This window comes from Papaver somniferum, chromosome 1 (genome assembly GCF_003573695.1).
Source record: "Papaver somniferum cultivar HN1 chromosome 1, ASM357369v1, whole genome shotgun sequence".
Classification (NCBI taxonomy): Eukaryota; Viridiplantae; Streptophyta; class Magnoliopsida; order Ranunculales; family Papaveraceae; genus Papaver; species Papaver somniferum.
The window spans coordinates 45,272,269-45,344,357 of record NC_039358.1 but is presented as its reverse complement, the minus strand read 5'-3'; the positions used below and the strand labels follow the sequence as shown (position 1 = coordinate 45,344,357).

At 35.8% G+C, this 72,089-nt stretch overlaps 3 protein-coding genes, 1 long non-coding RNA gene, 2 other non-coding genes and 1 pseudogene across 6 annotated transcripts; 2 read left to right on the top strand and 5 right to left on the bottom strand.

Moving 5' to 3' along the window:
* Window positions 1-12,191: 12,191 nt before the first annotated feature.
* On the bottom strand, window positions 12,192-13,631 carry LOC113299253 (receptor like protein 29-like). Its single transcript, XM_026548277.1, has one exon. It carries the CDS (start codon window positions 13,629-13,631, stop codon window positions 12,192-12,194), a length of 1,440 nt encoding a protein of 479 aa, XP_026404062.1.
* Window positions 13,632-14,116: 485 nt separating this feature from the next.
* Window positions 14,117-19,009, bottom strand: LOC113328362 (adenylate kinase isoenzyme 6 homolog). The gene is made up of 3 exons (XM_026575477.1): window positions 18,767-19,009; window positions 18,537-18,682; window positions 14,117-14,636 (listed from the first exon to the last, which is right to left on the bottom strand). The coding sequence occupies exons 1-3, from the start codon at window positions 18,950-18,952 to the stop codon at window positions 14,450-14,452; spliced, it is 519 nt and encodes a 172-aa protein (XP_026431262.1). The 5' UTR covers window positions 18,953-19,009; the 3' UTR covers window positions 14,117-14,449.
* Window positions 19,010-22,265: 3,256 nt separating this feature from the next.
* TRNAT-UGU lies at window positions 22,266-22,337 on the bottom strand. The gene has a single exon. It is a non-coding gene; the product is annotated as a tRNA-Thr (tRNA).
* Window positions 22,338-22,344: 7 nt separating this feature from the next.
* On the bottom strand, window positions 22,345-22,416 carry TRNAP-AGG. The gene has a single exon. It is a non-coding gene; the product is annotated as a tRNA-Pro (tRNA).
* Window positions 22,417-38,199: 15,783 nt separating this feature from the next.
* Window positions 38,200-41,577, bottom strand: LOC113284861. The gene is made up of 4 exons (XR_003328410.1): window positions 41,358-41,577; window positions 40,992-41,093; window positions 39,027-39,109; window positions 38,200-38,597 (listed from the first exon to the last, which is right to left on the bottom strand). It is a non-coding gene; the product is annotated as an uncharacterized LOC113284861 (long non-coding RNA).
* A 1,826-nt stretch (window positions 41,578-43,403) lies between these two features.
* On the top strand, window positions 43,404-46,174 carry LOC113299172. The gene is made up of 4 exons (XM_026548169.1): window positions 43,404-43,999; window positions 44,736-44,868; window positions 45,670-45,842; window positions 46,033-46,174. The coding sequence occupies exons 1-4, from the start codon at window positions 43,404-43,406 to the stop codon at window positions 46,172-46,174; spliced, it is 1,044 nt and encodes a 347-aa protein (XP_026403954.1).
* An 8,970-nt stretch (window positions 46,175-55,144) lies between these two features.
* Window positions 55,145-55,244, top strand: LOC113341412 (annotated as a pseudogene).
* The last annotated feature ends 16,845 nt before the right edge of the window (window positions 55,245-72,089 follow it).

Sequence of the window (72,089 nt, the reverse complement as noted above, 5' to 3'; positions counted from 1 at the left end):
CTCTCGCTAATCATGCGGCGGATAATAATCAACAGGAAGTATTTCAAACTAAAATATAGGGATACATGGTTCTCAGTTTTTTTTGAAACAAACTGTATTAACTGACACTAGGGGAGCAATATTCCCACATGGAATTCCCCTTTAATTTAATTAAGATATCTTAGCTTCAAAAAATAAAAATAAAAAAATTACTCCAGACCCTAGTTAGTAATTCGATGAACAGTTCGCGAATTATACGCGAACCGTTCCAAATCAACCGAATTCGAATCATACGTCCGAACAATTCATACGCCGGACCTGATTCGCGTATTATATGGGAATTTCGAATTATTAGTGAATAATTCTTATTCCTCGGCATAATTCGGACAGGTGGCTAGGTATTGACTCGCCATGACTCGGACTACGTTGGGAAATTAACTCGGGATCCAGACCATTCCTTCTATTTTTAAGACTAACTACAAAGATGTTCGCAAGCGGATTTGAATCCGCGACCCTCATGTTGCTAAATAAGGCTCCATTGAGCTATATTTAGCTTGTTGTATATTTTTAATCTATTATCTATAACACATAAAACTTGATTTAAATCATGTTTATTTTTTACTATAATCTTAAAAATCTACTTTTTATTAATTTGATGTATGCCGAATTTTCATTGTCGAACACATATCTCAAAAACGAACTACTGCCGAACAACGAACCGTTGACCGAATTTTTGACCGAATCCGATCTCTTCGTATCCGTATAATTCTCATACTATGTCGTCTCGTACTCACCTCGTACCTCGAGTTGCTAACTAGGCTCCCGACTCAATAAAGCACCCCCGCTAGAGTACAAATACAGATGTATGTCGGCAGACACGAGGCACTTTTATCTACTCCACGCCCCAGTCCCAAGAAGAAAACTAAATTTATTTTATCTCGGCATTTCAACCCTTACATTCAACCTTCTCCGTCTTCTCATACATTCTCGATTCGATTCCGATTTTCATAAGCCCTAACATCGATTCAACATTTTCTGTTTTTTGAATTCAACCTCAATTTCTGACAATGGTTTTTAGAAAGTCACCTCGATTACTACTGCGAAATCACCTACGGAAGCAGAGAATTCTGAGAAACCGAGGAAGGAGAACAATGATCTGAATATGCTGTTGTCTGAAAAACCCAGGTGAGATTGTTCTTCCAAAGGTATGGCTGATTTTGTGGTAAAAACTTTCTTTACAAGATCTGCTATATCTTTGAGGAGAATAATCTCTCCATGTGTATTTTTCAATATCATAGTTCATTTTTCATGTTTGGGTTCTCCTTAAGCGCTGTAGGTGTCGTCTCACTTTCCTTTCCTGGTTGTTGTTTAATTTTTGTTGTTGTTGTGATGAATCTTAGAAAGATAAATTTTAATCAGTGATGATTAGCTGAAGAGCAAGAAGAAAAGAGTAACTGTACTCAAGAAAACTACAAAAAAACAAACAAAATGGGTGAGGTATGGTGATTAATATTGTGTTCCTCATCAAAGCTAGTATGAAGCGAGATTAATCGGGTCAATTTATCCCGACAAGCAGACTGGATGCATTTCTTAAAGTAGGAATTACCAATAGGTACTAATATAGTAGTCTTAGTTAGTGGCAGGTCCACCCACTAAAGCCCAGTAACCAGAGGTCCAAAGATTTAAATAAAAAAAGAAATTGGACCAAAAATTTTAACTCCAGGTCCATATACGTGTGAGAAAGTCATGTACTTTTTTTGATATCTCCAAAATACCCCCTAGTGTAATAGAATATAAACTTTAGATGAACCATTTTTTTTTCCAGATCCGTTTTTTTTTCTCTTTCCTCTCGCTGCTAGTAGAGAAAATCTTCTTCTTTTTTTCTTTCTCTCCCGTTTTGTCTATCAGAGAAGAGATAATCCCATGAAGATTTTTGCAAGATATAGATCGATCCGCGAATCCAAGCTCGAATATTTATATGAAGTTTTTGGTAAGTTGATTTTCTTACTGTTGATGTTAGTCTAGGTTTTTTTTTAATCAATTTTCTTCTAGTAATGTTTATCTTAGGGTTTCTAGTATCTAACAGTTTTATGGATGTTTGATTATGTTTTGATCTCTATGCTTGATTGTTTAGTTTTTTATAAAATAGTTCAGATCTAGACGGATGATCACCTATTTTGTTCATTTCGTCAGTAGATTTGATTATATCAGTTTCATTTTATTGGTTCTAGATTTTTTTCAGTTCATTTTTGTGTATGAACCAACAGTACATATCTGCAGTACTGACCAAAACCTAGCTTTATAAACTGATTTTGATGATTTACAGTTTTTTATTAATTTATTAGGTTTTAGATCGGATTTGATTTTGTTTTACTCATGGATTCATCACTTAATTTGTATGATTCAGCAGTACATATATCTCTTGATTCCTTGGAGAGAAATTAAGACTTAAGATTTTTGGGTTACGGAAATAGGAATTGAACTCGGTTTTTTGTGTATTTACGATCTTTATTCTTAATTCGTTAATTTTTTTACTTCAATTTTTATAAAAATACTTCAGATCTAGATACATAATCATGTTTTAGGTTCATTTCATTAGTATATCTGATTTTTTAGTTTCATTTTGTTGGTCTTTGGTTTGTTTTTAATTTGCTTTTGTGTATTAATCATCAGTACGTATATGATGTACTGGTGGTTTTTGATGAAAATAGTCCAGATCTAGTTATAAAATCATGTTTTACATTCGTTTCATTTGGACATCTGATATTTTAGTTTCATTTTGTTGGCTTTTGGTTTTGTTTCTGTTCGGTTTTGTGTATTAACCATCAGTACATATATGACGTACTGATTTTCTATGTTTACTATGTATCTATATGTTTTGCTTGTGTATTAACCATCAGTATGTATATGACGTACTGTTTGTATGAATCTTAATCGTAATTATTCGATTTTTTGATTAGATTATGATGTTTTTAGCTTATTTGAACTCTCAATTTGATTTTCTTGTTATTTTCGTTCTTTATTTTCTAAGAAAATCATGCTTGTTTATTGTTTCAGGGGTATTATCTAGCAGTACATATGTCGCATACTAATACAAACTACTTTTGATTCTGTTTTATTCTTAGTTTTATCACTTGTTGTTGTTTGATCCATAAGTACATATCTTCCGTACTGAAATAATACTCTTTCGATTCTGCTTTTTTATAGATTCATTCCATGCAGTTGTTTTTTAGTTCATGAATCAGCAGTACATATGTGGCATACTGATACAAACTGCTTTTTGATTATGTTTTATTCTTAGTTTTATCACTTGTTGTTGTTTCATCCATAAGTACATATATGCGATACTGAAATAAGACTCTCGATTTAGTTATTTTTCTTCATGGAGTTGTTTTAGACAGTGAATTAACAATACATATATTGAATACTGAAAAAGTTGCTCTTTGAATCTGTTTTATACATAGATTTTAGTCAGTTAATTCTTATGATTTTGTCAACACATATATGGAATACCGAAATAAAACTGAATCATCGTTAGGTAGTATTAATCTTGATGTTGTCATATTACTTGTACTATTCATTTTTGTTCTGTTATTCATATATTGATTGTTGTTGTGTTTTAATTGCTACGTTTTGGTCACATTTACAGGTTCAATATGTCTGATGTTAAGAGTGTTGGCGCTTTTTGGAGGAAGTGGTCCAATGGGAGTGGAGCACTAGAGAGATCCTTTTTTTTTTTACTTGTAAGCAGTGTAGCAGATATGTACTCAAATTATGTCAGCAGTGTAGCGGATATGTACTCGAATTTCATAAACTGTGTAGCAGATATGTACTCGATATAATGAGCATGTAGACACACACGTTTGGTAGTCAGGGTATTGTGGTCATTTTCATGTTTTAATTAATTGTGGACCTTCAGATAAAAGAAAATTCTGGTTGGACCCTATTATAAATAACCTTATGGGCTTAGGACCAAACAAGAAATTTTCCTTTCTTAAAACTGCTGTTGAAGCCACTCGTCAATTGCTAACTAAAAAGGGCTATTAATCACCAGGTAATCTTCTATAGAGCACTGAACATAGTTCAAAGCAGGCCTATGATATATTACTGAGCTCCTAGGAGTTCTGAATTTTCAAAGTTATCTTATGGAGTGATTTGTTGTTCAATTTACATATGGCGGGTTTATTCAGGGCACAGCAGCAACGGAGGTGAAAATGGCCCAAAAAGAGGCCCAAGGGGTGACTCTGAAGAGGAAGGGAAGGAGAGGCCTCGGTATTGTTTTCGATTCCAGTCCTGCTGGTTGTGTTTGTGCTTTCGTGCCGATATATGCATGGTGTTGGTGGAGCAACATTTTTCGGGTCTTTGGCAATGGCGAGTTGAGTGATACAGTTTCCAGTGAGGTTGGAGAAGCATATGGCAAAACCACGTAAGTGCTTCTTTGATTAGCTGTGCCAGTTTTTGCATATTCTTGCATATTTAATGTGAAGTAAAAATATAATTGTTATGTTTATTACTGTTACTATATTTGAATGCCATGATGCTGCTCAAACAAAAGTAGTTTGTTATTTATGATCACAAATTTTGATAGAGAAATGCTTTGGTCATGTAATGTATTTTACTTGTGATTAAGGACCAATGTCAAACAAGTCAAGGTCGCAGTTTTAGCATACATCGGAATAGTGCACTAGGTATCTGTCTTGTCCATGGAAAACTGGCAAATCATGAGGTATGTGCTATAAGGTGTTTCCATTGATGAATAACAAAAAACCAAAATTTACACGCTGCATGTAGACCTTAGCGTGCATGTCATTCATCTTTATCTCCTTTAATGTACGGCGCAACAAATAGTAAAGAAGGAAACTAGGTTTGATTCACACAGAACTAGGTAAAAAGGAGTTCTTGTGTAGAGACACAACTGAATTAGGATTCTATAATAATAAAAGCTGCCTACAAAACAGTTTCATAAGCCTGTTTATACTACAGTTCCAGCTAAGAAAGTCACAAACGCATCAACGACCAAAAACTCAAATAATTATGCTCCTGCATCAAATATCCTTGAAAGATACTAGTGGTGGTGATCTGATAAGAACTTAATAGTTCTTACCCACGGCCAGCAGCGTAGACTTTAAAAGAACACAGAAACTTAGAACAAACTTATAATTCTCATCGATAACCAAACTAATAACACTAGACCTTCTTATATAGGCCACTGAACTATAAAATTAAGGAAAGGTAACCTAGAAAGGAAACTACTTCTATAATTAGGAATCTAAAATAAAATTCTTAAAACAAAACAATTTCCAAAAATAAACTAATGCCTAAAACAAGAGAATTTAGGGATTTCTAACCCTAACCCTAGTTTTAATTAAGAATTCTAAGTAATTGGGGATTTCTTATCATTCCCTCCCCCTTAAGATTTTCCTTGACCTCAAGGATCAGTTCAACCATGGAGATTACTGGATCAACCTCATCTTCTTCTTCTGGTAGATTATCCCCAACAGTTGTGTTAGGAAACAAAGCCTTCTTCAGAAACGATACATGAAATACTGAATATATCTTTGACTCCTTAGGCAAGTCCAATCGATAAGCCACAGGTCCTATACGCTCCAAAATCTTACAAGGTCCAAAATATCGTGGAGATAATTTTTGGTTCTTCCTTTGCACATTAGAATTTTGCCGATATGGCTGCAACTTCGGAACACATAATCCCCAACTTGATATACAACGTCCCGACGTCCTTCATCTGCCCTTAGCTTCATTTTATTCTGCACCACTTGAAGTTGATCCTTAAGCATTGATAAAACTTCATTCCTCTTGGTTATTGCTTCATCCAAAGTTGTGGTTTTCGCTTCTCCTGGTAAATAAGTTGCTAATACCGGAGGAGGAATGCCATACAAAGCCTCAAACGATGTAGTATTAGTTGAAGTATGATAGGATGTATTATACCAATACTCTGCCCATGGTAACCAAGATGACCATCCTTTTGGTTTATTTCCATCGAAACACCGTAAGTAACCTTCCAAATATCTGTTAACCACTTCAATTTGACCGTCGGTTTGCGGATGATAGGAGGAACTCATCCTTAATTGAGTTCCATGTAGGCGAAACAACTCTTGCCAAAAATTACTTGTAAATACAGCATCCCTATCAGAAATTATAAATTGAGGAAATCCATGAAGTTTGATGACTGTTTCTAAAAACTTCTGGGCTACCGATGTGGCTGTATATGGATGTTTTAATGCAAGAAAATGGGCATATTTAGTTAGTCGATCCACCACTACAAGAATCACAGTTTTCCCTTTAGACTTCGGCAACCCTTCAACAAAATCCATGGATATATCTGTCCATACTGTAGTAGGAATCGGCAATGGTTGAAGATATCCTGCTGGAGAAAGAGTACTATATTTATGTCTTTGGCAAACATCACAGCAACCAATGTAGTCTCTCACCTCTTTATGCATTCTAGACCAGTAGAACAACTTAGATAAACGTTTTACTGTCTTCAAATATCCGGCATGACCAGCAATTGGAGAGTCATGAAACTCAGCTAGTAGTAGTGCCTTCCACCTTGAAGTAGGACTTATCACTAGTTGATGTTTTTTATAGTAAACTAAACCATCTCGTACGGTAAAGTTATTCTTGCCGAAAGAAGGCTGACTCACTTTAAAGATGAAATCTATGATCCACGGATCTGCTTTTAGTTCAACCAATAGGTCTTCCATCCAAGCACAACTAACATAAGTTACGGAACAAATTTCACCGTTTTCAAATTTTCGAGAAAGTGCATCAGCAACCTTGTTAGACGATCCCTTCTTGTACTCAATCGCGTAGTCATAGCCTAATAATTTTTTTAACCATTTTTGTTGTGCCGGTGTTACAGCTCTAGCATCCAAAAAATACTTCAAACTTTGTTGGTCTGCCCGAATAAGAAATCTTCTCCCAATTAGATAAGGTCGCCATTTAGTAACCGCATGAACTACTGCTAACAACTCTTTCTCATAAGTTGACAAACCCATATGACGAGGTCCAAGTGGCTTACTTGTGAAAGCAATTGGCCTACCTTCTTGCATCAAAACTGCACCTATTCCTACTCCACAAGCATCACTTTCAATAATGAAGGTCTTTGTAAAGTCATGTAATGCTAGCACGGGTATGGATGTCATTACACTTTTCAATTTAACAAATGTGTTTGTTGCTTCATCTGTCCACAAAAAACCGTCTTTTTTAGCAATTTTGTAAGTGGTGCTGCAATATTAGCATAACCTTGTACAAATTTCCTATAATATCCTGTCAAACCTAGGAATCCTCGTAATGCCTTGACAGTTCTTGGTAACAGTCGGTCCAACATATCCCGTATCTTGCTAGGATCAGCTTCCACTCCTCCTCTTGAGATGATATGACCCAAATACTCAACCCTCTCAGTACCAAAAGAACATTTACTTAATTTGACCTTAAGTTGATGGCTTTCTAATATCAGGAATACTTCACGAAGGTGCAATAAATGTGCTTCCCAGGTAGGACTATAGATCAGAATATCATCAAAGAAAACCAAGACAGATTTTCTTAATTGATTTCTGAACACATCATTCATAAGATGTTGAAATGTAGATGGAGCATTAGTTAATCCAAACGTCATCACTAGGAATTCATAGTGTCCGTCATGGGTTCGAAAAGCTGTTTTGTAGATATCTTGTTCATACATCCTAATTTGATGATAACCCGATCTTAAATCTAGCTTCGAAAAGAATAAAGCTCCATGTAGTTCATCTAATAACTCATCAATGACTGGAATAGGAAACTTATCCTTGACAGTAGCCTGGTTTAAAGCTCTACAATCAACACATATACGCCAAGTGTCATCTTTTTTCTTAACCAACAAAACAGGAGAAGAGAAAGGACTCGTGTTTGGCCTAACTAATCCTGAGTCTACCAACTCTTTAACAATATTTTCGATCTCACCTTTCTGGTAATGTGCGTACCTGTAAGGTCGTACATTGATTGGAGCACTCCCAGGATGTAACATTATGCGGTGATCATGGCTTCTCACAGGTGGCAGCATTGTGGGTACCAAGAACACCTCACCAAACTCTTCAATTAATTCTTGTATCTCCCCTGGTGTTTCTTGACTAATTTGTGCTTCTGAACATTGGTTGATTTTGCAAGAGAACCCAGTTGATCCCTTATTTAAGAGTTTCTGGATGCTATTGATGTTGGCTAACTTTACTTTATTTTTCTTATCTCCTTCTAGTCGAATACGTTCACCATCCCTCTTAAAATCCATGATTAAATGTTTGAAATCCCAAGTTATGGGACCCAACGTTTCTAACCATTGGACTCCCAGAACCACATCGCATCCCCCAAGTGGCAATACATAAAAAGTTCCTTTGAACCCATATTTATTTAACTTGTAATCCAGATCCAAGCATCTTCCTTCACAAGTCATTCTAGCACCATTAGCTACCAACACCTCAAAAGTCTCATCTTTAATTATCTTAATTCCCATTCTTTTAGGTATCGCAGAATCAACAAAATTATGGGTACTTCCATAATCGATAAGTATGGTAACTTTAGCCTTCTTAATTTCTCCTTGAACCCGCATGGTTTGTGGAGCTAATGATCCATCCAGTGCATGCATAGAAATCTCGACGGCTTCTTTATTAGATTTTTCTTCTATAGCAACTTCATCCGTACCTTCATCTTCATCCTGATTGTCATATCTATCAATTAAGAACAATGTTTGAGTTTTACAGCGATGACCTCGGTGCCACTTTTCATCACAGTTATAACATAGTTGTTGCTTTCTTCTTTCTTCAGCTTCAGCCTGAGTTAATCTTCTAACAGCTGGAGTTTCTGTCATGGGTTTTGAAGATGATATAGGTGCTCTAGAATTAAAAGGTCTACTAGTATTAACAACACTAGGTGTCTTTGGTGCTATTCTATATGATTGTTTTTGCAATGTTACCTTCTCATCTTGTAACCTTCCAATTGTCATTGCATCATGTAAATTAATAGGAGTGTGGGATTGAGTTTCTAGTCTTACCTCGTCTTTTAATCCACTTAGAAAACAGCTCACTAAAAATTCTTCAGGTAAATTATCCACCAAATTTGATAATCGTTCAAATTCTTCACAATATTCTACATATGAACCTGACTGCTTAATTTTAGCGAGTTTTGCTCCTGCATCTTCATATGAAGTAATACCGAAACGGCTAATAATGGCTTTCTCAAATTCTCCCAAAGTAACTACAGGTTTAGTTCTCTTCAACCACCTATACCATTGTAAAGCTTTACCATCTAAATTACATGTTGCCAACTTGATTTTCTGATTCGCAGGTGTTTCATAATACTCAAAATATTGTGCAGCCTTAAAGAACCAACCTTCTACATCAGATCCATCAAACTTGGAAAAATATAATCGCTCACCTCCTCTTTTTGATTGGTTTTGTCCCTCATTATTCCCAACTGCTTTGCTTTCCACAAGCTGGCCGATCCTCTCAATTAACAAAGCTTGATTTGATGTCATCTCAGCCATCTTCTCCGTTAGCTCACCTAATTGCTTCTCCATAATTACTTGTTTTTGTTTTCGATTTTTGGTCATAAACATGATACGCCTGCTGTGATACCAATTGATAAGAACTTAATAGTTCTTACCCACGGCCAGCAGAGTAGACTTCAAAAGAACACAGAAACTTAGAACAAACTTATAATTCTCATCGATGATCAAACTAATAACACAAGACCTTCTTATATAGGCCACTGAACTGTAAAATTAAGGAAATGTAACCTAGAAAGGAAACTACTTCTATAACCAGGAATCTAAAATAAAATTCTTAAAACAGAACAATTTCCAAAAATAAACTAATGCCTAAAACAAGTGAACTTAGGGATTTCTAACCCTAATCCTAATTTTAATTAAGAATTCTAAGTAATTGGGGATTTCTTATCATGATCACCTTCTTTTTTGAGTCTCATTATGATTAGCGTTGTTGTTCCTAAGTTCTGTATTTGTTGTTTTCAGAGCAGATACATAATTACCTTTTTCAAGACTGTCCCTGGAGGAACTGAAGGAGCTGTTAATGTCGAGGGAACCGTTGCTGGACTCTTGGCTTCTATGCATCTTGCATTTGCTGGATGTTACATGAGTGAGGTACAGATAACCACTGCACTTTGTTTTTGGTATTTACTTTTCATTTTTTTTGTTGATTATCAATTAAATTATTTACTTTTCACAAGAGAGAAATTTCTCGAATCAAGTGATCATAAACCGATAACAATTGGTCCTTAACATTGTAGTCTTTTCTTCTTGTTTAGCTTGACTCCGTTTCTTATACCTTTAGCTTTTTGTTTTTCTTCAAAAAGCTAAATTCGGTTTTCCCCTGTAATACACTTTTAACTGATTTCTGAGATCATATCTTTGGCCATAATTACTCGTCTTCTGTTCAATTGTAGTTTTCAGTTTATGTTATGCAGCTCAATAACGATGCATGTGGTTTAATGTAATTGACATATATCTATATTGGAAGCATTTCCGCAGTTCTGTTCTTGACTTGGCATTGTTGATGAGACGAGCACAAGATTCTCATATCATGTTAATAAAAAGGTTGTGGTTTATCATCTTTCTTTCTTAGAGGAGTCATTCTAGCAAAAGAGAACATGGTTTGGGTTTTGAAATACGAACCTTCTTACAAGATGTGACGGTATGGCAGGTTGGGGGCAGATCCATGTAATGGCCACCTACTGGGCACACAGTTGCCCCCACTGATTCTATCTTTTTATATTTAACGTCTACTCAAACACATGGAGATAATAGTGTATATGGAAACAAAAGTAAAATCCGACTAGTATTTTATCTTCTTATTACTACGGTAACGTCTCAAGTTTTAAGGTCCTTTTCTGCTGTTTGGCTTTGGCCTGCACCACTGGAAGCATGACCGTATTGAATTCTGTGTCCACCTCCATAGATAACTGGTTGGATTTTGGAGTCTTAACCTTCATCGAAAAGTACTGTAATCATGCCCATTGTTATGCTAACAGATTTAAGCCCTATTTGCCAGAAATTAGTTTTGTTTCTGATTTTTCGAATGACTTCAGGCTTCGTATCCAACTATAAGCCATCGACATACATACAGATGCTATTCAATGGGAAATGATATGAATGAGTTCAAGTGATTGACATATGCACAGACTCTATATTGAATGATTGTCCTCCTTGTACAGTTATTTATTTACTTTACAGTTTACATTTTTATCACTGCTTTTCTGTAGTGTTTTTACCACACAAACCTAATATGTACAGCAAAAAGGGGAGTAAAAGAAAGAGAAAATAAGTAGGGTCTGTCCTCTCTCCCTAGTCACGTCTGTAGTATGTGCATAACTTCATTCCCAGATTGATATCATCTATTTTTAGATTCTCTTGTCTTTGGGGGGTCATACTGATACAACCATGCTTTTGCTTGCCTTCGGTTTTAATGAAGGCCAAAAAAGGCATCTCATCCGGAGATCGGAGTTTATTGGGGTTCCAAGTCATACGACTAAAGCATTAAATTGAGTATTAAAAAAGACACACGTGTGCATCCTGCTTAGAATTTGTCAGTCAGATATTGAATGTGCCTAACAATTTATGTCTATTTCCCTTACTAGCTAATTTTGATGAGACCTGTGAGAGGTCACTGGTGATATGCAAGTTTCCCTTATTGACAACTATCAGCTGTACGGATTAATCCATAATATCCTGTTCAAAAAACAAATGAAAGGGTCAGGTGTAGGTGTAGGGCAAATAATGGAGTGACAGTCGGATGAGTAGAGGGATTGAGAGATCCAATCAAAGCGTGCTGGTGCTGTTTTCTCACTTTTCATCTACTTGACTGGGAGAAAAAAAACGTCCTTACAGGGTAAGGGTTGTGCCCTGTGGCTGTGGGGGTTAAGGTCAGTCTGAGGGACACCTGCCATTGAAACTTATGACCACTCACTCCATCCCCACAAACAGGGTCCATTGCCCCAGCTTTTTGTTCTTCTTTTTTTGAAAATGGGGTTTTAACACAAGTTCAGAGAATCAAAACTGCTGCTAAATTTACCTGGAAACTTTGCAAAAATAAAATAAAAAAATATTGCATTAAACTCAACTTATGAAACAACTCGCAGCTAGCTTGAAGTTGCAGAGAAAACTACAGAAAACCAGGCAAGTTCCTTAATTCCATGACAGTATGCAAAAACTAAACTAAAAAAATGCTCGACAAAATGCCCAAAAGAGTAAGAAAACTAAATAAACTGGAGAATCCACGTGATGGAGAAGCTGCTGCACCAGCTTTTTTGTTGAATGGCGGTTGTTGAATAAGATAACCATTACTTGATCCACAAATGTTCACAGTACTAGCAATCTTTTTATCATCAAGAATTTGAGAGGATGCGTTTAAACAAAGTTTTGGGTTTCCACTTAAATCAAGATTTCTTCCTAATCTCTTCAAGAAACCAACATTAAAAGGAACAACACCACTTAACATATTCCTACTCAAATTCAAATGATATATATGTGACAGATTACTCAAACCAGCCGGAATCTCACCGGTTAATCTGTTGTTTTCAAGTGATAATGTAGTCAGATTCATAAGATGAGATATACTCGTCGGAATCGTTCCTGAGAAACCAGAATTACCAAGTCTAAGTTCTTGTAACTTAACTAAATTCCCGAGCTCATTTGGTAATGATGACATGAACATTGAGTTACCATCCATTAACAAGTACTGTAAGCTAACCAGCTTTGTTATTCCTTGTGGGAAGGATTTTCCTTTAAGTCTGTTATTACCAAGAGCCAGAAATACCAACAACTTGAGGTTTTCAATTGTTTCCGGGACGATTCCGGTGAGTGCATTCGAGCTTAAATCGAGTTTTTGAAGTAGACCCAAGTTTCCGATTGTTGGTGGGATTGAACCAGAAAGTGAATTATAACTCAAATCAAGTCCTAGAAGGTTTTTAAGGTTACCCATTTGGTTAGGAATAGTTCCAACCAGAGAATTATAGCTTAAATCAAGATGTATAAGAGATTGTAAACTAAAGATTTCCACTGGGATTTTTCCGTTCAGTTGGCTTTGTGACAATGTTAGGATTTCAAGAGATTTTAGTGAAGATATTTGTGGGGGAACTGGACCTACTAAAGCTTGGTTTGATCTTAGACTCAACTGTTGAAGTGTTGAAGATGAAGAGGAGATGATTTCCAGAGTTGTTCTAGTGAAAGTGAAGCAGTGAAGGAAGAAAGCTGATTCAAGGCAAGGAAGATTGAAGATTTGAGCTGGAAATGTAGCTGTTTTTTTGCAAGTTGTATTGGGTGGAGAACCGAAATCAAGTCTAATAACATGGAAATGAGTATCTCCTCTGTTGTTAGTTTTGCATTCTAAGCCAGGCCATGAAGAACCTGGCTTGCATGGATATGGATTAGAAACTCTCCAGTTCCTATCAGAAGACATGGATTCCATGATTTTAAACAGAGTTTCTTGTTCAAATGGGTCCATGTTTGTTTCAACGGTATTGTTTTTGTTGATTGGGTTCTGATTCTTTGTTGGATAATGAACCCCATTAGACAGAAAACAAGGTAAAGAGAATAAGAAGATGAGTAGAGGAATGATCTGAATAGTAGTAAGTGGGAGTGGTGGAGGCATTGTTGAGTTCGAGAGATGATGCATTCAAGGGATTTAGTTGTTTGGACTGTGGATGATGATTCCTTTTTCAGTATTGGAGGAGTGAAGATGATGTGGGATGGTGGGGTCAAAGAACATCCAAGTCATCATGACTTTTTGACCGAAAAGGTTGACCAGAAATGATAGTTGAGGTGTGCTTGGTTATTTCGACTTGGATTTAAGGACTTCCAGGGTTATAACTTGAACAGAAATCTGTATAATATGTATAAGAGATTGTAATAAGGAATCAGCATATATCATGTAATTTCAATCCATTATGCTGAATACTATCTTAAAGCTTTCAGATTGCTGAATACAAAATGTACCAGTTCAAGAATACCATGAGGCATACAAAGACACCCAGAAAGATTTTCTTATGGTAAGTACAGAAATTAGGCCAGGAATAAATGTAGTATTAAAGCACGTTTATATGGCAGGCGCAAAACTTCCACAATAATCTACATAAATCCTCAAGAAGGGTCTACATAATGCCACCTAATCTACATAAGCGTTTTCAGTTTGAAGAATCACAATTCCATCAACCAGCTTCCAGGAAAGAAATAACAGCTATAATAATCAACACCCAAATTTCGAACAGCATATAAAGACGGAAAATCTGAACTAAAGCAACTAATGTGTAGTATAGTCAGAAAATCTGTTTACACTGGTTGCTCCTAGGTAAGCTCATACAAAATCAAACCAATATATTGCATTTGAAAACTAAAAAGATAATGCAAAGGTTCTTAGATTTTCTCTAATAATAACTAATTACGAGAGATACCAAGATCCCAGCCATGAGTTTAGGATGTTGGATGCCAACTCCTAATCCAGTCAGACAATGTGGTGACATTCTTACTTATGTCATCGACGCAATTGCTCACCAACGGTACAACAATGTCCTCTGGGTAACTGGATCTTGCCTCTTCCAGTAACACTTGAAAGATTTCACATTCAATATTGTTTGTAAGCTTTGATCCCATGTAACCTCTGCAATATAAATCCCATTTGTTAACAACGATAAGTAAAGGCAACCAGTAGAATCAAGGTTTCATAAAGAAGTCGAGGCATTCAAGGGCCTCGAGGCAAAATGGTCCAGCTATGTGTCAGACAACTACACAGTTTAATGCATTATGTGGGGGCATGCCTTATCAGCATGGAATTTTTTTCAAGACAAACAAAGTTAAGCTAAAGAACACCAGAAAAAAGTTGGTGAGCAGAAATGTTCTTTACAGATATCTGTAAGAGGTACTCTGAGAGAGGTTCTTTACAGGTATCTAATAATTACTGTGCCTTTAAAATTTTAAAAAAGAAACACAACATATGGTTATGAGCAGAAATCCCCATGTCTTGCCTCCTCCTAGCTGAGAAGAATGAAGAACAATCAGGCAAGTAATGACCAAGACATACTTGGTTGAACATTTTCAGTCTTTCCCAAATATGAAAGGATGCTCAAGTGTTGAATTGAAAACTAAAATCATTTGATCCACAACATACTTTATTACATGATGACATTTCTATAAATTTCCCAAACATATGTCAGTTCTAAGTAATTAAGAATGTCCAATTTTCTAAATGTTAGATTCCATTTTTTTTTCCTTTTTCGGTCTTGTGATTCCTTGAGGCACCACACCACCTTGTCCAACTAAACTACATCTCGCCGCATAAACAGCGCATTTCAAAACCTTTAGTAAAATCTAGAACACTGTCAATTAATCTACTCTAAGCAAAATATGGTATAAAACAGTTACAGAAGTTCTAATTCACATGCTACTCAAGTGGTATACAACATAAATTTGAACCAAAGCAAAAGGGACCTTGATTAAGCAGTTGAGCTACTTTCATTCATTTGTTGGCTATAAGATGCATAGGGACATTTAGTTTTTGATGATTCTAAAAGGATACTATTACCCAAGCTACATTAAGGCGTAGATTCACACAACAAACGTGTAAAAGGTGCAGATTAACCGCCACGGACAGTCGCCACCAACGAGCGAAGAAGAAAACCACCACTCAGAACATTTCCACCAACAATAGCTGCTAATTACTAGTTACTAGGAACAACAAATACACCGGTAATTGCATAGCCAATTTGATCAAGACATCTAACAACCAAAGACTTGTGTGAGGCTCCAAATGTTTATCTAAAGCATGTTTGCTGGATCAGATAATCTTATGCATAATTGATCTATTTATCTTCAGTAAAACTAATATAATAAGTAGCTCAATTTTAAACTTTTTATCTTGTTCACTTGGTGACAGCCTTTCTTTCACTCGTTTGATGGTGACTATTTGTGGCAATTTATCTACGATTCATGCATGCATATTGTGTGAATCTATGCCTAAATGTAACTTGCGTAATAATATCCTTTTAAAACCATCCTAATGAAACCTTCGAAGTAAAAGAACCTATATTGTTGGATATTTACATATTAACTGCTTCATGTTACCTAGGTAAGCTTGAATTACCAAGCCTTTGTTAGTAATAATAGGACAGCTCAGTAATTCGCCTCGAAAATTTTGCCTAAGAGGCTAAAGACTAGAGCAGCACATGCAGAAATTCGTCTATGCTATCCGAAGATTATCTGTAACTTCAACAAAATAAAAATGAAAAAACTAAATTTTGTAATTCAGCAAGTCAGAACCCTAGATTTTGTAGTTCAATGTTGAACAGTTACTCTACCTTCTGCTTTCCTTCAGGAAAATGAATTTACTTTACAAAGGCAAATCCAAACATGACTGCCGAGAGATAAGAAACCTGGAAATTTGGCGTATGTTTGTGAAACATATACCACTAAGAATGACTGCCTGATAGAGACTGCGGGAATCCATACTCTATAGTCTAAGAAAAAGTGGTGTCTATGATAGTTATCTCCAGGCTTGGACGGCTGAGATCATGCCACGGCCCATTACAACCAACACTAGTTCTGCTCGAATAACCTCTATCATGGCTAATCATCGGATTATAAATCCTAAATTAAATTGATTCCTAAATTTTCTCGATAATTCTTAAGTCAACCTGATTACTAAATTTTCTCGCTAATTCCTAATTTAAACGAATTGCTAACTTAAAAGAATTATAATTGTAACTAACTTATTCTCCTGTGTAGATTTATAACTTCCCATTATCATTTTTAAGTTTTAACTCCCAAAATATCTAACAAGATTAAGCACAGTTGCGAGTTTATGGATTCATTTCGAGTGTTTTGAATTGTCAACAGCTTAAAAAAATCCTTTCTGTACGTACCATATTGTAATTTTTTCTATCAATCCAAGATGGGTACTTGATGGATTAAATGATATCATTGCCGGAATATCATAGTCGGAAAAAAGGGTAGTTGACTTATGAATGAATCTTTTAAGCTCAATAATGAAGGAGTAGTCATTTACTAACAAAACCGTCACGCGAAATAATACTTCAGTATGAATTAAAAATGAAAGGGGTAATAGAGAGGGCCAAGCCATGGGCACACTGGGGTCAAGTACTGATACTGAAAAGTTTTTCCTTAAAAAAATTAAGTAGTGAAAGGTAGATGAAAATGAGGTAGAGATGAATGAAATGAAACCAAGCGTTACTAGAATGAAAGCTATAAAGCATACCAAAAGCCACCAATACTAGTCATGAAGTAGAACAACTTTATTGAATTGAGCAATATGGACAAGGAGGATTTTGTAGCAATTTTGGACCACCTTGGAGAGAGACGCTGTATCGATGATCTGCTGGCATTTTCTCAGCCAGGAGTGTTCCCTAAATTCCATGGATCGAAACTCAAAAACCTACACAAAGTTAATCAGCCCGACTAGCTATCCATCAAGCTTCCAGCATGACATCAGATATTATTAGAAGACACGTGAGTTAACTAATCAAGGTTGGCTAACATAAGTCAAGTACCCATCTAATGTAACTCATCTATGATATTCCGACTATAAAATATATCATGGAATATCCAAGATGGTACTTGATGGATTAAATAATATCATGGATAACTAATCAAGCTATGACTAAAGTTAATATCATAGTCGGAACCATTCTAGAACTAAAGGAAAGTAGCATTTAGATACTTTATGTTTGGCTAACATAAGTTAACTTATCTCCAGGCCAAACTCCAACGATACTACCCACAGTAAAGTTAGTACCGACAATCCTACCGCGGTTAAATGAATTAAAAACGTACTGAAGTTCATTCCAGAAAAAAAAATACGACAATGCTACGGTGAAATTCGCATCGACCATCCTACAACCGATAAGTTAATTCCAAACAAAATACTGACATTAATAGGTTTTGAGTACTTACATTTTCACTATCACGTTAAAGCTTAAAATATCCTGCAAACCTTTAAACAGACATCACACATCCTGAAGCTCAGAAATTAACTTCCTTGGAACAACCGTATTTGCATAAATGAGAATAACACAATCCCTAGCTAACATACAAATAGCAAAACAATACAGTCAGTATAAGCTGATCTAGACAAGGCACGACTATGTAACCCGAAAACTAACCTTAACGTAGCTGACTTAAACAGATTCCTAATTGCCGGAACCATAGACCCTAACTTACCTTTAACAGTGAAAGAATCAAAACTTCAAAACTATAAATTGAAGAAACTAAAGTTTTTAAGAAGCTAAGTTTAACCTAATCTTAGTCGTAGGCCCCGGATAATCCTAGTGATACCTAGTAGCTCACTAACTGAACACCAGCCTCGGAATACAATACGGCCATGAACTCTAGAACTAAATACATGTCAGGTATGGCAATCCATTACTCAAGAACTTATTTCATGTCAGTTTAACTCAAACCCAAATCAGAATAAAATCTAGTTTTTTAATTTAATATTAGAGATGTATCTGGTAAAAAAAAAAAGAAGATTTAGAAATGGTGTAAATACCTGCTACTCAAGCGGTCATACAAGACAGAGTTATCAGTTTGAAGAACCACAACTCTATCAAACCAACGCTCAGGAAAAAAATCACAACCATGATAATCAACAATGTTTCCACCTTGTTCCATTATATCCTCAAGTTCATCACAGACCTATAGCACAACACAGAATTTTTCAATTTAAAATCTAAACAAATCAATATAGAACTGTAAAAGAGAAATGATTAAGGTTTTTACCAAGTCTTCATTGATGATGTGACATTCTAATTCATCATCCCAACCATCATGTAAATTCTTCTCCTTAACAAGATCTCCGATGTTAATATGACGAAATCCAGTAGCATCACTTAATAGAGATGATGTTGTTGTTTTTCCTGTTCCTGGTGTTCCTGTTACTAAAATATTAGGTTTCGTTCTGCCCATTTTTATTTTTTTCTGCACCACCTCTTCTTCTCTTCATTTCTCTCTGATTCTTCTAAGTTAAACCCTAAATATTGGGGGTTATCTTCAGTTCTTGTCTTAAGCACCCGTTTATTCGCCCATTTTTTACTAGGGGCAACCACTGGTTGGACATGTCTTGGAGACTTGGACTATGCTTTTACCCTTGATGGAACATGGAGGAGACTGCCCAAATGAGCAATAGGATAAAATGAGCAAGAAGGTGAAGAATGCCAACCATTTTAAAGAAAATGGATTGGAAGATGCTCCTCGTTTTCTGAAGTGCGCAGCCGTTAGCTGGTCAATGACACAACAACTTTTTAGAACATCAAATGTAAATGCACAAATTAGCTCAAATTCATTACCTAGCGCACTATCGGTGTACTGCTTAATGGAAGCCTGATTTAGATTTCAAGAGATAAATGTAACCAGTTACAGAACTGTAGGAAGAGTTATCAAGCTAAAAACAGCAGCTACAGTTCTACCCAATACAGTTGATAGACTTATAAAAAAAGAGCGAGAGGCATCCTACCAAAGTCAAAACTCGACTCTGCTGCACTCCCCATTCAGCTTAAATATCATCAAATGTAATTTTATGTCCTGCAGGAGGATAGCAGTAGCTTCCAGCTTTTCCTAGGCGAGCACCGCCATAACCTCTGAAGCAAGAATTTTCAGAACTTTGTCGAGTACCCCGTACCCGTTCTTCCAACATCAAGGTACACTGGCACAGAATCCTTAATTGTCAATGAGGTACCGCCGACTTCTTGTCCATCCAAATCAAGAGCTCTTGTGGAAAGCTTGGAGACTGAAAAACTCAATTAAAGCAGTCCCCGAAGGAAGACCAGTTTTGTGATCATCTGGAATGTCCATCTGAACCTTGGACACCAGATTTGCAAGTTCGGAAATGCTTTTTTAGGAAGCTCCAGATCTGGTCAGTTCCAGAAGAATTACCAAAACCTTGGACACAAAGGGTTTCACGGACAATGCCAGGTTCAACAGGACAGCTCTTCAAGTCTCTGACATTCCACTTAACTGCCTGCTTTGCAGCTTCTCCATTTGCAAACTCAACATGGACAATTCTCCCGAAAGTTCCACACTCGTCGTAAGAGAAACGCACGTCAGCAATATCCCCAACATTTTCAAAGAAGTCCATCACATGAGATTTATTAATGGAAAGTGGTACGTTCTTGAGAGTTGAGAGGAAGTGTTTTTGATGCTCCAGTGCCTTTCGCTTTACGATAAAGTTCAACAGGACTGCCCAATAAGCCTTATCCCATTTAGCCTTTCTTCCTTCTTTGCAGCTTCTTCAGTTAAAAACTCAATATGGCCACATCCGCTGAACTTTCCATCCACGTTATAAGATAAATGCACATCAACAATTTCCCCGGCCTCTTTAAATAACTTGATCACATCAGATTTATCAGGAAATATGGTAGGCCCTTCATGACAAGTCTTTTTGATGCTGCTCCAGTAGTCCGTTCCAGTTGAGGGGAAAGTTTAATGGTGTAGCCCAACAAGTCTAGGCGCTGAAATTTTATTGCTTTGTTTAAAGCTTCTTCAGTTGCAAACTCAACAAGGGCAAAGCTAACTCTGAGCTTTCCATCCTTACCTTTATAAAAACAGAGACGCACACCAACAATATCATCCCCAACCTGTTTAAAGAAGTCAATCACATGAGATTTATCGATGGAAACTGGCAACTTGCTGGCTATAAGTGTTTTTGATGCTGCGGTTCTTTTCACTAGCTTGGCTGAAGCAAATGCACCAACAATAGTTCGTTTTCAAAACTCATCACAAGACATATCAGAAAACGCCTTGACATTAGAAAAACCCAAGTGGAATAATCTGGAACAAAAAAAAAAAGAGTTAATAAATAAAAATGCGCCCACCGTGGGGCTCGAAACTCATCACGAGACATATCAGAAAACGCCTTGACATTAGAAAAACACAAGTGCAATAATCTGGAGCAAAAAAAAAAAGAGTTAATAAATAAAAATGCCTTGACATTAGAGAAACACAAGTGCAATAATCTGGAACAAAAAAAAAAGAGTTAATAATTAAAAATGCGCCCACCGTACCCACGACCACAAAACAAGGTTAAGAGCCTTGCGCTCTACCAACTGAGCTAGACGGGCATGTTGCACTTACATTTTTTGATAGAAATAGATGGGAGTGAGTAAGGATCACAAAGAGGCACTTCACTGATAGTCACCCATGGAGCAGATTTATGAGGAGGGTTAAGACCACTTGTTTAATTCCTTTGCATATTCCAACTCAAGATGCAACAAAGATGGACGAAAAGTCAAAAGCTCGACCAAAACTGTGGTATAGTTTGCAAATAGCTATAACCAAAATACAAACAAGGAATGCCAAAACTTTTACTGGATCATGAAACAGATATTAAACGCTCATGACTGCAAAAGTAATCATAAATTAAGGAGCTGAAGGCAGGCAACTAAATCAACCATCACAGTGAGCTAGTTAGGAAGATATTGATTTGTTTTCCTGCAGAAATCTACAGAAAGGCAACTGCTTTAGATAATATTAACTACACGATCAATTACGGCATTCTGCTAACAACAAATTTCTATTGTGCAGATCCTAATAACTAGAATGTGTATTCCAATATCGACTTTCCAACGCTCCTTATGCCATCCATACATACTCCATTCAATAGAAACATTTTTCTCTGCGATTCTTTGATACACATGCTTAAACCATAGTAAACAGAAACTTGGTTCCTCATGTCTCAAACCACTTTCATAACACGGGGAGATATTACGATGAATTCATCAAAACCAAAACCTCAACGAAGCAGTATACCAACTTAAATTAAACAATGATACGCAACACAAGAACAGTACATATACCTTTCGCCCCAACCCACTTAGTAGCAATCATTAATAGATTTCTCTCTGTGGCCCAAGTTTGAGTAACAAGATCTCCATTCAGATTGCTTATCGTTTTAGACAATTGTCTTCACATAATTAGCGAAATTGAAATGCGTCAACAAGTCCATTCTTTCAAAATAAAAAGTGAGCCGATATATGATTCCTAAGTACAATGTTTTTCAACCAACTCTTTTCAGAAGAAAGGACATTCAAACATTAACAAACAAGCAAAATTATTGTCTTGCAGAGCAGGACAGAATTTTCGTCCACTATAATAAATGAAACCTTCAGTTTACAAGACCGACGCCAAGCAAAACTATTGTCTTGCAGAGCAGGCCAATTTTCGTCCACTATAATAAATGAAACTCATTCGGCTCGATCTTGCAATCGTTCAAACAACAAAAAATTGCCCTCACGCAGGATTGAACTGCGGACCTTCAGTTTACAAGACTGACGCTCTACCACTGAGCTATAAGGGCAACGGATGGGGCATTCCGAGAATTGAACTCGGGACCTCTCGCACCCTAAGCGAGAATCATACCACTAGACCAAATGCCCTGTTGTTGCCTAAATGGTAGAAACAAAGCTTTTATACGTTTCACCTAAGTTGAAAGCTAAGGGCTCTACATCTAAATAACGCAATAACGACTGGTTTTAAATTGGCAAAAGAAAATGAAACAGAGTCAACATTGTTCTTTGAATTGAGCATTATGGATGCGTGATCGATCTCTGTAGTTGAGCAGGAAAATTAGAATTTAGGTAACTTACAAGTGTGCCGACAAAACCAAATACGGTTATATGGGTTACCTTGCATGGTTTTTGTTAGTTAAATAGGTAAACATGGTTTGATAAATATTACGTACTGTTAAGTTTCAACAACATCACAACTCAAGAGCCTATGTCATAAAGACCCGATGAGGATTCTTTTCTCGTTACGGGTATAGAAAGAAGTTGATAAAGGTATCAGATTAATAATAAGGATAACTCAAGATTAAGGAATTTGGCAGCCCACAAATACAGAGACAACCACATTGAGAAAGACAACAAGTAGAATAGAAGTTCAAATGCAGATATCATTAGGTTGCCACACGAGCTCAAAATAAAGGAAGCAACTCCGGAGGTTAAATTAGTAGTTCTGCTTAGAATCCCCTCCAAACTGGATGAGTTTGTTAGATAATTAGGTTTAAACATGAGCAAAGAGTCAGGCCATTTACTTTGGTTGTCATGCATCGGCTTCACAAACTCAGAGGCTCAATCCTTCACCCAGGAAAAGAAACAGAACAATACGGAGGAAACTTTTTAGCAGAAATAGACGGCCAGGCAACAAGATCACAGAAACGAAATGATATATAGAAACGTTTTAGCAGAAATATATGTCCAGGCAACAAAATCACAGGAACGTAAGAAAACAAGAACGGACAAATGAATAAATAAATAAGGTTATTTCTTACGAATTATCTCTCTTATGAAGCCGAAACAATTATCTTTCACTATAATTCCATTGTGAAGGGACCAGTTGTATGCCTGTATCACCCCCAAGAAAAAATCTTTATAACTACAAACATCAACCTAATTACATTCCGCTACCCAGATTTTAGTTTAACCGCCGAAGTGTTCAGTTGACTCTATCTTCACCGTTTATTAGGTACGAACACCCACAGCTCACTTGACCCTCCTCTTGGCAGGTAAAATCTCATCACCTGGTGAAATTTTAGGAACCAACAAACACTCTACAAAGTATTCATCTTTAAAGAAACAATAAATAAACACACAACTAAGAAAGGTTAACACAGGTAATACTGCAGCTAGATAGAGAACTAATCACTCACGATTCCTAGCATTAAAGTTCTTAGACCACAATATTAATCCGAAGAGCGATCGAATTACAAGACAATGCATTGGAGTATATGGCACCAAGAGGAGAACAAAATGTATTCGGCTCGATGTTTCTATAAATGAACAATGACAGAAACAAATCCATCAAATTGATAGCAGAATTAGAACTTGATTTTGATAATACCGCGTATAATTGCATCTAAACTTGGTCATGAGTCATGACTCATGAAGTACACATTCTATGGTAGTAGGAGTAAGAGATGAAACAAAGAGTTTACCTGACTCAATTTGATCAATAATGGTGATGGCCCGTTGAACCAAGAATCGCATGTGCGAAGCAATTGCCTCATATGACGTGTTTCCAGACACCTCTCTCAGAATTGATACAAGGTAGCAAGCATATATCAGCTGAGCAAATTGAATTCACCAAACAGAAAGAGAAAACCCTAATTCGGAAAAACAAAAACAAAAACAACAATTTACATATAAACCCTAAAATGTACCTTCATGAGCATGGGAAATGGCTTTAGATTGAATCTTGGTACTTCCGACCCAAATTTTCACCAGCTGAGAGAAAGAGAAATGAAGGATTTTGGGGATTATTAGTGTGCTAAAATCTGCCTGTCTGCCTGTCTTTTCAGTTTTCAGGGTAATTTTTGTTAATGAAGGGATGGAAGTTATTTATTTACGCTCTTCTTGGTACCACAAGTACACTTTAGTTTCATAGAAAGAATTAGGAGAAAAATATGATGAGATCATTTTTAATTTTGTCAGCTGTGATTTTGTCAAAATATTAAGGAGATGAGTAACTTTTACTAGATTACCTCCTTGATCATTTACTTACTTGTTTTGGTAAAAAACATAAGTGTTAAAAATTATTGAAAATTTCCATGAGAATTTTAAACAGGAAATTAAAAAGGAACACTAAAGGGTATGAAAATTTTGGAAGTTTTATCAAATAAATAAACGGAAAAATATTCTAGGATATGAAGTATAAACTTTATCAGGAATTTAACTTTTCCGGCATAAAATAGTTTTCTTTTAAAAAAATGAAGGATAAACAAGAAAGATATTAACACATTTATTTACTGATATACAAATATTCATTAATATTTTGAATAAGATCCCGTTTAAAATGAATGTACCAGTATAAAAGATACCTTGAAATATTAATACATTTATTTCCTGATTGTAAAAATATTCGTTAGATTTTGAATAGGAACTGAGTATATCATGCAGTGGTATGATTTCTTAACTGTTACCCATAACTTTTCTTCCTTTTTTCCATGTTAGCATTCACATTCACCAGCTGCTATCTTACATAAATCTGAGATGTTTAGTGATTCATTAGTCATAAAATTTATGCATAGTTAATGTCACGAGTTAACTGTATTATAATTGCATCATGCATCTAATATTTCTCTAGGGAAGGCATAAGATAAATTGGCCTTTTCTCTTAGTTGGATTGAAGCGTTACATAATTAAATTGTTTGAATGGAAGTGTCAACAACTAAAACTGCGAGGGTCAAGCTCCACTGTTAGACTGTTAGATGCTGATGCGAAACTTTCCTTATTATACAACTAGGTTTAAAGATCGAGTCATAATAATGCAGTTGATAAGCTTGCAAAAGCTAGGTAGAGTTAGTAATATTTACCAAATCCGGTAGCATCATCTGCCTTTAGAGTTGTCTTCAGCGATCAACCACACCATTAGATCTTACACAACTGCAATAATGGGGCCGGGCTAACTGTTGAGTACATCTTGCAGCTGCCATGATTTATTAACTGTTACCCAGTGCTTTTCTTCTATTCTTCCATGTTTGCGTTCATATTCATCAACCAATGTCTTTCCAGAATCCAAAATGCTTCTTAATGATTCATTAGTCATAAAACGTATGCATAGTTAACGCCACGAGTTAATTGCATATTGGTTTGCAATAAGGTTTTGCACAATGCTTCTAAGTTTTTAGTTTTTTCTCTGGAGAAAGCGTCAGACCGTGTCAGAAAAAGAAAATCGTGGGGTCCACAGTAAACAACTGTGGTCTGTAACTTAGGAAACATCTTGTATTATTACCCCTTACCAAGAAAATCCATATTTCTAACCTATCCAAAGAAAGAGACTTATGTGGATCACCATAATAAATTTGTATATGTTGTCACTGAACTAATTATTTTTCATTGGTGTGTTTTCAGCTTCCTAAGGGCAATTCCTATGATAATTACCGAATAATTTTTTTTGGTGAGCTATTTGGATGAACAAATGCGATTGTCTACTATGAAAAATCAGAGCAAAATGAATAAATCTGTTTTTTAGGGCCCATTTTTATTTCTTTTTGATATAAAATATTTTGTAGAATAAAATTACAATATAAAATATTACATTTGGGTGAGATAAAATAGGATAAAAATAATAAAATAATATTTGGGGAACATAAGTTGTACTTGGCGGTTGAAGAAGATCTTCCCGCATATGTAGTTGACACGCGCGTCCCTTGTTGGTCTGCAGTGGACAAACCAACAAATTTGTTGGTTTGACCACTCGTTTTTCATGTTTGTTGATTTCATAGTGGGGAAAAAATGAACAAACTTCATTCCTAAAGGAACACGCCAATGTTCATCTCTTCATCCTCGTAATTTTGAGCTTCATTCTTATCAATCTACTACTTATTCATCACTTCTGGTTTCCACTGTGACGAGTTGTGTCATTTAGATACTAGTAGATTGTGCAAATAAATTCTTTTAGAATCACTTGGTATGTAATTTTCTTTCAATGTGAGGTGTAGCTGACACGGTGGTTTCTAAGGAAAAAAAAAATCTTTTACCAATAAGCACCTTTTTTTCTTTTGGAAACAAGATTCATTTCAGAAATCGCCTTATTTTTGAGATTCAAAAATTGATAGAAATTGATTGATCACTTAACTACTCAAATGAACCAAGCAGAAACCATATTTCAATCACATGGATCGGTGTCATCACCGATGACGTACCATACGTGAGAGCTCTTCTAAACCATCTTTCACATCCTCATATACCATCTACTTTCAATTCTTATATGCTTCAAGCCATCTCCACACAACAAACAACCATTTCTCCCACCAACATCTTTGGATTATAACCCCTCTGCTCCAACTTTCCAGCCTTGAAATCCATCCATACTGACAAAAGCTCGGTTATTACTTCTCACAAAATTGGTTGAAGAACCCTCAAAAGATATTCCATGGGTGTAAAAGACATGTAAAATATGACACTGTTCTAATATCCAAAGAATTAAAAGATACTTTTCTTTGGATATTCTACCCAGATTTTTTGGACCGTAATTATAACCGAATAATATGCCCTTAAAGTGACTTTGTGCTTGATTCTCGAAAAAAGTAAGGGATAGTTTCTTAGTTTGATAATGTCTGGTGGATAAGTGATCGAGTTATAAGAAAGTTGTGTTTCCTGTTTAGATTGTTAGATTAGATATAATCCAACTTGATTAGACCTTTTAGGAAGTTTTTAATTGAGAAAAGAGAAATGAATTTCATAGGTTTTAGGGATTGATTTTGTATAATATACTGAACTATTGTGGATGTTTAAGATTTTGGGATCGAATATCGGAGCCATTGTAGTTACCATTGTCGACATTGATGATAAAGTTCAAGTCACTCAGACTAACAATCAACTTGGTTGAAACTTGTATACTCGAGAGAAGGCACTAATAGATATTTTTCATGAATAAATTTAATAGATAGATTTTGATCTGGTGAATGAATAAGAGACTTAATATTTTTGTCTCCATTTATCTCTTATTAATTGTGATCTTCATATGGTAAAGCAACCTCTTTAATTTTATAGTTCTTGATGAATTTAATGTTAAGATCGACTTGTTTTTCTCGACAGTCGACTAATAAAATATTTTTGGGACTTGATTAGAGCTAGATTATTACACTTAAGAAAACATATGGCAGTTACTTAACAGTCAGTTGTCGTTCTTATATATATTATGTTATGAAACGTACAAAGCAATCGACACTATTTCTTCTTTTTATCACCAACAAAATCTTTTCATAGAAGAGAATGATAAATTTATGTTTAAATACCCACAATGAATACAATACATCATGAATTTTACCTAACCAGCTTCATCTTGCATATTTTGATTGATAGGTGTCGTAAACACTTTGGTATTTTATCTATTGTTTATGTTTTCTTTGCGAGTTTTCTTATAAATTATGTATCTTATGTTTGTTTTTGAGCATATAAGTACTTTGGAGTCATTAGAAGCAAAATAAGGAGAAATCATTCATTTGGATCCAAAGAAGGGGATCAAGGGCTCAATTCCTTGCCCGGAGTCATTGCGCATTGATGGATGCGGAGCTCGGAAGCATACAAGCCATTTAGGGTCGCCCTTATCCAGAAACTGGGTGCCGATAGCAGTTTTGGTTCCTACATGACCCTAAAATTGAGAGAAGTTTCTCAATCATTTACTTAACTTCTCAAATTCAGAGAAGACAGAAAAGAGCCATGGCGGCATTATCATCCAGAGAGTAATTCAGGGGAGGAATGGTCAAGGAATTGTTGGTGATTTTGAGGATCGATGGATAGAAGAAAAGATCTCTCTGTCGGTTTAATGAGTTTGAGAGATGTTCACAGTTCAGGAACATGAAGAATTAGGGTTTGAACTTTGAGGAAATCGATGGTGCTGTTGAACCGAGAAGTGGAATTGAAGTTGTGATGAACTGAGATGAATTTCAGTGGATTAATGGGTTTGTTGGTTGTGATGAATTAATGGGTTCGGATCGATTTGATGGTATTTTGTGGCAGAGATGAGATGAATCTGTGTGGGTTCGTCTTAGACGAGGTTTAAACATCAACGAGATTACATGGAAGCTGTGAAGGTCGGGTTTGAGTCGAATTTGAGAAGCTAACATGGAACTGTAGATGATTTTATGGGAATTGGCTGGAGTTTGATGTTGATGATGTGTGTGTTTGTCTGGCTAAGATGGAAGAGATGAGCAATTAAGTTGCAGGCTGAGGGTATGTTGGTGGTGGTTATGAACTGGAGCTGATACTCTATAGTAGTAATAATAGAAGATGGAGGAATTGATCCTGGTGGTGTTGTTGGTTGGATGAAGAGTAATGGAGAGCAACAATGAAAATGAGATGAAGAGTTGCAGGTGTGAATTGCAGTGGTAGTGATGCTGTGTCTAGAAATCTGAGATGGGTATGCTGATATTGTGAAAGAGGAGTTTTGGGTTCGTTGGAAAAGATCAAGACTGATGAGTTGCTGCCTTCGATTTGGAGATAGATGGACTGGATAGGGAGCAGCTTAGAATGGGATTGTTCTAAAAGCAGAGAAACTCTGCTAGATTTTCTACTACATCGAGTTGACTCGGTGAGTTAGACCGAGTTGACAGAGAAGGACTTGGACCTGGCTTGACCGGGTTGTAGCTGCTAATGGGCTGGAATGTGTTCACGCTTTGGTCGAGATTTGGTTTAGGAAAACCTACTCAGTACTCACACAGGAGGAGGGAGATATAACTTCTCTTTTGGGGTTCTACTCTCTCTTCTTCTACTTTTTGTTCTAGGTTTAGAAACATGAAGGCTTTTCTTTTTCTTCTTGTTATAAACTCCATGAACATGAGCTAGAGTTTTATTATTGGTTAATGGTTAAGTTGGATTTCACATAACATGGTTCTTTGATTCAATATATTAGTTTTGTCTCAAATTTATCGTTCATGATTCTCTGAAAATATAGTTGTATGATTGACGTATTACAACATGATGGGTTGTTTGTTTTGTCAAGTTGCAAATTGGTAGAACTTGTAATCACATCTATAGCTAGTTTAGGATTTTTCATCGAGCGATAATCCTTGAACACAAGTAGCATAAATATGGTTATAGCTTATAGTGATTTATCCTTGTAATCATATGTGAACCATGACCTTTGTTCGAATTGTTTGTGCAATGTTTTTCGATTACATTGATTAGCCTAATTTCATGAATCTTAATGCTCCATGGGAATTGAACTTGATTAGCGCAAGGCGTTAGGTTATTCTTTTGGTAGAATTCATACTTGCATCGTTTTACATGTATGTGTGATGAAACCAGGAAATTGCGGGATATCCTTTCGACTAGGTATCTTTGGGCTTTTGATAATGAGAGATTAAATATCAATTCTGATTATTATGACAAGAACATGTTTGTGAATGAAAATGAATCCTTAACCAATATCTTTATATCCTTGATTTGCGTGTTTATTTCTTTGTTTGTTTTTATTTTATTTTAGTTTACATAAAATCAGAAAAATCCCCTATTTGTTTATATAAGAAATCGAACCATATTGACAACCTAGCCCTCTCTGTGGGAACGATCCTTTCTTAACCTTGCTATATTTTATATTTTGAGTAGTGAGAAAGTAATTTATTTTTGACGCATACGACAACGATAACTGATGAAAAACAAGTTTGTTCAAGATGGAACTGGTTTCATCCTGCAAATTCTGACAAAAAATAAAATTCGCCGGGATGCAACTGGTTTCATCTTGCATATTATGATATAAAAAAGAAAAACAAACTACATCAATAGATTTTTTGTAGGCGCTTGCTACATTCCACCTTGCATAGTTTTCCTACTTTGAGCACATTCATCAAATTCAAAATTTTATCTTCTTTAATTCTTCCACATGTTTGGCTGTGATTATAAAACCTTATTTTATCAATTTGTCTTTTGTTTCGACAACCATCTTCAAATCATTTGTATGTTTCGTTCTTGATTCAATACCGACCTTCACATCATGCATATGCTTTGTTTTTAATTCAGTTTTCTTCCCACTTTCACTTCCTACAACAATATCAACCGTAATTCAATTTATAATGACCGTTATAAACCTGGACGAAACCTAGTTTAACCTGGATGAAACCAGCTTCTTCTTAGTTTAAATATGGATTGATAAATTCTACTCAATATAAAACATAATGGAACCAGTTTTATTCAAATTTAATTTTGGAAGAAGATAAATTCAACTTAATGTAAAACATGATGAAACTTGTTTAATCCTAGTTTAAACATGGATGAAAAAAAATCAATTAATTTTAAAATAGGATGATACCATTTATTCTAAAAACACGTTGAAATTGGTTTCATCCACATTCAAATTGAACAAAAACTCTTATGCAAGAACTAAAAATGACTAATCAAACAACGTTTCCAACCTAAACTCCATCCGTATTTCAGAAGTTTATATATTGACAAGAAGTATACACACATGTATATCAAGGTCTAGACTAGGATGGATCTGTTATGGCCGATCCAAGGGAAATTGTTGAGTTCAGAAAATAAAATCACAAAGGAACTAGGGTTAGGAAACTTACAATTGCATCTTGTGAAATTTATGGAAGAAAAAAATCCCAATTCTCTTAGTTTCAATGAAATTAAGGCATTTGAAGGAAAAAATAATTCTCGATGGTAATGGGGTGCCGATATTTCCGTTAGTTTGAAGTTACCGTTGATGATGGTGGTGGTGGTTGTGTTTACTATCGATGATGGTGGTGGTGGTAGTGGTTGCAGTTCACGGTGTGGAGAATGGGGAAATGGAGATCGTTGAGAAAGAGAGAAGATATCAACGATGATAAAAGTGTTATTGATGCGTTTTAGAGACGGTGGAGAAAATAGAGAAGATGTTTTGGTAATAGAAAAACTAGAGATATTTTAACCAAATTTGGATTTATTAAGTTCCCGTTCCAGCTAACTCAATAATTTACTGGTCTGGGAACCTCTACGAAAATGATTAGTATACCAAGAGGAAATGTCGGACGAGACCTACTTCAGCCTTTTATGATCCAAATGTTAAGAACGCTCCCTCTCAATCACACGGTCTCCTCATGGGAGAATACTCGGGATTTTTCTTTGTCAACCTAGAATCACTCTTACCTCTATGTAATTGTGAAACAAAATTGGAATTTCATGAGTGATTCTAGGTTGATTGGGAATTTATCTCGAAGAATATACTGTGAGAAGATCGCACGGACATAACCCTATGTAAGGGCTGAACATGGTTTCGGTTTTTCGCTGGAACCGGACCGAACCAGACCAATTAGGAATAAACCAAACCGAACCATTTACTAATGGATTGGTTATGGTATAGAAAGTGGAAAACCGATAGTACTGGTTTTGGTTTGGTTTGACCTCTAAAACCGAACCAAAAACCATTGGAAAACCGATTAATTTTTAAACTTAGTTTCTACAGTTGATTTACTCTGGTCCTTTGCCCCTTTGCTAGTAGAGTGTGGTACATGTGTGAGTCTAGTATAAATTGTCAGTTCTTTATAAACAAATAATTTCTTGATTGGCTCTTTTTCTGGTTAATTGATCCTTTAACTAAATTGTCTGATGAAGCTCAATGTCTTTTTATTACTATCCTACGGTACCCATTGATTTAAAAAATAAATAGAAACCCTAAATCTAATATTTCATTAAGATACTCTCCCTCTTTCTCTTTCCACTGCTGCTACTCGACTTTCTTTTTCCCGTCTTCCTTCTTTTTTGTTTGTCATTAACTAAATTAAGATATATTATATATCTTCTTTTGATCTCTAGATTTAGAGTAAGCTTTAACTATTCTTGATATTCTTTTTATTTATTTTTTGTCTGTAAATTTTTGTAAACCAATACTATCTGCAGCTACGATTTTTTTTTTTCTGTAAATTTGTGTAATTTTTTTTTTTGGTTTGACATAATTATTGGTTAACCAAAAACCACTGGGACGAACCGAAACCGGCTGGAACCATTTGGAAACCGAACCAATGGTTAATGGATTGGTTTAGTTTAGAGTTTTAGAAACCGATAGTATTGGTTTTGGTTTTGGTTTTGGTTTGGCTAGAAACCGAACCAAAACCGACCATGAACAGCCTGTGTTTCTAGCATTGAAATAGGGAAAGAGTGAATTATTATTATGACCCTATATATTACCGGTTTTACTCTCGTGACCCCAGGGTCATATAAATAAATATGTAAATTATTCTTAAGGCCCTACCATAATATTAGAAGTTAGATTACCAAAATAACCTTCAATAAAATATTAAATTCCAGGATATGTATCGTTATATCCCCATTTCTTTCTCCGCCAGTTATATAACTGCAAACACTCTCAGAAAGAAAAAAATTTAAATTTCTTTCTACTCTCGATAAATTGTTAACTGAAATTGTTAAATTCTACTCTCGATAAATTGTTTACTGAAATTCATTTTCTGCTGCTGCAAATCTTCATCATCTTCTTCATCGTCAACTAATTCTTCATCATACACTAATCATCTTCATCATCTTCTTCTGATTATAGTGTAGTAATCTAAATGGGAAAGAAAAATCCTAGAAAACAAAATGATTAGCAAAGAAATTGAAGTCGAAATTGAATCTGATTCAGAAAATACAGAATCAAATGAAGAACAAACTGAGGATCAAGTAAAAAAAAGCAATAAACGGTATAAGATCTGTTGATTTGTACACAATTCATTGTATTTGTGGATATCTTCTACATGGACTAAAATTTATATTTTTTTTTGTATCTAGAAGCATCAAATAAGAAGAAATCTAAGAGATGTAAGACCAAAAAAATAGAAGCATATGAAGAAGAAGGTATAAAAGCTTTTGTTTTCTCTTCTTGTTGATTCTTCCTGCATGAAAACTAAATTTTAGGTATTTTTCAGCAAAAATCAAATGTGTGAATATATCCTGCACAATAGGTGTTTGTGAATATAACCTACACAGAAATGGAAGACAATGAAGAATAAGATACTAAATGATTTTGTTTTCTCTTCTTTTTTAGGTTCTTAAACATCAAGCGCTAGTTCTTTCACATATTTATGGAGTCGAGATTTAAGGATTTCTGTAGGATATTTTCTTCTTCTACTATCTTAAATTTGGAGCGATCTCGTCTTGAATCCGTAGAATTGGACATGCTTTACAAACTTGTAAGTTTTGCGTGTTTTCTTAGTTTGCCTTCTTAGTTCACTTTCCTTATATTGTATTTTGGAGTAATCTTGTATGGGCTTATCTTTGTATATGAAATTGACCTTCTTGTGGACAGGAATATCATGCTGAATAGGAATCGTAGGGATGAAATTTTTGCAAGGGTATTAACTAGCAATTGGTTTACCCTTAATCAGTTAGTAAAGGTAGTACTAAAATCTCTTCCCTTTCTTTATTTTTATCTCTGTTGTATTATTAATGTCTTATTTTTATTGTTATACTAGATTCCCATGGTATACAACTGTACTTTGTCGTTATGTTAGATTTCGTGCATATTTTCTCCATAAAATCGAGTTGTGCATATTTTCTCCACAGATCTAGTGCTGGATGATTGTTCATGTGCTGCAAAGAATAATGATTGTGAATATTTCCTACATATATTCTAGTTGTGAGTATTTCCTCCACGGTTTCCAGTTGTGTATATTTTTCGCACATTTTGAAGTCGATGATCTTTTATGCATATAATTTTGCATCTCTATTTTCATACAAAAATGTGTGAATATTCCCTGCACATGAAGTTTTTCTATGTTTTGTATCATGTATAGGATAACTGATGCTAAAAATATCTTACATTTAGTATCATGATTTTATTTTTCAATAAAATCAACTGAAGAAATAAACTCATTTACATTTAATTGGTAAATCCCATTAACTCCGTTGTACGGTTTGCACTCATAAAAAGCTGCATCCAGAGAACGCATATGAGGAACAATTCTAAATTGGAGAAAATCTTCATCCTTAGTTTTATGGTTTGAAGAATTTGTACGTTTATATGAGTGCAGGTGTTGATATCCTTTTGTGCAGGTATTATTCACATTGATTTTTATGAGTTAAAATTGGCAAAGTCTTTTTGGCAGAGATTCATCATATGTGATATGAGTGCAAGTATTATCCACACTGACATTTTTGTGTGCAGATATAATGTACAGTGTTTTCATATTTGAATTGACTTGGATGTTTTCTGCAAAGATTTTTCTTTTGCCTTTGGAATCAAGATACCAAAGAAGAAAATAATTTTGTGTACATGTTTCGGACAACAACCGAGCTTGAAGAAAGATGGATTTTTGGTTTCAGAAATTTGTATGTTCATATGAGTGCAGATATTATTTATACTTACATTTTTGTGTGCAGGTATTATGTACAAGATGCTTACTTTAGATTTCAGGAAGGATTGTTGAAGACGTAAATTTGAAAGATGGAAAAAGTATAACATCATTGGAGAAGTTACAAGCAAGTGAGCCAAGACAATACAAAAGCTTCAAGAGGTGAAAAACAATGTGAATAATGTTGATATGTCTATATTTCTGCAGGAAAAATATTTCTGTGAATCGTATCTGCACCAGAAAATGGTGTGAATAATCCCTTCACAGAATAAATTTTAGTCAATTCGTACTTGTAGTTTAATTGGTACTTGTTGTGCAGATTCATATGCCTAGGCTCATGTGTATTACTGTTAGGTTTTGATGTTTATATGTTTAAGATGAATTTGTCTGCATGTTTAAGCTGGATTTGTCTTTATTTATATGCTACTAGGTTTCATGTTGATAGGTCTATATTTCAGCAAAAAAACATTTGTGTGGATGGTATCCGCACCAATACATTGTGTGAATAATGTCTATACAGAAATTTGTATTTATAGTGCAGATTCATATGCTTAAGCTCATGTGTATTAGTGTTAAGTTTCATGTTGATATGTTAAAGCTCATATTTTTAAGTTGAATTTGTCTGCATGTTTAAAGCTGAATATGCCTCTATGTATATGCTACTAGGTTTCATATTGATATGTCTACATTTCCGCAGAAAAATACTTGGGTGAATGGTATCTGCACCAAAACATTGTGTGAATAATGGCTTCACAGAATAAATTTTAATGTTTATTAGTGTTAGGTTTCATGTTGATATATTAAAGTTCATATGTTTTAGCTGAATTTGTCTCTATGTGTATGTGATAAGCATGAAAGTGCTACATTTTATACCTATATTTATATTAGCTAGGACTCAATATTTTGACTAATGACACTATTTTAGTGCTTTTGCAGAAAGTACAAGTGAATTCGATCATCCAGCGAATAAACATCAAAATGTGAGACTTAATGGTGAAGCGAGTCGATGTCAGCACACTAATGCCACCTAAGATTGGTCAAGAGTGACTTTATTATTGTTAGCATAAGAATGGAAGAATATCACCTCCATGACCACATGCAAATGAAGAAAAAGGAAAGATTAATATATTTTGTCCTTACATAAGTTCTCTTGCTATATTTATGTAAAGAATCTGAAGGAATATTTGAAGCCAACTGACGTCATTTTGCAAATACAGTTAAGGTGGGACCCAGCACATGCAAGAAAATATCATGCTTTCTAAATGAAATTCATATACTATGGAAAGTGGAGATTCGGTGATACTTTACAATGTCTCGTCATATTATGACACGCGGCACAACATCATTGGGTGAATTTATATTTTCATGACATGTGGCAGACTTCTATTGGGAGGTGATGTGGCGACGAAGAAGAAAAACGTGAATTCATTTGTGAGCTATATTTATGTGTTGTTTCAAAATATACTAGGGGGCGCCCGGCCACAAAGCTGGAAGAGAAACAGGAGAAGGATTTTGGAGTTTTGTTTTCGATTCTTCGTTTATCTTTAGCTAAAGTTTGATTTTAATATGTTTATGGTTTTTGAGAAAGCCATGGCTAGCTAGAGTTATGTTAGGGTTTGGGTAGAAACCAATTTAATTGTGTAAACTCTACATTTACATGCTCAATAATGATTTAAATGACTAGTAGTTTTTCTTCATATAGCTTGGGATTTTATTGTTCATGTGATTTTCTTGATTATTTATGCTTTTGAATTGATATTTCGTGCTTCGGTTAAATCCCTAGACGTGGTATGCAAGGATAGATAGGTAATGCTTTATAATCACTAATCATGAAGCGAAGAAAACTAGAGCGGAGAAACAATATTTGAAAATACATGGAATAGATTTTTAAAGATTAATATAGTTTGCATAATTAATTGGTGGAAACCGAAAATCCTAACAACCTTCTATCATTCCGTTTTTTTCGTTAAAATTATTTATTGTTTCATTTTGTTTCAAATTTCTGAAAACTCATTAAACATTTTCTATTTGATTATTTGGTCTTGGTATTAGTTAGAAGTAGTATTTTCACACTCCTCGTGGGAACGACCTGTACTTGCCATTGTTCTACTAGTGAGACACTGTGCACTTGCAGTATTTTATTGTAGGTTTCCGAACCTACCAATATGCTATTAGGTTTCATGTTGATATGTCTATATTTTCGCAAAAAATATCTGTGTGAAGAGTATCTGCACCAAAAAATGGTGTGAATAATGTCTTCACGCAATGAATTTTGGTTAATTTGTACTTGTTGTTCAAATTCATATGCTCAAGCTCATGTGTATTAGTGTTAGGTTTCATGTTGATATGTTAAAGCTCATATGTTTAAGCTGAATTTGTCTGCATGTTTAAGATGAAATTGTTTCTATGTTTATGCTGAACCAGGACAGATCTATCAGGTTTGTGATTGATCCATTGGTTTCTCTTTTACAGTTTTATTAATTTTATCTTTGCTTCTTTGACCTTTTTGACAATCCAAGTGGAATGTCTCTGCAAGTGGTGAGCCTAAATGTGTCTCGACCTAACCTACAGATTTGGTTTGCTGAGGGTACTTCAATATTGACGCCGAGAGAACTGCAAATAGACAGATTTGTCTCTATGTTTATGCTCCTAGCTTTCATGTTGATTTATCTATATTTCCGCAGAAAAATATTTGTGTGAATCGCGTCTGCACCAAAAAATTGCATGAATGATGTCTTCACACAATGAATTTTAGTTTATGTGTATTTGTTGTTTTATTGGTACTTTTCGTGCAGATATATATGTTTAAGCTCATATGTATGAGTGTTAGGTTTCATGTTAATATGTCTAAGAAATTACAAAGAAACAAATGTGTGAATAATATTTGCACGGACTAAAAAATTCTCAGATGCATTTTCGTCATCAGTAGTTTTACGGGTTTCCAGAATTTGTAGGTTTATACGAGTGCATGTATTATTCACAGTGGTATCTTCGTCTGCAGGTATTATTCACAACAATTTTTTATGGGTTTTTCATTTTGATCTTTGGCATAGTTTCATGTGAGAACAATTCAAATTGGGTACAATTTTTTAAAAAATTGAAAATGAGAAGGCACTCAGAAATCAAAATGCGTAAAGAAAAACGTGAATTGTTCAAATTGCTCAATGCAACCCCTCTTGAAGCTGGAAAACCTCAAAGCAACCTAAATATGAAATGAACCTCATTAGTAGTTCATAAACTTCTTTTTTTTTAACATCTAAATCATGGATTAATTCTACTCGAAATCATATGAAATGATTATGTAACATAATGTTGATCGAAAGTTTTTCAAGCAACTATGGATAATAGCTGCACTCTAGAATATACATTGGATAATTTCAGCACATAAGAATAATTACCAAAAGAAACTGTGAATTAAATCTGCACTCTAAGAAAACGTTGTGAATAATGTCTGCACGTGAGGAAAATTATACAAAAGAAAGACTCTAAAACATGGATACCTGTACGAAAAACCTTACAAGTCACACTGTAAATTAAAAGAAAGACAAATAGATACATCCCATTAATGACCAAGATGCATTCGATCTTGATTACGAAACATAACAATGGGGAAAGATACATCCCATTAATAGATACATCCCATTAACAATAAGATACCGATTTGGTAGAATATGAGATAACACTCCTTTGAGAGTAGCCACTCAGTATAACCAATCCCAGTTACGCTATCTACTGGTGCGATGTTTCCAAGATCAAATCCAACTGCCATCATTGTAAACCGCATCGAGAGACCTGCATAAACCAACCAACCGAGTTAGCAAAACTAGTTTGTTGGTTTTAGTTAGCAACATATCCAGATTAAAGTTTGTTGGTATGCATGCAAATTCTTTAGTACATAAAGCCTGCACTTAATATTATTTAATGAATAAAGCCTGTACCCAACCGTGGATAAAATCTGCACACAAAGTCTTTGGTATATGTCACATAACCAATTTCTAAAGATATTAGAAGATCTAGTTGTACTACAGAAAATACTAAAACTAAATTGAAAATTGTTCATTCATTAAACGTACGTTAAGAGAAATTACAGTACCGAATACCCAATTGGTTTATTCTTTCATTTTCCAATTCTATCAGTAATTCAAACTAACAGGAAATATGGAAAACATCATACAGCAACCAAATGATTTAGAAGGATAAGAGAGAAAGATTAATGCCTACCAAAGACCTATTGTCAATCATGAAACATTGCAGTAGAGCCAAAAAACTCTCCAGGATTCCATCAATATGAAGGACAAGATGCCCTGCAACGATACACACACATTGCATAAATACAATCCATCCATTTTTTAGCTTGTAAAGGAACCAACCTGCACATTTTTGCAAAACATATAACAACAGATTTTCTACACATATTGAATGTGTGCAGAATTTCTACACATACTGAATTGTAGAGTATGAACTTTTTAACCAAGTTACAATGCACCCAAACAAGGACAAGCAGACAAATTGTACAAAAGATTCACTAGAATGGATCTGCAAAAGATCAAAAAATCCGATTGCTTATTCAAATTGTGCAATTTGAGCATAACCAATGATATGGATTGGAAGTGAGGATTGGTAGTAAAACAACCCCTTTGGAGACCCATATCGGCAGCCGAGCAACACGTTGTGAATAATTTTTTAGTAAGAAGACAAACTTTTAAAGATATGTTTTTAGTAAGCATAACAATGGGAAAAAAACATGAACTGTGAAGAATGTCTACACGTAAAAAACTGTGAATAATATCTGCACGTAAGAAGACAAACCATAGATGTAGAGTTAAGTTCAGTTTACAATCACATGAACTGTGAAGAATGTCTGCACGTAAAAAACTGTGAATAATGTTTCCACGTAAGAAGACAAACCATAGATGTAGAGTTAAGTTCAGTTTACAATCACATGAACTGTGAAGAATGTCTGCACGCAAATTCTTTGGTGCAGAAAGCTTGCACGTAATATTCTTAGTGTATAAAGCCTGCACACAAATTCTTTGGTTTATGCACTGTAAGAAACCTTGTTGCCTATGACTTTTCTTTTGATTTACATAACACAGGTTGTTGCCACTAAGTGAATGAGTATAAACATCTGTCATCCTACTTCATAAGTAAGTAAGAGAAAATAAGTTACAAAACAGAGCTTGATTAATTATAGAGCATAACAATGGCGAGACACATAGAGGAAGGAAGATTAAAAAACCAAATGAAATTGCAAGGATACTAGCATTTCAGAAGTAAAAAAAAAAAAGTGTAAAAGAAACACATTATGCATAATAGTTGTACTCTGAAATTAGGAGTAGGGTCCAATCGAGAAAAGTTCCTTCTGTTGGGTATAGTAGTTTCTAAAGAAGAGTGAAGTCTCTATTAGCATGTCAACGGCTTGTTTGAATGGAATTTATCCCTGAAATCTATGAAAGTATTTTCCTTTCTTAATATACAAGTGAGAATCAAGGACGACATGATTCCGTGATCATTAGGCCTAAGGTTTTTCTCTTCCTTTGGAATCTGAACAAAAAATAACAATGCATAATGGAAGCACTTAGGAAAAACTAGCAAAAAAGATCTGGAAAAACTTATTCAAAGAAACCACTATGCATAATATCTGCACATGAAGAAATGACATTTTTTCTCTCTAAAAAGACAACTACCAAATACTTTCAATGTCTGTCATATAAAAAGTTTCTTCCAAACACGAAATTGCTAAACCCAAATGTTCACAAATTACTAATTCAAAACAGATGGTCTCTATTTTTAAAGGTACTAGTATTTATTTTACAAAGCAAAACAGGTTTCACGTTTTTCTAATCAGAGCAGCACATTTGTGTTTCTAAGCAGTAATAACATCCAACAAATCTTGACTAGGATGATGTCTAGCCATGCGTCCATGACATTCCAGCCACTGCACATTTTGCAAAACATATAACAGCTGGTTTGTTTTTGTTCGTCTTGACAATCAGTTCAATGTAATTATATCAGATTACTTCACTTCAAATTGAAAGTTACATTGAATTTGGTTTTTCTTGACAATCACCATATTTTATATCTTCATCACCTCTCACAAATCCAAAACAACAATACGAACTAGCAAACATCTCTAGATACGAAAACGACGAACACGAAAAATTAAAGAAAAATCATGAACAATACCTGGATACGAAACACTATCCATAGAACCTCTAGATTCAGTAGCTGCATTATTTTCTTTCAGTTCGTCAATTATCTTCCCAGTTTCAGGGATATTATCTACACCTGAGTAACTCAAATTAAAAACATGAAAATTAGTAAAGTGAATTGCAACAGGGAAATAAAAGGGAAATTAACATAAAATCAAAAACAAACAAAATATCTCATTTAAACAAATATTTACAAGAACAAACAAAACATCTCATTTAAATTCCTTTTTTTTTTGTACACACTAATCAAATATATAGCTAGAAATCGATGAATACTGTGATTAAACCTTGGAAAAGGAAAAAATAAAATAAAAATTAAAACACAAAAGTGAGATCAAACCTGTTTATCATTACAAGTTGTAGATCAAACAAATATCTTATTAAGCTTGAACAGATTTATTTGAGGCTATCAAACTGAATCTGAAACATCAATGTAATATCAATTAGAAATCCATTGTTTATCTCTCTCGATCTATTTCTCATTTTCTCTTTATCTTTCTCTTTCTCTTGATCTCGATTTCGATTTCGTCTCATATTCTCTCTCGATCTGTTTCTCAGAACAAAAAGTGAGAAGGGTACTTGTGGGATATTCAATTTCTTATAATTGACGTCAGCAGATGAATTTAATAAAATAACCGTACATGTTATTGTTTTGGCCCTCTCTTCCACGTGGGCTTGAAAAATCCGAATCAGCCAAATGCCAAGAGAGTAAGAAAGAGTGAGAGAGGGTCAAACACTTAATTCCCACACGGGGAAATGTAGGATTGGGCGCTACAATTTCTCTCACAGGGCGCATTCTTGGGGATAAAATCCGGGTGTTGATCATTTTCGTTTGGAGAGTTCAGATTGGCAATTCCATGGTTACACTATTTTGACCACCTTGGGGGCTGTCTCAATAGGCCAAAAGTGTCCACCGTGGCTAGGGGTTCTCCGTGTGGGTCCATGAGTCAAAGACCGGAACCAGTTCCCAAAACTGATGGGGATCGTAACATAGAAATGCGTAAGAGAGTAATTCATTTCCTGGTCGTATCAGCAATGAATATTCTCCAGGAACGGCAGGCAGAGTGACACGTACTTGAAATAGCTTTCCACGTTGAAACTTGAAGGCTTGAACCACGGTCCATAGTTTATTACTAGCTGTCCGCATAGGGACTTGTTTGAGGCAGCAAGTTGTGTCTATGCCTCTGGTGTATGGTGTGTATTTACACTGTCACCGTTGATATTTTTCAAAACAAACAAACATGAGTACATGACCACCTTCTTTAATGTTCTATGTTTTGTGTTGTACAGTAACAGTACTTTGTTTTATATTTCCCACCGTTCGTGTTGTGTCCCGCAATCCAAATGGTACTTTTCCTCTCTAGTCTCTATTCTAGCTTGTCACTCTCATTTGTTAGCTCTGGCTGGCTGGCAATGGCATAGGTGACCAGCAGCCGGAGCATTCCCAGAAATGTTGCTCAGAAGTTAAAGAGCAAAGGTTCTGGATGCCCCAAAGTGAATTTATTGGTTGGTGTCTGGGAACCAAAAAAGTCATTTTTATAAGTCAAAAACATCGGAACTTTCTTTCAGAAGGTGTTTGGATACATTTCAGGAGTTATTTTTCGACTCAATTGTTTTTTATAAGTCGAAAAATTGGAAACTAATTTGAAAACATGACCTCATAATAATTTCTAGATATAGAAAAATATATTATTATGAAGCAAATTGCTTTTGCTAATAACTTCACGGAATATATTCTTAATATTAAAAATAAAGTTATTTTTCGATTTCTGAAAGCGAGAGTCGCCAGACGTTGGGTTAGGGATCGAAATTTAGCAAGACTTCTAAATTTTCCTTTTGACTTCTAGTATTGATTTTTGCTTATGCAAAGTTTTTCCAAAACTCAAGAAAAGACTTATATTTCTAGTTGCCAAACATCTTGTTAGTGTCTCTATGTGTCATCCTTCTCCGTGGTGTGTGATTTATATGAAGCTTCATTCGACAATAACGGAGAAAAATTGCACTTTTGCATGTTTGGTGTGTTAAATGCCACTTGCAAGTACATCAATCAAAGTTATCAATTGACCATTCGCCATGTGAACCTGTCTACCACCCACCAAAACGAGACAAAGCAAAAAGAGCCTTTTCCATCGTTTCTATTGTGATACACGGCCAAACTATCTCATTACCTTTTATCACAACCGTTCAATCACCGCAACAAAATCCTTCAACCATTTTGCATCTTACACGGTTGAATCAAAATGCAGCCAAATCTAGAGAGCCAGACAGCACCAAGATAACATTATTATCATATGACTAAATATTTCTGGTACTTGGCTCAAGATTTCATTTCATTTTTCTCTGTACTTGGTTTCTACTCAAACCAATTAAGCTTCAAAAAATAAAGATGATGCTTAGAAGTTCATCAACACCACTTCTTGGATCTCTACTTTCTTCATATTCAGAGAGTCCAAATCACAGAGACTATGAAACCCACAACCCAAATTCTGAAGTGCTAAAGAAAATCTCATTCACTCATGGTGGTAATAGCATTAACTTTAGCTCATACAGTACTTGTAATAATGCTTCATCGTTAACTCGTTCTATTAGTGGGGTTTCTGATTCTTCAGATACTAGTAGTAGTAATGGGTTTAGAAGAGCTCAATCTGATGGGAATTTGAAAGGACTTGCCGCTGCTTCTTCTGATATGGAAGATCAAGATTTGTTTAGTCAGTTTTCATCAAACAACAACCCATTTAAATCTTCAAAAAGAACTACTTCAATGTTGCAGTCAATTCCTTCATTCTCTGTTTACAATTCAAACGGTGGGTTTGAAGATGATGATGAAGAAGATTATGAAGATGAAAAGGATGGGTCATTACAAAGGTCTGTAACCATTGGGGAGAATATTATGTCTATGGGTAGTGGTGAATTTACTTTTGGTGGTGAGAAAATGGGTTTGATTCAAGAAAACGATGAAGATAATCAGTTTAATGAATTTCAGTATGTGGGTCAAGATGATATGAACCCATCAATGTTTCTTGCAACAGGATTTGGAATTGGTGTTGATGGAGGTAGTGGTGGCGGCGGCGGTGGTGGTTTTTGTTGGGTGCAATAATCAAAACAAGGAAAAATCAAATAAGCAAAAGTTATTGATACTTAGCTCCTTTATAATGGAAGTGATCGATTTGATGAAACGAATGAGCTCCCCATATCTCCGCAACAGCAACAAGGCAAAACTTTGGAAAAACAGAGTGAGTCACGTGTTCAACACGTTTCCTTAAGACATTAGCGCCCGACTACACTCAAGAGTGATGCTATAGCCCTCACAGGACGGATATCTCCAGGATGAAACACCCTACTACACCTACTACTAGCATATGTAGTAGATGCTCAACTTGAGCTTGGCAACTCCGAAAAAACCGTTAAGGAAAATCACGAATTCTTAAGAAACGCTATAAAATAGTTTCCCTTAGGGGTCCCTCTAAAATATAGAGCAACCCTTTTCCCATAGATTTTATAAAAGTAGTGAATTTCTTTATATAATGGAATAAAACAATTTAAGAAGTGGAAACTCCACAATGTGGGACTAATAAGTTTATATAGTTTCTTAAAACTACTAAAAATTGGAAACTCCACAATGTGGGACTAAAATTCATTCACAAAAGAAAACAATAAATTATAATTTTTTATTAAAACTTTAAAAAAATATATTTTTTTATTAATCGTTTTCCAACAGTTTTAATTTTGCAAAGTTTGGACAAGGTGGTTTTGAGAATGATAAAGAAATTGGAGAGTATTATAAGAAGATGGTTGAAGAACATCCTTCTAGTGCCTTGTTTCTAAGAAATTATGCTCAATTTCTTTATAAGGTGAAGAGTTTGTTTATCAAATTCACTTTTCATGCTTTTAGTATTTTGATTGATGAAGTTAATTAGGTCTAAGTCTAACACAGGGGGGCATTGCCCATCATAAGCCACCAGAATTTAAAATCAGAATGGAAGGTTCTCATAGAATGTGATGTTATGTCAAACATACAGATAAAAACATGAGTTGAAGCTTAGAATAGGGACATTCATTCATGGACCCGTAAATGCAATAGATTACATGGTTTTGGCATGAGGTAGTCGAAAAACTTACATGTATTTCAAGTTCATCACAGCGCCATACCAAATTTAGAATTGGGACATTCATGAACCCTGTCGTAGTTAAATAGTGCACATGTTGGTTTTGGGCAAGTCATCACAGCATATCGAATTTACATATCCCGCTAAAAGTTTATATGATTATTAAATCGTACTTCCTAGCTTTGATACATTATCAAGTGCAGACAAATTTGTCAACACTAGCTAAGATTTGTAAATGGTTTGCATTTGCTGTTGTATTAGTATTGGCAAGATTGCCAATTCAATAGAATTGCAACATAAGAACTGGTGATGCAACTGTAGCGCAAGCAATGCCCTTAACGTATGCACTGGCTAGTCCAAGAACATTCATTTTCACAAGAATGAACATAGAACCCAAAAATGTCGCGGTTGGTGAAGAAAGATGAAGGACAAATTTTGTAGTTAGAAGTGAAAAATTACTTTGTGTGTTCTGTTATTGTGGTTTGTCATTTGCTTGATGTGCATGTTCTTGCAAACCCCTAATACTTGCTTTGTTTGTTTTTAAAGTCCAAGGGAGATCTTTGGGGAGCTGATGAATACTACTCCCGAGCAGTACTAGCAGATCCTCGAGACGGGGATATCTTAGCTCAATATGCTAGATTGGTTTGGGAGCTCCATCATGATTATGAAAGAGCTTCAAGCTACTTTGAGCGTGCAGTTCAAGCTGCTCCTGAGGGCAGGTACTGTTCACACTTGAAAATTTTTGCATGCTACCACTTAGTTCCAGAAATCAAACATGTTTATATTTTTATCAGCATGTCGTACAAGCCTGATCTCGGATCATGTCCTACTCTTCTGAACATTGTTTTCATATAGTAAATGTAGCATTTCCCCAAGTCCTCACCATCTTTCTTTTCTTATCAACTGCAGTCATGTTCATGCGGCATACGCAAGTTTCCTTTGGGAAACAGAGGACTGTGATGAAGAAGAAGATCAACAAAGTAGCCTATCACACAATTTCGTGGGGGTTGCAAATTTCCATGGGGGAGCTTTGACCTCGGCAACTGCTTGATTCCGTTTAAATATATCTTTGAATTCTTTAAAGCTAGAACTTAGTTTGGCTTTGTGATAGTTAGATTATAAAGTGGAGCAACTTTGGTTCTTTACATGATGAAAAGAACAACAGTACAAACGAATAATAGGGTCAGTACCAGTGTTCTTTTGCAGCACCAAAGTGTAGGCTAGTTCTTGAAATGGTTGCTGTAACCTTTTTACGCTTATATACTCGAATCAATTAAGAAATTATGCAGTCGAGCGACAGTATCAATTCAATTGCTATTTGTTTGTTAATTTGATAGACAGGTATAAAACACTTCATACCTGCGTTACTAAGCGCATATTACGAAACACACCTTCGGCATCTCTCCAAAGAATCTGTCTTAGCTCTTGAGGAAAATCACATTATTTAATCTCACCGGTTCCCTCATGATCACTAGATGCAATCATTTGTTCCTTGTTCTCAACTCTTAAGTCCATTCCTTTTTCCCATTTTTGCTAAGATAATACGCCGCTTCATTCAAAGACCTAAGATACCCTGTCAATTCTAGCAGCTCTGGACCTTCATGTGTCAGAGCTCTAATTTCCCGGGCATGAGGCACCAAACCCCTATCACAACCCTCAGACAAAGTAAAATGCTTCCAACACCATTTGCACATATATGTATGATCTTCGCTTTCACGGCAAGCAAAATCATTGCAGTCCCAAAACCGATAAATGATACCTGGAATTTTAATTGAATTGCACACGACACGAAGTCTAGGAACCTGAGATTTTTAACAAGTGCGACTGCAGCCTTTACACCCATCAGTATTCGAGTGTAAAAAGATTTTCTAACCACTGAGAACTTGGCTGAATCCCGTAAAATAACTCCATATCCTCCGTAGAGTTTATGCTTATTGTAATAAGCATACACATGAACCCAAACAAAAGGGGTTTCAGCATTCCGGGAACAAACCCATTGTTCGATTCTACTTTGCAATGTTTTATTGAGCCAGCTTCTCCAGCCTCTCCAACAAATGTCTTTTAGTTGTTGATACGATTTCTTTGCTGTTTTTTGTTGCTGTTGAATCTGTCATAGCTACTTCATCTTCATCTTCATCAGATGTGTAGGATTTGTCTCCTTCTTCTTCTGAGTAAGAATAGTCGACAGAACTGATGGAGGAGGAGTCTTCGTCTCTTGGTTGTTCATAAGATCAGCACTTGTTTTCCATCGTTACGCAAAATTTAGCAATAGGTCTAAAAGAAGCGGCAAGTATTTCACATCTACCGATCTCCTTTACACGCAAATTGATTCTTTTAACACTCCCGAACCCTAACCATGATATTCAGACAAGTTAGTTGTGACAAGAAGATAGTAGACAACCTGCCTGCAAAGTGTTTGCGCGAAGATATTTATAAGCCTGTGCAACTTATAATGTTGGGCTCTGACTATGTAATGGGCCTTTAATTCAAATCCTCCCAAAACAATAAACATTAATCACATTATAAATCATGATTATGCTTTCAACCTCTCGGGACTTGCGTTGATAATTGTGTTGTTAAATCAACTCTTGATCTTAATAATGATCATTCACCTATTTAAAAGGATGAATTTGAGATTACCAACAATAAATTCAACGACAACCAACATTATGTTAACTATAAAAGTGACGGTGATTATGAAGATACATCGCTTGAGCCAACTCATGGTGACATCCCCCAAGGGTGTACAATGGAATATTTCTGGGATCAAGATGAAGACAAAGAGGAACATGATGGCACTAGTGTATCTTACTCAATCCTTGATCTTTATAATGATCAATTACCTATTCAAAAGGTAGAGCTTGAGAACGATGCAATGAGTGCTCTAAAAACGTTCCTTATGGAAAGATTTGAATCCGCAAAAGAGTATGTGCCGAACAAGAAAGAGGAGTGTGCTGAGAATGTAACCGATTTAACTAATATTGTGGAAGACCCAATTGAGCTTGCAAAGGATTATAACGATAATGTTGATGTCGAGACTTTGTTTAAGGCAGAAACGAATAAAGAATGGTTGCAAGGTTTGATAGAGGACCACGATGTACAAGAGGTAAATAGTTCTCTTGAATTTTTCAAGGATGAAGAGGATTCCGTGTTACAAGAGATTGTGCAAGGTTTGTCTAACCCTTTTCATATTGATTATTCTTCTTTACCTCTTATTAGTTTGAATGTGCTTCGAGAACATTGTTAAATGATTTTATTTCTCGAGATCCTCATTAGAGATGCTTGGTTCTCATACTATGCAGGTTTTGGTACAAAAAACTGTAAAAGTTCATGAATTCTATCTTCTTTATACACTTCCAAGTATGGACAAGAATAAGTGTGGGGGAAACTTCTATCGGACAATAACTTCAATTATGTTTTATTGTGATAATGTTTGTGTGGAGCTAGTGTTTTCCAAACAGGTTCTATGGGTGGATCCCCAAGTTTTCAGATTGTTGGTGTATGGGGAATTTGTCTTGCAAGTTGGGATGACGACTTTAAACCAAGTGTTGCATGGGAGGCAACCCATTGGTTTTGTATCTCTTATCTTTTATTTTTTTCTTGTCTTATTTTAGTTTTTTCTGATTTTTGATTTTTCCATAGCATTCTACGAATTTCCCACCTTGAATCTTACTTTGAATGACTAAATTTACATTAAGGACAATGTAAAGTTTAAGTGTGGGGAATGTTTCTCATATAATATCTAGAGTTATATCTCACTCTCTTGCGATTAGAACGTTTACAAAAACAAGTTTGTGAACCTAATCACAAAGAGATTACTTGGATGGTACCAAAAACCAATGTCCAAGAATTAATCAAGTCGTATCCAACAAACTAGGTCGGATTTCCTAAGAAAAACATGGTGGTGTATTTTGGTACCCACGCGTTTTCAACAGGTATCTAGACTTAGTAGTTTATCATGTTTTATATATTTCAATTATAAATATAAACAATATAATGTAGAAAAAGAAATAACACACACACCAGAAGTTTATGGACTAACTCCAATATAATTCCGAGAGCACCATCTTATAAAGCGAGCTCAACCAAGAAAGATATCAAAGAGTTATATCTCAATTCCTCAATACAATCTGCAATCGAACAGATAGAAATATGTGAGCCCGATTGATATGAGAAATAACCTGGACGGTACCAAAGACCAATGCCCAAGTGCCAATCAATTACTATCACTCAATCAATGTCGGATTTTCCAGTTGATTGAACTACGCACAACCCGTGATATTTGTAAGGACTCGCAATCTCGTCAACGCTATTAGACCAGTCAGGTGACACATTAGCCGATAATAACTCGATTAGTTTAACACGAATGTTAATTAATAGGAATTTATCTAACAACGATCTAGATACGAAACTAGTACCATTGGATATGTCTCAAAAAGTTATGCAGAATGGACCACTCGAACGTGTTAATCGGATATCGGACGAAGAATATATCATCGGGTTTGCTTAAATGAAAAATAGTCATTTTATAGTTAACTGCCTTGGCAGCCCTTATCCAGATCGTGGGTGCCTCAGTAGAATCTGGTCGGCCTTATCAACTCAATTGAGAGGATAAGCTCTCATTTCTTATTCTTCTTTCTCTTTCTTCGTCTTCTTTCTTTCCTTCTTTCTCTGTTCTTCTTCTTCTGTTGAATATTCGTGAGATTCAATGAAGTAAATCAATTGATGATGTTGTGTAGTGATGTGGTTTTGAGATAGTGGTAAAAGTGGTTCGATTCTCAGACTTGCGAAGGATAAAATATAGACTTAAATTCTAAAACTAAAATAGAAAACAAACTAAAAATTGTCACAAACTCAATCAAAGATGATATCAATATTAAAAGAACACTTAGGCTAAGATTCCACTATTTTCAAAGTTCAAAGTGATTTAATCCCAATATTTATATTTATGCAATTTTCTCGTTCAAGTTGATTCTAACTTATTGCAACTAGTAGATTCTCAAAATAACAAGTGTAAATCCAAAGCATGGAACATCAAAAACCTAGGTCCAAGTATGTTCTATCAAAAGAAATCACAATTGCTTAACAAGGATCATTCAAACAATTTTCAACTAAGGAAAATAATCATAAAATAATTGCAAACAAATAAATAAAATAGAATATACCACTTCTTGTTGGAAAAATAGCTTCCTATATCGCCTCAGCAATGGGGTTTATCTCCTCATATTAATCACTTGCTCAAAATACATGTTTGTTTCTCAAAAGTTGATTAAAGATGAAAAACTATAACACTGGATGTTTGCAACGATGTATTGGCGTTGCAAGACAAAGGACTGACTATTACAAAGAAGTCACTGGAGCAGCGTTACAAATTTGAGACGATGTTTTTATTTGCAGCGGATGTTCTTCAGCAGCAGCAGAATACGGTTTCCTGCAACTTGATCAATATGGCTCTGTAGTGTTTCTAACTCCTCTGCAACTGCTCCAATAACTTCGTTACCTTTCCTGGGACTTAAACACACCTTTTATACTACTCAGAAACCTAAAAATAGCGATTAATTCTCGCTTTTTCTTTACGTGCAAGTCACGGCAATAATCTCTTCTGCCGACTTCCCTAGCCAATTCTGAGCTTTACCGATTGTCTTAAACTCTTTCTTAGATAGAATACTACCTTAGGAAACAATTTCACGCGTTTAGTCTCCCTGAATTACCAAAAATCAACCCAAACAGAGACCCGTGCAAAACTCAAACTCTGTTTCCTTATTTTGACTATCCAGCCCAATTCGATTGATTCCAGCGCACATATCAGGCTTGTTTAGTTGAATCACGTCTAGCCCAGCAAATTTCAGCGATTGAATCTCACTCAAACATCTTCGAAATCCAAACGAAAATTTGGTTGCTCACTGGTTATTTTTCCCGCCAAAAAAATATTCGAATTTTGAGAAGAAAGTGACCTCCCCCTATCATTTGCTGGTCTCCCTTTAGCAACTGCCCTGAAATGGATGCCCCTTAGTAATTGGTCGCCCCTTATCCGTTTGAGGGGTCCGAATAGCAAGTGTCCTCCGGGGGTGCCCCGCGCAACTTTTCGAGCAGATTTTTCCAAAAATGTTTATTGGCCAAAAATATCTACACACACATAAAATACCATAATAAGTACAAAAATGAGCACTATCAATATATAGAATCGAGACAAATTAGACACAAAAATGTGTCTATCAAATACCCCCAAACCTATTATTTTCTAGTCCTCGAGCAAAATAAAATAAAATAAAATCCTAACTCACTGACGCAAGCATCGTCGATTGCATTTAGCGTATGCAATAAGCCTTTAAACCCCTAGGTGGCCCTAGTGGCGGAGTGTTGTCTCCGGAGGGCTTACAAGAGATATACCCACAAAACCTTTACTCCAGACCTTAGCTATCTACCCAGAACCTTGGAAGGCACTAAAGAATCTCCTTGGTTGGCATACTTATCGACTACAGGAGGAAGTACCCTGATGCGAAAATTCCAATTGATGTACACGAGTTTGCACTCAAGCATACTAAAATTCATATAAAGTGACAGAGCTCTACTCAGATAGTCGCACTATGGACATCAGTATCCGGAGTCAAAACTAATCACATGGATAGATCAAGAAGATGAATATATAAAAACATAGATGGTTTTGATGTTTACTAAGTGAACGGCGTTTCCCATATCTGTCTGAAGGCCTCCGCCAAAATGAACCTATCCTAATGGATTGAGATATTAGTCTGACTAATATCAACACACTGGCATATACAAGGGAACCAGTGGTCGATAACCTAACTCTAGGTCAACACAACTGGCATATACAAGGGTACCAGTGGTCGACTTTATTGAATTTATTCCTTTTGGTCAAATGGTCTGGTCTCAATTTTTTTTCTTTGTTTTTTCATAATAAATTTTTTTCAACTTTTTGGTAACTACCATTTTTTTTTCATGGTATCTCAATCACTCTAATTCACCATAGCATTGGTAACAACTTGAATCGTGAGCCCCACCTAATCACTTAGAGTACATAGTTTAAAAACAAAATAAAATAAAAATAGAAGTGAAAAGGACTTAACGAGATTTGGTGAAACTATCATGTTATTTCTAACACCTGATCTCTGTGCTTTTATGAATAGACTCTTTAGATGTTTCCATCTAATCAGATTGGTTCCTCAACTCCTACAACCAAAATGCTTCCATGCACTTAGGTTGGTTAGTGCTATCCTTAATATGCATAAATTTCTAGGCTCTGGAGTTTATTTAAAACAAAAACTTTCTACCCCACCCCCAAACTTAAATCTAACATTGTCCTCAATGTTCTAAAGATGAAATTAAAAGCATGAACAAGGAGAAACAGTTACCATTGAAGCAAAAGATTTAAGGAAAGTTATTACCGTGTTGCATGAGATTGGGTTACCTCCTAAGAAGTTCTAAGTTTAAAGTCTTCAGCCAGACATCAAGTTTCATAAAATGGCTAGTTACCTTTCAAATCATATATCAGTAGTCGAAATAACTGTGGGTCATCAAAACCAAATAAAACTGCCACTAATATGAAACAACTGCACAGGATCAGAAAAAATAACATAAGGAGAACAACCTCATTGAAATTTTCTTGCAAGACAACTGGATTGGGATTCATATGAGTGTCTTGAAAAATAGATTCATCCGAAAAACGGGACTTTAATAGTTGAATTTCCTCCTGGATAATATCAGGAGGATCGGGTTGAGGAGTAGGAATAGACTCAAGTGATACCTCATATGCAGTAGGATCGAGTCCCAAGTTAGGGACTTCTATTTGACGATCACTACCCCCAAACTTAGAATTTTGGGTGTCTCTAAATAGACTAGTCACAATATTCCTAACTTCTAGACCATCAGGTTCCTGAAAAAGGTCAATTGCTTTCTCTGAATTATAATGGGGTGGTTCATCCTCTAAATTCTTTTGAGGTATACTACCTGTAGGACTTATATGTTTCATATCCTGTATGGTCAACCCTAGAGTTTTTTTATTGTCTTGAAACATGATTTCTGGCCTGCTGTCCTGATTGGATGCTATAATCACAGGCAAAGTCTTAGATGGCCCTAAGAATTCAGATTTAGGGTCCAACTTAGGTGGCTCTTCTAAACAAGGGATTAAGGTAGACTCAAAATCTTGTAATGGTTCGAACCTAGCTTTCCATTTATCAGTATCTAACATAGGAATAGAATCCAACATAGCATTCACTTGTTCAATGTTGCTATCTTCGTCGAAATCCATGTTAAAGTGGGTTAGACAACTCTCTAATGGATCTTCCGATGCGATATTTGGTAACGACTCCTGAACTAAGGTTCCTATCATGTTCACCTCTTCAATGCACGTGTCATCTAGCTCAGAATGTAGATTATTGATATTAAAAATATTTAACTCAATAGTCATATGACCAAAAGATAGATTCATAATACCATTTCGCCAGTTTATGATCGCATTAGACGTAGCTAAAAATGGGCGACCTAAAATCACAGGTATCTGGTTCTCTGGGTCAGGGACAGGTTGGGTATCTAAGACCACAAAATCCACAGGATAAATAAACTTGTCGACCTCAATAAGAACATCCTCGATAACTCCTCGAGGAATTTTGACAGACCTATCAGCTAACTGCAGTGTTATCTGAGTAGGTTTCATTTCACCAAGACCTAGCTGTAAGTACACATGGTATGACAGTAAGTTCACACTGGCTCCTAAGTCAAGTAAAGCTCTTTCTACCCGGTGTTTACCTATTGTTCAAGCAATGGTTGGGGAACCTGGGTCATTGTACTTTGGAGTGGTAGTGTTCTGAATGATTGAACTTACATGACTAGATAAAAAGGCTTTCTTATGGACGCTAAGTTTTCGCTTTCGCGTACACATATCCTTAAGGAACTTGGCATAAGAAGGAATTTTCCTAATTGCATCTAATAAAGGAAGGTTTATGGTAACTTGCTTAAAAACCTCCAATATGTCATTAAAGTTCGATTCCTTCTTTGTTGATGCTAATAGCTGGGGAAATGGGGCTCTAGGCACAGAATCAGACCTCTCAGGAACCGAGTCAGCATCATTGGAAATTTTATCAGTCCCCTCAGTTAGCGGTCCTGAGGGATGAGATCCTGAGGGGTGAAATACATTATGTTCACTATTGGGCATGTTTACCTGATTGTCTACTACTCTACCACTCCTGAGGGTTCTAATAGCATTCAGCTGATTCGATGGTTGTGCACCTACTTCATGATATCCTCTAGGGTTGGGTTGAGTTTGACTAGGAAACTTACATATTTCTCTTAAAGACTCATTTATATGACTAACCTGGGTTTTCAACTCGGAAATAGCCTGAGAGTTAGCCTGACCTATTCTCTTATTTTCTTCTATACCTTGAGCAACAGATTGCTGAAACTGCATAGTGTTACGAGTTAACAAAGCAAGAGACTCTTCTAAACTCATACTATTCTTATCCCGAGGGTTCTGAAACTGTGACAGGGCTGAAGGATTCTTAGTATATCCAAAACCTGGGGGAGCTTGAGAGTTACTAGACTGACCTTGATTCTGGCCCTTAGACCATGAAAGGTTGGGATGGTTTCTCCAGCCAGGATTATAGGTTTCTGAATATGGGTCAAACTTCTGAAGGTTATCAAACCTAGTGTTATTATAGAGAGCATTGGATTGATGTTCAACAGTATTGCCTTCCCAAAAAGGCTCTATTCTACCACTAGTATGACCCACTTCTAAAGCTTCTAACCTTTTTGTTGTAGCAGCAATTTTGGCATCTGATTCGTAGCCTTCTTCTACCCTATTAAAGTTTCCTCTGCCTAGAAGAATTTTTTTCTAGGGTACCCTATTACTTTCCCATTGTTGGGTCTTTTCGGCGATTCATGCAAGTATGTCATCGCATTATCAATTGTTTGGTTTTCAAACCCACCTGTACACATGGACTCTACTGTAGTTGTGGTGGGATAATCTAAACCCTCATAAAGGATCTGAACTAACCTAACCTTTTCTAAACCATGATGAGGACATTGGGCTAATAAATCATTGAAACTTTCCAAATACCTATACAAGGATTCTCCCTCCTGTTGTGTAAACTTGCAGATTTGCGTCCTAATAGACGAGGTTTTGTGCCTAGGGAAAAACTTGTTCAAAAAGGCGGATGTAAGTTGTTCATAGGTTTCAATTGATTCGGAAGCCAAACTATACATCCAACTTGGCTTTATCTTTTAAGGAAAAGGGGAATAACCTGAGTTTTAAAGCATCATCATCAAGGTTTCTAATTTTCAGGGTACTACAAATTTCCTCAAAGTCCCTAACATGGAAATAGGGGTTTTCATTTTCTTTTCCTAAAAAGATTGGGAGCAACTGTAAGGTTCCAGGCTTAAGTTCATAATTTGCTTCAGTTTCAGGTAACTTGATACACGAGGGACGAGTAGTCCTAGTAGGATTCAACAAGGCTTTCAAAGTTGCCATTTCTGGCGCTATTGGACTATCAGGGATTTTCTCTTCAAACGGACGTTCAAAAACGGAATCTTCACGAATCGGACTCTCTAAATTGAGGTAATCAAGACGCTTAGAACTACTAGGTTTCTCTTTAACAAATCTACCTAGGGCGTCTCTTTTACGTTCAGGCATGCAACAGAATAAGGAAGGGAATTCTATGCAAACACAAAACAAGGCTGACTCAACCAAATCAAACCTAAATTTCTAGCAAACAAAAAGCATGATGGCTCCACTTAGATTGTCACTAGACCAGCTTCTATTCTTTCGAAAAGGAACTCGTTACAATCTGAGCAAACCCCTCTGGAATCAATCCGAGTCAAAGTAAGTTGAATCAAGGCGAGGGAAGCTCAGTGGAGCTTTGATACCCAAGGCCTCACCGGTTACAAGGCGGCGCAGTCACGCATTCAACTCACAGAAACCGTCAAGAACTTCGAAGTATGCTAAAAAGAACCAATATTCTTCGAACGACTTTCCTATTAAGCTCGTTACCCTATAGGTCTCGTTCTAGTCAAAATTTTAGGCTTAGGTTCGCGTTTGGTTTCGTGTTCCTAAGGCGGGCAAGAAGAGAACGTGATGAAATCCGAACCCTTATCTTGTATGGCCAGTCCTTGCCCTTTACTAGGAATTAAAAGCAACCGTATTCAAGTCCTCACATATATTCACCTTAAGGAATACAGTAAACCCGCTGACAGGGATTCGCGGGTGTTTCGAAAAACTTACCTCCCGTACCAGACGGGCGAAGAACCGCTGAAGTCGACTCGGGCCACAACTCCTATGTTATGTACGAACCCGAGGGGCCGAGGTGATATCGTAATCACCGTCCTTCCCTGCACACAGTTTGTATTTAAACCAACCCTTCCTTAGGGTTTAAAAATAATAATGTCCAAAGTCCAATGTCCAAGTGTCCAAAAAGAAAAGAAAAAATTACAAAAATAGCAAACCCTAATACAGTTCTCTCTCTTTTTTTTTAATAAAGAAAAATAAACAAACCCTAAAAAATAAAATAAAAAAAATATCTAAAAAGAAATTGTCTTTTCGTTCTTTTCGCTTTAATCTTTGCTCCAAGTTCCAGTCTTTACGAAATCACCAAACTCCTTGGCTCAATTCGCTTTATGATCCAAAACCTGTAGAAAAAGACAAATACCCAAAAACGTAAAAAAGAACAAAAATAAAAAACCTAAAAAATAAAAAAATAAAAGAAAACTAAGTCTAAAAACCCTAAAAGCAAATCCGCGTCGGCGGCGCCAAAAATTGATGTGTTTTGAGATAGTGGTAAAAGTGGTTCGATTCTCAGACTTGCGAAGGATAAAATATAGACTTAAATTCTAAAACTAAAATAGAAAACAAACTAAAAATTGTCACAAACTCAATCAAAGATGATATCAATATTAAAAGAACACTGAGGCTAAGATTCCACTATTTTCAAGTTCAAAGTGATTTAATCCCAATATTTATATTTATGCAATTTTCTCGTTCAAGTTGATTCTAACTTATTGCAACTAGTAGATTCTCAAAATAACAAGTGTAAATCCAAAGCAAAACATCAAAAACCTAGGTCCAAGTATGTTCTATCAAAAGAAATCACAATTGCTTAACAAGGATCATTCAAACAATTTTCAACCAAGGCAAATAATCATAAAATAATTGCAAATAAATAAATAAAATAGAATATACCACTTCTTGTTGGAAAAATAGCTTCCTCTATCGCCTCAGCAATGGGGTTTAGCTCCTCATATTAATCACTTGCTCAAAATACATGTTTGTTGCTCAAAAGTTGATTAAAGATGAAAAACTATAACACTGGATGTTTGCAACGATGTATTGGCGTTGCAAGACAAAGGACTGACTGTTAAAGAAGTCACTGTAGCAGCGTTACAAATTTGAGACGTTCTTATTTGCAGCGGATGTTCTTCAGCAGCAGCAGCAGCAGAATACGGTTTCCTGCAACTTGATCAATATGGCTCTGTAGTGTTTCTAACTCCTCTGCAACTGCTCCAATAACTTCGTTACCTTTCCTGGGACTTAAACACACCTTTTATACTACTCAGAAACCTAAAAATAGCGATTAATTCTCGCTTTTTCTTTACGTGCAAGTCACGGCAATAATCTCTTCTGCCGACTTCCCTAGCCAATTCTGAGCTTTCCCGATTGTCTTAAACTCTTCCTTAGATAGAATACTACCTTAGGAAACAATTTCACGCGTTTAGTCTCCCTGAATTACCAAAAATCAACCCAAACAGAGACCCGTGCAAAACTCAAACTCTGTTTCCTTATTTTGGATTATCCAGCCCAATTCGATTGATTCCAGCGCACATACCAGGCTTGTTTAGTTGAATCACGTCTAGCCCAGCAAATTTCAGCGATTGAATCTCACTCAAACATCTTCGAAATCCAAACGAAAATTTGGTTGCTCACTGGTTATTTTTCCCGCCAAAAAAATATTCGAATTTTGAGAAGAAAGTGACCTCCCCCTATCATTTGCTGGTCTCCCTTTAGCAACTGCCCTGAAATGGATGCCCCTTAGTAATTGGTCGCCCCTTATCCGTTTGAGGGGTCCGAATAGCAAGTGTCCTCCGGGGGTGCCCCGCGCAACTTTTCGAGCAGATTTTTCCAAAAATGTTTATTGGCCAAAAATATCTACACACACATAAAATACCATAATAAGTACAAAAATGAGCACTATCAATATATAGAATCGAGACAAATTAGACACAAAAATGTGTCTATCATGTAGATGAGGAAGGTGATGATGTGGTGGTGTTAATTGAAGCTGTTGGTTCAGAGTTACAAGAAAAAGTAAATCAGAGAGAATCAATTAGGGTACTGATATTCAAATTCATTTCTGTGTGGAACCGATGATGATTTCGAGTTGATAATGGATGAAGATCGATTGGGTTGATGTTGTATTTGATAATATGATGTTGTTCTGAAGATGAATCGAAGAATCAAAGAGTTGGGGTTTCTTAGAGGATTGTTTAGAGGTTCGATTAATGAGGAATAAGATGGAATTTGAGATGGGTTTATGTTTAATTGAGTGATTTGAAGTTGTGTTGATGAGGAATTAGTGAGTTAGGGTTTGTAAGAAATTCAAAGAAGATGTAAAAGATGAAGTAGAGAGTTTATGGGGAAGATTAGAGGTTCTGGAGGTTTTAGATTGTTATGATTGGTTGAGCTGAGACAAAGGAATAAAGAATTCGACCTCAGTTGCCTGTGTAGAACTAATCTGAGGTAATTGTTTCTCTGAGATGATTCAAATTAGTTATTCAGCTTCATTGTTTGACTATATGTGATTGTTTAGAGCCGGTAATTGAAATGGCTATGACAGAGATGGATATGTAGTTGTATCTTAGATTGATGTGAACTATATATTTGAGTCTTGACTGGATTGAAGTTTGCATGGAGCTGTTGGTTATGAAATTTCAGAAGTATTGGTAGTATTCTTGTGGGTAAGTACAAATGATGATGATGTTGGTTTAATTGGTGTTGTGTGTGTTGCTGAGAAAGAAGAAATGGTCAGTGCTTAGGGATTGAGTTGATTGAAATGGATAATTGAAGTTGTTATTGGTGTTATTCACATGAATGGAACTGTTGGTGTTGGTATTCGCATGTGCAGGGGTGCTGGAGTTGTAATTGTTGAAGGTAGTGTTAGTACTGAGTATTGAATGAGTTTAGTTGTGGTAGTGTTGAGTTGAGTTTAAGGCAGTGGTATGAATGCAATTGTGTTTTGCTCAGCTGATAGTGGTATTGTCGAAGTTGTAGGGGATATCAGTGGCTAGTGGAGATTTAGAATCTGTACATGTTGGTGTTGTTTGTGTGTTGTGAGTTTGGAAGCAGGGAAGGTGGAACTGATATGGTAGTGAGAGGATTACAGTTAGTGTTTGCAGCGAAAGTTTTAGATGAATGATTGTAGAAAGAGTTTTGCCTAAAGCTGCAATTGCAGGTAAACTGAGTTTAGTTTTGTAAATGAGTTATGAATCGTTGCTTTGAATGAATGTGTTATGATAATGTTATAGAAATAGAATTTGAGTAACTATGTAAAGAAGAGTATGTTGAAGTTGAACTAAGATGCAGGCTTGAAATAGATTAGTGAGAAATGATGTTACAGTTGTGTTGGCCTGAGCAAAGGCTCATGCCTTGAGATTATCTGACTGATCTGACTTAGCTGACCTAACTGAGTTGAATCGGTTTGACTCAGTTGACCTTGACTGAGTTGGTTTCTTTGACCATTGACCCTGGACCTTGACCATGACTTATGTTGACTGCTAATTGACCCCGTTGACCGTTAGCTGAACAGATTGACCAGGCCTTAGTTTATGGAGATGGTTTGTTGGGCTTGGGATTATAGTTAGTTTCCTATTTTGACGTATTGGACCCTTATGGTCTGATTTAGCATTTGATTCCTCTACAAAGTTGTAGATGTTCGATGTTCATAAGATTTAGCTATTGGACTTTAGAATCGACCTAATTGAATTAGTAGAAGTTTAGAAATGCAAGAGATGGGTAATGAAGATGTGTAGTATCATAATGGGCCTAGAACCATTAGATAGAACTATATGATTCTTGTATGATTCTTGTGTGAGCCATTCTGGATAGATTCTTAGAGTTCTTGTATGATTAACAGTTAGTTATTAACAACGATCGATTCAAAGGATGAACCAGTGGATCGCGGATCTCGAGGTAGGCGTGACTTGTCATCAAAAGAGGTGAAAATTTATATCTAACTCTTTTGTGATTATTGTTATTTTCTTTTACCAAAGTTTATGTTTAACAAATTCATGCATTGTTTGGTTGTGCTTTCCATGCATTGTTTAACTTTGAAATTACGAAAGTTCTGTTATTTCTTTTAATCTTTCCATTGATTGGAATGGAATCGTAATGCTTTGCTCATCTTTATGAATTGTCCGGGAAATGAGAATTTTCATTTGATTGTTTGAAAATGAGAATTTCCATCTGTGGTATATAGGATACTGCTCCTTCATTTATATTTATTTACTTTCGAGCTTTTATGCAATAACTAGGTGCGGCTTGAGTCACCATATAGCTATCTAGGTGCGGAACGGCTGAACGAGTCACCATATTATATATTGTTTGGAAGGAGTTAATTTCATATACATGATTGTTTACCTATGTGAATTGGTTGTGTTTAGTGTTTAGGGAAAACAAGAATTGTTTTCAAATCATTTCCAATGATTGCATGAAAGTTGAATGTTATTCCTACGGGTCACCCCTTTTAGGGATGATGTGCTCACCCATTCCCACTTTCAGTTTCAGATACAGATCAGAGTTGCGCAGCGAAAGCTTCGAGGAGTTGTGTTCGTTAGTTAGTTAACTTCAGCTATGCTTATTATGTTGCATATTATATTTGTAAACCAAATGACTATTTTATATGTATCATTTGAGAGAAGTTCTTGTATATATATTTCTGAGCGGGGCTAGTTTTGGGTTACGTTTTGTAGCACATTTCTTAATTGAATGTTTAAGTAAATGATTTAGATTCTTAGTGCCTCTTTATTTAGTTAATCTCTTGGATTAGTCAGCTGCTAGCTTTGGGGGCGCTACAATATTTCAATTATATAAATAAATATAATGCGGAAAAGAAATAACACAGACACCAGAAATTTTGTTAACGAGGAAACCGCAAATGCAGAAAAACCCCGGGACCTAGTTCAGTTTTGAACACTACACTGTATTAAGCCGCTACAGACACTAGCCTACTACAAGTTAACTTCGGACTAGAATGCAGTTGAGCCCTAACCAAGTCTCACACCGATTAAGGTACAGTCGCGTTCCTTACACCTCTTGAACCACGCCGGATTCTGCACACTTGATTCCCTTAGCTGATCTCACCCATAACTAAGAGTTGCTACGACCCAAAGTCGGAGACTTATAAACAAATCTGTCTCCCACAAATAACTCTATTATGATAGATAGACCCATAGAAGTACCTATGAAGTTTTTGTTCATTCTTTTGATAAATCAAGGTGAACAAGAACCAATTGCTAATCTGGTCTTATACTCCCGAAGAGCAGCCTAAAAATATCAATCACCTCACAATATATAACTTAACTATATGATAGTAGAAGAAGCTTGAAAAAGCGGGGATCTAACAACACCACCCAATATTTCGTTTAACAATCTGTATGGACTAACTCCGAAATACTTTGCTAGAGAATCAACTAGACAGTCATACTCAATCTAGATAAAAGTATCTCAAGGAGTTAATATCTCTCTCTTGATTTGATTTTTACTCAAGATAAAATCAATAGCGAGTCTTTATCAAATACAAGGAATAACTTGGACGGTACCAAAGACCAATGTCCAAGGATCAATCAATATCAATCAACAACCAAAAGTTGGATTTCCAATTGATGATCACGAACGTACAACCTGTATTATTTCAATTATATAAAATATAATGCGGAAAAGAAATAACATGGACACCAGAAATTTTGTTAACGAGGAAACCGCAAATGCAGAAAAACCCCGGGACCTAGTCCAGATTGAATACATACTGTATTAAACCTCTACAGACACTAGCCTACTGCAAACTAACTTCGGACTGGACTATAGTTGAACCCCAATCAGTCTCCCACCGATCCAAGGTACAGTTGTACTCCTACGCCTATGATCCCAGCAGGATACTGCGCACTTGATTCCCTTATCTAATATCACCCACAACCAAGAGTTGCTGCAACCCAAAATCACAGACTTGATAATAAACAGATCTGTCTCACACAGAAAAGTCTATCAAAGGATAAATCTGTCTCCCACAGATAAACCCTAGGTTTTGTTCCGTCTTTTGATATAAAATCAAGGTGAACAGGAACCAATTGATAATGTCGTCTTATATTTCCGAAGAACGTCCTAGATTAATCAATCATCTCTCTACAATCATTCCTGGCTACACAAGCGGATTTTCGAGGAATCACAAACAGTGAGACGAAGATGTTTGTGACTTCTTTATCTTGCCTATCGGAGAACTCTCACGATCTCAAGCCAATCAATCGATTGTACTCGTACGATAGAGGTTGCAAGATCAGATCACACAACTACGATAAAGTAGTATCGGTCTGGATTCACAATCCCAATGAAATCTTTAAGTCGTTAACCTGATTTTAGAGAAGAAAACCAAAGGTTAATGGAGACCGACTCTAGCGGGCGCACTAGTAGCACACAAACGTGTGGGGATTAGTTTTTCACAATGCTAGATGTATCCTTTATATAGACTTCAAATCAGGGTTTTTCCTTAGGTACAAAGCAATCTTTATTCACCGTTAGATGAAAACCTGATTTAGATTCAAGCTAATATTTCTCAACTGTTAGATCGAAAACTTAGCTTGTCACACACACTTGGGTATACGTTTACTGGGTTCGTGAAAACCATGCCCAAACGTGTACGTGTATGTTGGTTCAACATAGTAACCCAAAAGGTTAACCATATGAGCATTTCATATTAATCTTGTTCTTCTTCACCATAACTAGTTCAAATGACTCAAATGAACTAGTTAAAGAGTTGTTCAATTGCTATGAGATCTTATGTAACTACACAAGACACAATTGAAACAAAGATGATTCGATTCGATGAATCGGCTCATGAACATTATAGCCACGGTTTGCATAAAACATTCCTTAGTAATTTAATTTTTCATGTTCAGAGCACATCTTTAGATCATAACCTCTTAAATTCACAAACAAGTTCGCGAACTTAAGTTAATCGGTTGAGTTTTCCGAACTCAGCAGAAATTCTTGGAAAGAGAACTTCCGCCAGTTCGCGGACTGGGTTCGCGGACTTAGCACACAAACGAGTTTTGGAAAATCTAGCATAAATTCTCGGTCGAGAACTTCCGACAGTTCGCGGACTAAGTCTGAGGATTGGGTTCGCGGACTTGGCAAGCCAATTCCACAATCCTCCCGATTTCTCTTGATCAACAAAATTCGAAAACTTCGGTTCAAGGAATACATGGTTATGTAATCTAAACTCTCATTTCAATCATTGAGACATTCTCAGAGGACGCTACGTAGCCGTTATTCACAGACCGATTCACGTCAGAGCAATTCTCAAAGTGATTAAAAATTTTCATGACTTTCATCACTAGGTGAAGATAAACTTGATCAAAGTGAAACACTTTACCAATACACGATTTCGAGATAAAAGATAAGCAATGAATGCTTAGCTCGAAATGTCAAATGTGTATGATCTAGTCTATATAGCATACGACTTTTGTCTCATAAGAAGTAGGATATATAAGAGATATAATTTTGAGTGATAGATAAGTTCAAGTCTCTACATACCTTTTTGTTGATGAAGTTCGGTTCCTTGTATAGATCTTCGTCGTTGTATGATCCATGAAGTCCTTGAGCTCAACTACACTTTTCTATCCTAGTCCGAGACATAGCTATGTAGGCTAGAAATCAAGACTTATAGTTTTGATCACTAACATTGACAAACATGCTTGAGATAGCAACACATGCGAGGTTGACCGAGCTATGCTCTAACAATCTCTCATTGTGTCAATTTTAGTGACAAAACTATTAATACATATGGAGTACAAAAAAGATAAACTTTAATGGCTCCTATTCCATAGTCTAATCTTCAACGTTCCTTGAAATCTTCGTCCTTCCAAGTACTCCAATGATCCCAAAGGTTGTAAGTTTAGCACCGTCGTCGTTGAAGATACGTAGCTATAACAATGAGAGAAATCAAGATTCTCGATCATTATTATACAGTGACATAGTATTATAACATAAAAGTCCAATTGTATCACGACTTTAACAATAATACTACGGTGATATGTATCACTACCCCTTAGTCAATACTCCATCTCGATCATGGAAACCACTCCCCCTTACACAATGATCCGAAAACCATATGTATTTGTAGTGTGAACTACAATATTTCTCCCCCTTTTTGCCAATAAAATTGGCAAAGGTACAAGAATGGGATCATAATGAAATTTCCACAAGTGACATTTCATGACCAAAAGAAAAATACATACCAACTTAATTTAGATGCAATCTAATAGCCGAAGCTAACAACATTCATCAAGGAGTTTTAAGATACAAGATAACCCCTATAAAATTCCACAGCCGCACTCCCCGGAAGATATTACCATTAAGCACAAGTTCAAAAGAACTCTCCCCTATTTGACGTCATTCCCGAGAGAACAACAAGAGCGACCTTAATTTCGAAAGAAAAGAAGGATTTTTTATTGGACACCAAAAACCATAGGAATGATTTTCTATATCCAAAGCTCAACCAAATTAACTACAAGTAAACCCATGATTAATTCAATTGGAATACGTAACTAAATCAAACCACAAAAGTGATCAATTTAATTGAAAGTGCTTAACATAAGTAAACTCACGGAGCTACGACTAAGTCAATCACACGGAGATGACTAACTTAACCGTTCAAATACTCAACATAAGGAAAACCTTACGGAATATATGACTACATTAACCAAAGAACATGATAGTGTATCCTTTCATATACTCAACACAAGAACTTGTGGAATATATGAAAACTCAACTAGATTAATTACAAGAGAACCTATAATTAATCTAATTGGAATACAAACAACCAAACTAATCACCGAAGTAATCAATTTAATTATTTTGGGCTCAACATAAGAGAACTTATGGAACCCCGACTAAGTTCATCATAGAATATGACAACCTTAACCGTACATGTACTCAACATAAGAAAAGACTTATGGACTAACTAAATAACCAAACTAGTTGATTAATTTAGTTCCTAATGCTCGACATATACATCTTATGGAACAACCAACAAAGCCAAGGTAAATCGACTTAGTTGTAAGGTGCTCAACATAAGACACACAATGGAGCCTTCACGGTAAAACATAATAAAATGGATCAATGAAGATCAATACCGTGGATAACATACAAGGATCTATTCTATTTTCCATCATAATGACATAATAGACTTTATCCTTGTTGAACAAAAGATTTTATCCTATTTTCCATCAAATACATGACTGCATAGGCATAACTTTTGTATTGTCAAAATCCATTCGTCCTTTCATCAATACGAATATGATTCATGAACGACTTTACTTTTGACTGCAATATGGGACCTTCAAGTTCACGGACGTAAACAATACATATCCCATAAAATATTGCAATATCACAAACCATTAAAATACTGCAATAAACATCATCCTCCAAATATTTTTAGAATTTAATACCAATAAACCTAAAAAATAACATAAAAGATGAAAACAAAAATAGCTATGTGTAGTCACAATCATCGCTATTCAAAGCACTAGTTATTCTTCCAACTAATCCAAAAAGAAGACATACTAGGTATCTATACCTCTTATCAATCATTTCACTTACCTTGAATATTCTTCTCGTATTCCCTATATTCTTCAAGCTCATCTTCGATTAGGTCAATCCTTGATTCAAGACTATCCATTTTCTCCTCAAGTTTTTTGGAAGACACTTCAAGTTCATTTTTCAGAGCACGAACTTGTTCCAAAACGATTCATGGTTAGAGAGAGATTATCAAACTGAGAGACAGAAGGGTTCTCATCAGAAGAAGAGACATGTTTGTCATAGCACATCTCACTGTCAGAAGAATCGAAACGAATCTTATTTGAGGGAAATAGAGTTGTCCATACATCACTTTCTTTACTTGAAAGACTAGAGGAGGACATGATAGAGAGGATGAAATGAGAGTGCTGAAGAGGTAGAGCCTTTTAAAAGGTATACAGGTGTAGAATTCCCAGAAACACCCTTTTTACCAAATCCTAACAGAAGTTGGTTATCAAAAAAGCTGAAGCCGTTTACGAACAAGACCTGAAAAGCACAAAAAAATATGTTACAGTCCCCTTGTATATTATGATTCTTGTATAAGAGGAAGAGAACACAAGAATCATTTTTCAACAAGATTACTGAGCATAAGGCCTCCAATCCAAGATTGGACTGGGATAATCTTTGCAAAGAGAGAAACCACCCATTTCACTAGGTTTCCGCTTATCCATTGTGATTAGAGTTTTAGAAAACTTGACTGCAGATCTTTGGAAATTTTGCACCGTTTTTGAAAACACCTTTTGATGAAAGGTAGACTTCCTATTTGTTTTCAACATACTACGGTTATCCAGGAAGGATTGTTTTTGATTTAACGTGCTAAGATGATCCTGAGGTGAACTCAACTGAACAGAGTGATTTGGTAGACTCTTTTCCGAAAAACTCCTGTAGTTCAACACTAAATCAGGAGAGGTTTTCTGATCCAACACAGGCGGACATGTCAAGAAGGAATCATGAGAATGATTTTCAGAAAAAAGACTGAGAGAGCAATCATAGATTTCCTCAGGACAATAAGAAAGAGTATTCATCCATGCTTTAGTTATATCTCTTATCTCCGTTTCAGGATTTTTCGAAGAGGCTTGAACACACATAAGACCAGTTTCATTAATACGGCTCTTCTTGGTATTCTTATCCTTTATATTGACTAACGAAGTTTCCTTTTAAGACTTTCTTTTACTACATCTGAGGATCTTCTTAAGTTTTTGTATAAACAAAGACAACGTAGAAATAAAGCAATTCTCACTTTTCTCTTTCGTCAATTTTGGATGACAAGATTTATGATCAGGAGATGATGACACGGTTGCCAAGCAAATGATGATCATCTCTTGCCATATATTCGCGATCGAAAATTCTAATTTTTCCGACCAGTGTGTTTCGTGAAAGAATATTAAGGTTATTTCCTTCAACGACGGCATGTCTTTTAGATTCGTATCTGGATGGCAGTGATCGAGGGATTTTCATCACAATTTCCTCTTCAGGATTTGTCCTACCCAAAATCGTCGAACGAATCTTCTTCTGCCATAAAAAGGTCTTCCCATTCAGAATTAAGGTTTTGAAGCCTAGCTTCCTTTTCACTGGGGTTACCTTCAAATACGCTTTCTAAAGTATCCCAAGCTTCTTTAGACGTAGTGCATGAGATCACATGATGTCTAAAGTTTAGGGAAACAACATGTAGGATGGCGTTCAACCCGTCGGAGTTTTTCCTTGCAGCAACTAACTCGGCGGTATTGTACATACATAAATCTTTTGGTACAATAACATCTCTTTCCATAACAACGGGAATCTCATAGCCATTCACAACACATATCCATGATTGGAAGTCACGCGACTGAAGAAAAGTGTGCATAAAAACTTTCCACATAGATAGTTTAAGCCATAGAGGACTGGTGGTACGTTAATAGAGATAGCACTTATGTCCATAGAGTCAGATCGCTACAAACACAAACTTGTTAGGTCTTGAACGTGTTTGCCTGTTCTGATACTGTTATAGTTTTGAAAGTGGTAGTAAAAGTTCGTTGCTCGGACATGTAAAGATTTAAAAATAAAAATATATACACAATATTGTCACAGGATCAAGAGTTACTAGGATTCAGGATTCCACCATAATTATTCATATAATTATTATATTTTTTTTCCAAACAGTTATAGTTCAAATAAAAGGACTCTCATTCTTGCCAAAGTAGATTTTTAGAAGATTAACTGTAAATCGAAAGCATGGCATATCAAAAGTACTAAGACCAAGCATAAACCATCAAAAGAAATGACAATCAATTAAGAAAAATCATAAAACATTTAATAAAAGTGCAAGAAGTCATAAAAGAATTAAATATAATTTTTATATGCATAAAGTACGGCTTCCTCCATCATCCCAGTGTTGGGGTTTAGCCTCTCATATTAATCATGTTCTCAAAATACAATTTTATAGCCCAACAAGTTGATAAAATGATGAGAAAATGCTAAACAGAGATTTCGCAACAGTTATAAGCGTTACAATTGCGCTGTTAACTGTTGCGCTGCATAAACTTAAGTGTAGGAAAGAACGATACATACACAGCGCTGTAAACAGCGACACAATAGAACTGCTGCGGGAACTGTTGAAGAACGACGCTTCTGTAGCGTCAGTTCTTCATCTTCTTCCTCTCGCCAGCAGCAGCAGAAACTTGCACTGTGTGATTTTCTTTCGCTTCTCTTTGCTTCCTAGCCTTCCCCAAACTCTCGACCCCTCTTCCCAATGACCGGTACTTGTATTTATAGTGTTTTAGAGCAAGAAATCCGACCATTGATTGCGTATATTTTCTCTTTAATTCGATTATTCTTTGCTGCCCAAAAATGAGAATACTTACCATTTATAGAATTTCCACACGTTAACTCGCTCCCAAAACGCTCCAAATTAGTTTCTTCATGCCTCAGAAGCTTTCCCGCACCTCCACATCACTCCATGCACAGCAGAAACACACTTGAGCTCGTGTTCAGTGTGTGTTGCTCTGTTTTGAGTTTGGTGAATCGAACCGAGAATTCCAACCTGAATTGATCGATTCTGACACCCATAATGTTTTCCTTAAGCTATATCACATCTTCCTACCAAGTTTGAACCATTGAATCGCACCACAACACCTTCATTTTGTCGATTGAAATTCTGCCAGTTGATGAACCAATTTTCCCGCCAATTTTATTTTTTCAAATCGTAAAGAAGGTGTACCCTTAGCAAATAGTGGTGTCCCCTTAGTAATTTGGGTGGAAACATCATTTTTGGGGTGTTAATATCCATGGGGGTTCCCTTATCCAACCAAGGGGTGCCTTTAGCAATTCTTCCGGGATATTTTCCGCACTTTTTCGGGGTTCCTCTGGGACATTTCCAGGGTACTTCCGGTACACCTCAACGGAGCTCCGGACGCCGCATTTTTAGCCAATTTCGCCACAAAACTTTATTTTTCCAAAAACTCCTACAAATAAATTAAACAACATAATAAGTACAAAAATGGGTACTAATACTATATACAATTGGACTATATTAGACACATAAATGCGTCTATCAAATACCCCCAAACTTATTATTTGCTAGTCCCGAGCAAATTAAAACTACAAAATAAAATTCTAACTCACTTTCGCAGGCATCGTCGATTGCATTTAGCATATGCAATAAGCCTTTAAACCCCTAGGTGGCCCTAGTGGCCGAGTTATAGTCTCGGGAGGGATTACCAGAGATATACCCACAAAATCATTACTCCAGACGCTAACTATCTACGCAAAATTTTGGAAAGCACTAAAGAACCTTCTTGGTTGGCATACTTATTAATTACAGAAGGAAGTACCCTGATGCGAATTTCCAATTGCTGTATACGAGTTTGCACCCAAGTATACTAAAATTCATATAATTACAGAGCTCTACTAAGATAGTTTCACGATGGACATCATATTCGGAGTCAGACTAATCATATGGATAGAAAAAGAGATGGATATAGAAAAAATATAGATGGTTTTGATGTTAACTAGGTGAACGATGTTTCTCATATCTGTCTTAAGGCCACTGCCAAAATAAACCTATCCTAAATGACTGAGATAATCTGACTAATATCAAATCACTGGCATATACAAGGGAACTAGTGTTCGATAATCCTAACTTTAGGTCAACACAACTGGCATATACAAGGGTTCCAGTGGTCGACTTTATTGAATTTTATTCCGTTTGGTCAAATGGTCTGGTCTAATTTTTTTTTTTTTTTTTTTTTTCAATATTTTTTTTCTTTTTCATAACTTTTTTTTTTCAATTATTTTTCTTTCAATACTCAGTCACTCTATTTTACCCTAGCAGTGGTAACAACTTGAATCGTGAGCCCCACCTAGAGAAACATAGTTTAAAAATAAAATAAAATAGAAACATAAATGAAAAGGACTCAACGAGATATGGCGAAACTATCATGTTATTTCTAACACCTGAGCTCTGTGCTATTATGAATAGACTCTTTAGATGTTTCCATCTAGTCAGATTGGTCCCTCAACTCCTAAAACCAAAATGCTTCCATCCACTTAGATTGGTTAGTGCCATCCTCAATACGCATAAATTTCTAGGCTCTGGAGTTTATTTATTACGCAACTAAAAAGTTTCTCCCAATACCCCCAAACTTAAATCTAACATTGTCCTCAATGTTCTAAAGATAAAATTAAAAACATAAACAAGGAGAAACGGTTATTATTTGAAGTAAAAGAGTTAAGGAAGGATATTACCGTGTTGCGTGAGATTGGGTTACCTCCCAAGAAGTGCTAAGTTTAAAGTCTTCAGCCAGACTTAGGAACCATAAAGTAACAGTCGAAATAACTGTGGGTCTTCAAAACTAAATAGAGCTGACCAAAGGAAACTGCAATGAACCAAGAAAGTGAACAAGACTAGCATGCCCTTACTTAGTTTCCTGATAACTACCGCTAATTGCGGTTCAGGTTCTATGAAAGGTCTAAATAGAATATTTTCATTGGCTGCGTTTCTTCATAGATGGGATCCGAATCACTAGGTCTTAGAGTCTGTAAAAACTCAAATACGAACTTAGAATCACGAAGTAATAACCTAAATAATTGTGGATCCTCTAAGTCAATCAGATATGACTTACAAAGTTGACCACAGTGAGAGTAGTGGTCATTCTTAGGAAAATGTGTCGATTCTATTAACCTAAAGTACTTACGCTTAGTCTCAGAACTTAATATTCGACTCATTTGAAACGTTCCCACAGTTGGAAGAGAACTATTTGGTGGGAAAACAAAGTCAATCTGGGTATCATAGCCTGGGTTAACCACATCAACCAGAGGATGGGTTTCTAACAACTGAGCTTCTCTTTGGACATCATTAGGTTCAGGTAAAAGTGTACGAAGATAATCTTGTAAGATGGTTGAGGCACAAATGTCAAGTCCTACACAAGGGAACTTTCTAAGAGTTAAAGCACATGGATAATGATAATCACCCCCAAACTTAGAGTTTTCTGTGTCTCTAGAAAGACTAGTCACAACTTCCCTAATTTCTAGGTCATCAGATTCCTGGAAATGGTCAATTGATTCTTCTAAGTCAGGTTCATCCTCACTCATCTCTACGAGTTCATCTTCTTCGTCTAAGACTATTGTTTCTAAATCGCTAGACTCTAAAACATTATTCTCAGAATAAACTCGTTCCTCTAAATCATTATCGGCTTTGTAAACAGGAAATACTACATCGTCTAAAACGGGGATATTTCTAGTCAAATCCTTGTCCTTTTGAATAGGTGAATAATTGTTAAAATTATTAGGATCTGAACTAGAAATAGTAGTATCATTGTAAAGCTCAATTGGAGTAACAGATTCCTGATCACTATACCTATATGTGTTAAATTCTTCATCAGCACTATCCTCATCATAATAACATGAAAATGGTTGAACCTCATCTAAAAAAGTAGTGTTACCAATTCTAACCTCGGCATCTTGATTATGCAAATAACTATCCTCATTTTCAAGGGTACTGTGAGAAACACTATATTGGAAATTAAGACTATCTTGAGCAGTTCTGTTCTGAGCCTCTAATAAAAGCTTTTGAATCGACTCACATGACTTCCTTATGGTATCGTGTATAGAAGGTTCACTCATGGGTGCATTTTGTTTATTC

Bases quoted from the DNA above. Each gene is read 5' to 3' on its own strand.
- LOC113299253 (XM_026548277.1), bottom strand. From the start codon at position 13,631: ATGCCTCCACCACTCCCACTTACTACTATTCAGATCATTCCTCTACTC.
- LOC113328362 (XM_026575477.1), bottom strand. From the start codon at position 18,952: ATGGGCAGAACGAAACCTAATATTTTAGTAACAGGAACACCAGGAACA. The intron at 18,683-18,766 runs GTAAAAACCTTA...GTTGTGCTATAG, and splicing joins ACATCATCAATGAAGACTTG to GTCTGTGATGAACTTGAGGA. The intron at 14,637-18,536 runs GTATTTACACCA...TTTATATTGCAG, and splicing joins TATGACCGCTTGAGTAGCAG to AGGTTACATGGGATCAAAGC.
- LOC113299172 (XM_026548169.1), top strand. From the start codon at position 43,404: ATGATGCTTAGAAGTTCATCAACACCACTTCTTGGATCTCTACTTTCT. The intron at 44,000-44,735 runs GTATGTGGGTCA...GTTTTCCAACAG, and splicing joins AATCAGTTTAATGAATTTCA to TTTTAATTTTGCAAAGTTTG. The intron at 44,869-45,669 runs GTGAAGAGTTTG...TTGTTTTTAAAG, and splicing joins ATGCTCAATTTCTTTATAAG to TCCAAGGGAGATCTTTGGGG.